Below are 67,631 nucleotides of genomic sequence, written 5' to 3' on the forward strand. Positions count from 1 at the left end.
ACTACAGGTGATTTATCAGAAACTTCAGTTTGATCGCTGTCCCTCTGACCAACATGACTAAATGCCACACAGCCAGACTGATTTGGTCCCCAGAGTCACGACTAGCCTTCAATGAATTAAAGACTTGGTTCACCACTGCCCCTATTCTCCTACATCCAGACGCAGAACGCCCATTCATTGTGGAGGTCGATGCTTCTAACACAGGGGTATGCGCAATACTATCTCAACGTCATGGTTCGCCAACTTAGATGTACCCGTGAGCCTTCTCTTGCACCTACAGGCTGGGTACCAAGAACACCACAGCTGACGCTCTCTCACACCAAACCGATGAAACTGTCCAGTCAACTGCTAATGACACTATCCTTCCTGAGAGCCTTCCCGTGGCACCGGTACAGTCGGATATCATGACAGAGATCGAGCAGCTGAACCTCCAAGATCCACCGCCTCCTGAATATAATTTCACTTATGTCCCAGAACCCCAACGACAATGACTGCTCTCTAAAATACAAGTTATGCCCAGCTCAGGTCATCCTGGAATCACTGCCACAGTACACCTGCTCAGGAATCGATTCTGGTCGCCCACTATGCTGACCGACACAACTAAATTCATTCAGAACTGTATCACTTGTCACACTTCCAAATCACCCAGACAGCTCCCAGCCGGAACTGCTTAACCCACTACCTATGCCACAACGACCTTGGTCTCACATCGCCATCGACTTCATCACAGACCTAACCAATTCCCAAGATAACACCACCATACCCACGATCATAGATGTCAGGCATTGGAGAATCGGTCTAATTTCTTTACCCAAGCTCCCGACAGCCTTTGAAACTGCAGAATTGCTCTGCAACCAAGTGTTCCGATTTTACGGTTTACCCGAAGATATCGTGTCAGATCAAGGGCCCAAATTCACTTCAAGAGTATGGTCCGCCTTCTTCAAACACCTTAACGTTAACATCAGTCTTATATCAGGTTACCACGCTCAATCCAACGGGCAAACAGAGTGTCTGAATCAGGAGGTGATTCGATTCCTCAGATTGTACTGTCAGCAACAACAATTGGACTGGAGCAGATATATTTTATGGGCAGAATACGTACAAAACTCACTTGTAAAACCAGCCACTGGCATGACCCTTTTCAAACGCATTCAAACCACCATTGTTTCCCTGGTCTGGCGAACCCACCGACCTGCCCTCAGTCACAGACTGGTTGCAACACAGCAAGGAGGTCTGGGATCGAGCTCATACCCATCTACTTCATTCTGTCAGACAACAAGAACAACAAGCTAATCGACTTCGACATACCAGTCCTGAGTACAACCCGGGCCAATGGGTATGGCTTTCGACTAAAGATCTACACCTCCGACTTCCATGTAAAAAGCTCAGTCCCAGGTATGTTGGTCCCTTCAAAATTTCTAGACAAATAACTCCAGTATCATTCCACCATGTAAAAAGCTCAGTCCCAGGTATGTTGGTCCCTTCAAAATTTCTAGACAAATAACTCCAGTATCATTCCACTGTGAGGCTCATGGGAATCACTGCCCTCCCCTAGAGTGGTATGTTTCTGCCGGACATGAGCTCTCTAACTCTACAGAAACCGCCATCCAGTGAGGAGACCTAGGGAAGCACAGGAGTGAAGAGTGTCCTGACAATCCAATAGTCCCTCACAGACATCGGACGCCCTGCCGTGTTTCCCCAGCACAAACAACACACCAGGAAGAGCTGGCCAAGAGGTTCAGGCCTTCCCAGCTCTCACAAGATCGCACCTGAGAACTATTATTGCTTCATATGATTTCCTCACGTATAAAGCATAAACAGGGTCATTATACATGTGAAAAAGGAAATCTCTTAATGATTCTGAAAAAATCATTTGATATAATAAATTGATTAATGATGTATAAAGGACACTTTAAAATGTTCAGTATGTAATTATGTCAGTTTGACATCTGAGATCTTTCTAACTATGAAAGACCAACCTTTCGAGCAACAAAACACTGTTTTTGCAGGTTTTCCATCCTACGTGGTTAATAACCGGGCTGACGTCGGAGCCTCAAGGATGATGATCGCGGGCATCCTGATGCTCTGCTATGAACGGTGGGAACGAAGAAAACATGATAACCACAATATTGGTGTTAATGTATGATGAGATAAACACTAAATTACCTATATATATTACAATGTATTTTTCAGATATTATTGTAAATGATTTCAAAAAAGTCTAAAGAAAGCATAAAACAGGGTCATTATCACTTAAAAAAATTAAACCTTAAATAAAATTACTTGTTAAAGCAAATAAATGTTAACTGAAATCAAAAAGTACTGCAATAAAACATTAAACTAAAATGAATTTAACACAACTATATATACATTTTAACTAATAAAGTTTAAAAAAACAAACAAAATTACTAAAACTAAAGTGTGAAAAAGTATAAATATTAAAATCTAAAGAAGTTTTGTCAATTTGTGTACTTTATTATTGCTATTTAGTACATTTAAAATATTTTAACTTTGAACTTAATACTCGAATCAGTGTTATTTCACTCCAAGCCCGCTCACACTACCAGCGACTTTTTCACTGTATGTCAGCTAGGATCTCCCCTCGCGCTTCCCGCCTCATCCCTATGCCTAATCCCTTCGAAGGGGTTTACCCCTCCAGTGAGCTTCGGAGAAGGGCTGAAGGTTGTAGGGGACCAAACAACTGTTTCTTGAAGTGCCCTTCTGGTCATAATCGCGTGCCCACCACAGAGCTTAATGTTATTGGTAGACTTCGCATCTTGACCATAGACTGTATAAAAAACATGGACGTAGTGTCTATGGCGTCATCAAGTAGATTCCTGAAGAGCATTTTTTAAGGGCAAAGTTGGGCGGAGGCACGCCGTCGCCATCTTGGAAAGCGGCGTCACCACCATTGTCACTCCGGGATAATCAAAAATGATTAATAATTAATTAATCAGAAACAATGGCTGCTGAAACCACACCCACCCTAGCCCGGCGACCTGTGTGTCAGCAGCGACGAAATCCCTCATCACTCAAGTGGCCACACCCCTTAATTATACCAGACACTTTAAGGCGTAATATAATGTAAATAGATGAGCTCTAAAAAACAATTCACCGCACCCTCACCGTTGTCACGAAAGGGTAAAAATAGCCATCGCTATAGACCAAAATAATTTTTTGTACCAGGCTGCTGAAAAAACATGACTTTTTTTTTTCTGCTGTTGAGTTGGCCATTGACTTGCCTTTTTTTGGGAGCCAGCCTCCATCGGCCCAGTCGATGAATATGCAGTTTCTATTACACTTCTGTGTTACTTTTGTGTTTCATTAAATTTGGGGCTCCAAAGAGAAGGCATGTAATTTAGCCGCATGGGTCTGAAATATCTTTAAAAAATGTAATCACTATATATTTCTATGTTAAAACTAAGATATAATTCTAATAAATACGAATTAGACTTCAAAGAAATAAAAGTACCATTCTTCTGTTTTAAGGTGTGGTTATATAAAACTACTGCAGTGCTTACCGTGCATTTCCCTAGGCTTGCTGCAAGCATAAATGGCTGTCCACTGCTCCGGAAGTGTGTTCACTGTGTGTGTGTGTTCACTGCTGTCGTGTGTACTTTGGATGGGTTAAATGCAGAGCACGATTCTGAGTATGGGTCACCATACTTGGCTGTGTCACGTCACTCACTTAAATTATTAACTGGTGCTAAACTGCTCACTGCATCATATTATTAACAACTTAGACCATCAATGTATGAATCAAACTCACTTAGAGCAGCCAACTGTTTTCTTTTCTGACATGCATCATTTTTTCTATGCATCCACGGCGTCGGCTATCTAAATAATAGGGAATTACCTATTTATATCTATGGCTGAATCCCCAAAAATTTTAGTAATGAAAAGTTCTACACACCATTGAGGTCTTCTATACTCACTTGAACACTTGGACCCAGAAAGAAATACAGGAAATACGTCATAGGAAGTACACAGTATAGTGATGTGCAAAGACCACATAAGTGTGGGTATTTGGACCAAGGAACTATCGCTCTTTGTACAGGAAGTCCCCAGCTCTCATTGCAAATTAATGGGAGCATAGCCGGCTTTGTCACTGTGTGTCACTGGTGGTGTGAAGGGGGGCGTCAGATACTGAGTTTTTTTAATATTTTTTTAATCACTGCTTAGTTTTTGATGTCAGTTTTAGTTATTTTAGTACATCAGTTTTAAACTAAGTGAAATTGGCTGTTTCAGAAACTTTTGCTGAAATAAAACAGATTAAACCATTTTTCAGTAATAGTTTTTGGTTTAGACTTAGTTAACTATTAATAATCCTGGATCACACATCGCTCTGATGAGACTTTACTTGCATTTAGCCGCATCACAAAGAGGATTTATGATTTTGATGTGAGAATTTTTATATAACCATCAATTCAAATATCTGAAAATGTTTTTCAGACGAAGGAAAAAAACCTTCAGAAACAGAGAAGGCGACACATCTGGATTCAATCTGACTCAAGCAGGGAGTTATTCTGTTCCCAAAAGACACCGAGTGCACCTGAATCTCTTCATTATGTCCTCATCGGACTTCGAAAACTCGGCCAGCCGTCAGGAGGAGGTCAGGAACATACTCCTCGCTGCTCATGTGGTAAGCTCCCTGTACGACCTGGACTGCAATACCAACACATCATCATCTGACTCTAAAGCGCAAGCCACTCAGGACACGACAGCAAAAAATCCCCAGACAATCTAACCGGCATTGAAAACGTGATTTATGAAAAAACGGGGTACAGACAGAAGGAAAGTCTGTGGGCAGCGCAGATGATGCTGAAAAACAAGCTGAACCAAAACCTTTGAATCTCTGAACACCACATTAAGAAGATCCCTTCATCCAAAAATAACAAACCTACAGAACCTTCTTTCATCTGGCGGAACAGTAAAACTGAAGCTATTTTAGAGGTGTCATGTCCTCATTGTTTAACAGGACAGCCTTTCCCCCAAAAGAGCCGCCAAGTTTTCCCTCAGAACATTCAAGATGTACATTACTTTATTCTTCAGTAGAACAGTTACAGTATCTGACCCAAGTGGTTCTTTTTGATTCATTAAATTTTAAATCAAGCTGCCAGTCACTCTGAAGGCACAGTCAAAAAAGAAAAAAAAGCCAAAAAAAAAAAAAGCACATACCAAGCAACACAACAATGGCTGAAAGTTGTGGCTCCTTTGGGTTTCACATTGGAGTTCATACATTGGGTTCTTATCGTTTACAGAAGCTGCCCATTATTTACAACAGTATCACCTGGAACCCAAGTCCTGTGTAATTTATTTTTAATATGTATTTATTATACACCAATTTCTTTTATTTATTTCCTTTTCAAATATATTTGTTTCTATTACATTTTTCCACCTTTTATTTTTCATTTAACTGGTAATTATCAACTATATGTTTTAAAATACTGCTACTTTGGCTTCATTAAACTTTTACTGTAAAAGGAATAGCCTACAATCTGCTACCACCATATGCACTACACATAATAATAATTAAATGAGTCCATATAAATGATTAAACCAAGATAAAATCTGAAACTGAATGTTGATAAATATATCACGATTTTGAGGTTTTGTGAATGACATTGTACCTGATAGCGTTTGCATATTTTGAAGGATAATGCATATAAATGTCACAAAATAATGCATATAACAATGTCACAAATAAATATCTGATCTTTTGAATTTTAAACAGAAAAATATTGGTAAAATAGGCCTATCACTTTTTTTCTGACAAGTTTCAAGATTTTTATCCAGTTAAAGCTTCAGAGTCGGCATTAAATGAAAATTCAAATCTATTTTCTGAATTTGTATTTTATAAATATTATTCTGAACAATAAAATGATTTCATTTTTTTTAATTGTCATCATTTAACTTACAAGCAACATTATATAAAAAGGCATTACAGAGAAACAAAAGCCTTTTACAAAAAGCCTTTACAAAAGCAGTTTTGGAATTTTAAAAAATTTGCCTTTCAGAAATATAAACCTTTACACAATTCTGGACATGCAATTTGGCATTTATGAGTAAAAAATGTGCTATTCAGAACTGTAAACTTTACAAAATTATGGACGTTCAGCATTTACAAATAAAGCTCCCATTACAATAAAAAAAAAGCATTCAAATTTAAATGTTATTAAAATCACTATTTTTATATCCAAGCACATAAAATAAGAGTTTGGTGCCCTCTGGTGGTGAGTGTTACTTGTTGTAATCATAGGAACTGATGTGCAGTTTCCATCTGCTCCACTAGGCGGCAGAAGCGACTTCACTTTCAGATAATTAACAACATGAAAACACATTCAGTTTCAGTACAGATATATTACAGATGACAACTCTGTGACAGACTCTTAATATTACAAAAGGCACATATTCCCATAAAAATTCTTTATTAACTCTATGATGAATTTGCCAAATGACTAAATGTAAATGTTTACAGTATCACACTTACTATACAGGTCTAATTAAATGGCTGTAGAAGTGAGCAGCTCGTATTGACTTTACAGACAGACACCTTACATACAGAGAGCAGTGTTCTGCTGAAATCTCCGCTGCTTTCAGCTTCTGTCAGTATCTTGGGCAAGAACACGTTCCTTATTTGAAGTAAACTGTTAAACTGAATTCAGAACATGAGAAATATTACTGTAACACAATGTTCACATACAGTATAAAATCTCAAAGAAGTAATAAATGCAAAAGATGAGAAAAAAAAGCATGTTTCCTGCACATAGTGATTTGCGCACAGTGCACAAATGTATAGCTTGAATGCAAAGGTAAGTCGCTTTGGATAAAAGTGTCTGCCAAATGCATACATGTTGAAGTGTTCTTGGATTTCATTTTTAATTTGATTCAACACGTATTACTGAATATGGAGAATTATTATCAACATTGAACACTGGATCTCACATGATTTGTTTCCAAGCAGATATAAATAAATGTGTTGAATATTCCATAAGCTTCATACTGATTTGCATATTTCTCAGTCAGGCTACTGTTACTGAGTTCTTGACTAAAGGAGAAGTGCTGAATCTCTAATCTGAGTTAAAACGGTGTGTGTTGTCTTTCCCACACACAGTTCTCCCTCCGTTCAGTGTAGAAGCGTCAGCTTGAGCTCTGTCTTCAACTCTCTTTTCTCTGGTAAGTCATTTACACACAACACACTCAAACTTACACTTACTCCTGTAGCTTTGAGATTCTGAAACATGTTCAAGATAAGCACTGTGCTGTTTTTTAATCTTTTAGTATTGTTCTGCTTTTTAGAAATAAAAAACCTAGTACTTTCATCTAGAAATAAGGAGATTATACAAATAAAACTTTAAATTCATACCAATAATCAACCTTTGAGCTACAGCAGATAAGCTTTTATCCAAAGCAACTTAACTGTGCGAACAGGCTAACATTCTATCAATCAACAATTACCCTCACACACACCTGTAGATGATTGATAGGTGCACAGGATAAACAATAAAACAACAGGTCCCAACATTTCTGCATTTTTTAATTCTATAAAATGTCTTCATTTGTTTGTTTATTCTGCTGTAAGGTGAATGTAAATGATGGAAACATTGGTGACGCTCCTCCTCACTGGATCTCTGATACAAGGTCTCATTCTTATAGATTATTCCTCTATTTAACAAGCTGAATTATTATTATGAAAACAGTGCACTTTCATGTGACCTTCATGAGTTAAAGAGCACAAGTTCTGCAGAAGTGTGTTCTGCTTGTATTCTCTGTGTGATTAATTTCTTCTGTCTTTTTTGTTTTAGGTGTTTTGTGTGGCTTTAATATCAGTCTGCTGCAGAGAGTAGAAGCTCTGAAAGGATCTTGTGTTTTCATCCCCTGCACATTTGATATTGATCAACAATATAAAGATGACCTCACTGACAGTGCAAAGAGAATGTGGTTTAAAGACGGAGGAAATACCGCTGTGTTTGACTCCAGCAGCCCCAAGACTGGACTGTTAAAGGAGAAATATTTGGCACTGCTACACAGAAAAACTGCACCACACGCTTCGATAATGTTAATCAGAGTCATAATGGGTCATATTACTTCAGACTTGAAGCCAGTGGTAAATTGAAACATAGCTACACAGGACCTACATACTCTCAAGTTCAAATTGCTGTCTTAGGTGAGTGTCATATCGTTCATGCTGCTTCTATAGTGTGACTGGACATGAAAAAAGAAATCTACTACTGTACAACATATACCTTCTTTTTTTTGATTATAATAACCCATATGATCTTGTAATATTTGACTGCGTCTCTGTCTGTTTTTCAGGATCTCCACCCAAACCCACACTGAGTGTCTTTCTGGATCAGCAGAAGGTGATGAAGAAGGAGGAGGTGATTGAGGGAAGTTCAGTGAGTCTGCGCTGCTCTACTAAGATCTTCTGTCCGTCCCGGTCCACCATCTCTCTCACATGGAGCTCATCTCTCATCGAGAGCGGTCACAGGACAGCAGCATCAGAGCCAAAACTGATACTCATCTCTGATCTGAACTTCACTGTTTCTCACCGGCCATCATAGAGTCACTTTCACCTGCACTGCAACACACCAGCTACAGAAGCAGATCACAAAACAAGAGTCCCGTCTGCTAAGTGTTCAGTGTAAGACAGGAATTATATCAATCTATTCTGATTTATCTATAATTAGTGCTGTAAATCATAAAGTAATCGCCTGAATGATTTTCTCCTCCACTAGATGCTCCCTAAAAACACATCAGTGAGGATAAATCCAGCTGGTTTAGTTCTGGAGGGCCGTGCTAGTGACTTGAGCTGCAGCAGTGATGCAAACCCAGCAGTGAACTACACCTGGTACAGAGACACTGAGAGACTCTCTCTGAATCCAGTTCAGACCGCGCCAAACCTGACCATCAACAACACCGACCCGACACACAGCGGACGATACTACTGTACAGCTGAGAACTAAAAAAGCACTGGTCACACAGAAACTCCATCAGTGCTGGCTGGACGTCCAGTGTTGAGTATTAAAGGGGAAATCGGATGCAAAAATCTTACCACTTTACATGGTGTTTGCATATAAATGAGGTCTTAGCAGTGTGAGGGAACAATCACCCTAAGCTAAATGATAAAAATCCTTTTTTATTTTTAAATCCCCACAAACAAACAGTTTCAATTATCAGGCTGTTTTTGATTTTCTGAACAGCGTTGACATCGCATTGCTCGCAAGCCCCGCCCACGACGCTGACAGATCTGTCAACATTATTAAATATATACGCCCTCAGCCAGTTCTATGCTGTCTGTTATTTTCTCCACAATCCGAGCACGCTGTAGAGGCAACCAATGGTCGTAAACAATGCAGGTGTTTTGTAGCTGAATGTAAAAGTGAAACATAAGAAGTCTTCATGTTTTTCCCGCCCACTGAGGGCAATGACTTACTATTATTTAAAAAATTTCATAATACTAAATACCATGACATCTTAAAGTGTCAGTACTTTTGTTACTCTTGTGCGCACGTCCAGTTACGAGGTAATTTGTAATCAGCTGAGGTCCAGTTAGAAGTACAGTGGTGATCTGCTGGACGTCCCAGTGCGTGAGTCTAAAATAGAGAGGTTTAAACGTGCAGTCTTTCAACTCTTAAAGTGTTAAATCACACCATACATTACAGTCGGTACTCGGTTTAGGCACGTTACCAAAAACAATAAAAAATAAAAAAAAAAGCATTGGTACTCGCTAGTATGGGAAAAAGTGGTATCGAATCATTCTATATTATATATATATATATAATAGAAAATATATATATATATATATATATATATTATAACAAAGTAGGAGTGAATTAACATTGATTTATATTCGCAATGTAAGAAAAAATTTATGAAGGGGAATATAAAACATCAATTTGTAAATGCAACAGGGGTGCAGGCATATTTTTAGTGGTTTTATAATGCTACATAAGACAAAATACAGTAAGACATGAACAAAGAAACGAAGTAAAACAAAACTCGATGCAAAAAACTTGTAAAGGCAAAGATACAAATGGTTTATAAAACAGGGGTAAGTCAATTTTCCATGAGGTCTACTAAAAAAAAAAAAACAAACAAATTTTTTTACCTTTGAGTTTTGTTGGGAGTCGAAGGTAAGTAATTACAGTTCTCACTGTATGTTTTGATGATAGGTATGAAGCATACGTAGACTTTGTAGATTAAGATTGTGTGTCGCATCGCTCCTGCACGTTCTGGCACTATGCACCCGTCTGTCACTTTAGAGGAACTGTGGACACACTCCTCGGATTTTCTCCCAACTTTTCTCATCCATTAGACATAAAATGTGTTTAAGGTAAATACTACTCCAAGCCGGCCACTTGAATGTTTGTGTGGATTTAGTCGTCTGTAGTTTTTTTCATGGCTTCTCACCGGCCAGTTTGACATTTTTTGTGTGCGTTTAGTTGTTTGGTTTCATCCTGAGGTAAAGGTGTGATTGTTTGTGAACGTTTCGGAACACGTCACATTCACACATTCGGCCACTTTGACATATTTTGTGTGCATTTTTTTCAACAATCACCGATTGTGTGAATCTGACAAGAAGTTTAGTTAAATAGGGAGGAGCGAATGTGCAACAAACCTTGCAGTGAAGAGCGCAAGGTTTATTGATAATGCCTGAAAGTGGTAATTTCTCTTCATTGTGGTGGCAAGTGGTGTCTATAATCCTTACCAACAGTTGAAGTAAACTTTAAATACCAAACTAGATAGTAAAGTTTGTAGCCAACTTCAAATTGGTTTTGAACATGGGGCTTAGTCGACGATCAGTTTGAAAGTAGTTTTAGATGTTTGAAGTTTGGTTTTTCAATTTTATAATTGAAGTAATAATTAAACGCATGATGAGCAAGTGACTAGTATGTCTGGAAGCTTGAGTCCGTTACTGAGCATGTCACTCGCTGGGAATTGCGAATAGCATGGAGTTAGCATGTCCTAAAGCTGAATGGTGCTCGGCTGTTATTAGCGACGATAGTATATACGCAGTTGCCTGGTTCAGCTGATAGCAAGTGCTAGCATGTTGTTAACATGAGCAAGCAAAGTTACTTGGGCATGTCCATTACATTTCTAGCATGTTGTTAGCATGATAATAGGGATGATCATATGCCAGCATGATAGCAGTGACGTAGCAATTATGCTAGCAGACGAGCACTGACTAGATTGCAGTTCTTTAGCATGATTGAGCAGTTTATTGCATGTTCTTTAAGCTTGTTACTACCAGGTTTTAGCATGATTAACAGGCACTAGCATGTTGTTAACATGTTGTTACGCTTGATTAAATAAGTGATTAACCTGTGGCGACATGAGTAGCAAGTACTATCTGTTACTCGCATGACAAAGCATGTCATCATGATAGCAAGTTACTCCAGTTTCATTACCCGGGTTCATGAATGAGATCTTGACTACATGTCATTAGTTGAAGAGCAAGTTACTAACTGTCGCAGCAGTTTGCCAGCATGATTAGCAATAGTAGCTACTTCATGCCTGTTATTTATAAAAGGAGATAAAGACATTTTTTCATACTGAAAGCAGAATTGACTCGGTGCTCACAGGACGTGCCAGCTACATCTGCAGCTAATCTGAAGAAAAGTTAAGAAAATAAACACAATAATAAATACAATTCATGAAGATCAGTGCGATGACATATGATTTATTACGGTACAGAACCTATAAAGTAGAGTTTTCTTTATATAGTCTTTACTCATACAATTTCCAAATATTTAAGAGTCACTTGTTTTGGCACAGTTGTAGGCATTACCAACCTTTAATGCTAGCATATAATAGGATGGTAAAATGTTGACTATTTATATTGTTAATACCTAAGCCTACATTTCTTTCTGTTCTTTTAGGATGTCCTAAAAACCACAGTGTACTACGCTGTACTCATAAACCCCCAGCTGGTTTTAGTGTCTGGAGGGCCAGTCCAGTGACTCTTGAGCTGCAGCAGATGTGATGTCGCTAACCCAAGCCAGTGAACTACGCCTGGTACAGAGACACTGAGAGACCAATCTGAATCCAGGTCAGACCGCGGGACAAACCTGACCAGTCTATCAACACCGACTCCGACACACAGCGGAACTGTACGTACTGTAACAGCTGAGTAACAACACGGCGCACCAGAACTCATCAGTGCTGCTGGACGAGACACGGTGGAGTTATTAACGGTGACATGCTGAGTATTGCAAAAGATTCCCTTTAGCTATTGGTGTTTGCATAGTACATGTTGCCTAAAAGCAGTGTGAGGAAACAATCACCCTACAATGATAAAAATATTTTTTTTTTAAATCCCCAAAAACAAAGTCTCAATTACCAGCGTCCATTGATTTCTTCTGAACAGTATGACATCATATTGCCTCAAGCCCCGCCAGGCCCACCACACCGCTGACAGACTGCTTGTCCAATATTAGCACTATATTTCCGCCCTCAGTCAGTTCTATGCGCATGTCTCGCAGTTTTCGTTCCACGATCGCGCCAGCTGCAGAGACAACAGACTGTCTCAGAAACAATGCAGGTGTTTTGGTAGCTGAATGTACAAAGAAGTGAACATAAGAGTTCTTCATTCTCCTCCCGATAACTGAGGCCACGTCCTTCAATTACTATTATTTTTTTTTTTTTTTACAAAGTCATATTACTAAATACCATGACAGTCTAGTGTCAGTACTTGGTTTACTCTTGTGGATGTCCAGTGGGAGTAATGTTGTAATCATCTGAGTCCAGTACGAAGTACATTGGTGATCTGCTGGATTGTCTGCGCTATCCATTGTGTGAGTCTAAAATAGAGAGGTATTAAACGTGCAGCCTTTCAACACTCTGAAGTGTTAAAATCACACATACATTTGCACATCCGTCTTTTTCCTCAGATGCTCCAAAAAAACACATCATTTGTCAGTGTTTCCCCTCCGGCTCAAGTGATGAGGGGCAATCCAGTGACTCTGAGCTGCAGCAAGTGATGCAAACCCAGCAGTGAACTACACCTGGTACACAGACAGACAGGATCTCAGTTTGAGCTCCTCCAGACTGGATAGAATCACAGCTACATTGTGACAAACCCTACACACGGTGCACGGGAATGGCTGTAAAGCTCAAACCAGCATGGCCACTGCAATGCCTCAATTCAACCTGGATAGTTTCAGTGTGTAGTAAACACAGACCTCAAATTACTTTTATCTGATAAACTTAATCTGATCCTTGATAAATACTGTGAATATAGTACAATAACTACAGTAACTGCAGCAAACACATAATGCGCTAGACAGCACTGAATGCAAAGTGCATTGTTTATAGTGAAAATAAATTGACATGAAAAAGTTGCAGCTTAACCATAAAAGCATGCAAGAATAGCATACTTTCTTTCACACAGTCAAAATATGAATTTCTGCACTGAAAGACACCAAGGACAACCCCCAATCCCCCCCCCACCCCACAAAAGTATGTTTAAATTACATAAAATGTTACATATAGCTTAAGCCAGGGGTCAGCAACCTTTTCGGCATGATGTGCCATTTTGAATTTTTCTGGTTCACCATTGTGCCATGCTATACGTGTAATATCTTGGGGTGTGTGCATCAGGTTTGAATGGTGATTGACTACAGTCAGCTGTGCACAGGCTGTGAAAATGAAAAAAGAAAGCTGTTGAAATTAGCTGTAGCACTGTGACCACCACTCGTGGGGGCAGCTGTGGCCTAATGGTTATAGATTTGGACTTGTAACCAGAAGGTCGCAGGTTTGAGTCTCGGTGCTGGGCAGGAGTTGTAGGTGGGAAGGAGTGAATGACCAGCGCTCTCATTTCCAACTCTCAATACCCCTGGCTGAAGTGCCCTTGAGCGAGGCACTGAACCCCCAGGTTTGCCCCCCAGGCACTGTATATATAGCTGCCTACTGCTCCGGGGGTGTGTTCACTTCTCACTGCGTGTGGGTGCACTTGGATGGTTAAATGCAGAGCACCAAGTTCGAGTATGGTTACCATACTTGACAAATGTCACGACTTTCACTTTCACTTTCACCAACGTCTTCATTTTCAGAAAATGCATCTGAGAAGACAGAGAGGATTTGTTCCCCTTTTGTTAATAACTTTGTTACAGAGCAACATGTTAAAGTTATGCTACAGCGCACTTTTGAAATGCACAGGTTTTCGATAAATTCCTTTGTGAAACTTCACTTAAACCAGTGAAATTACAAGAAACTGTCGCAGCTCTTCTATAAAGCCATGGGGCAGTGATCAAACTCTGGGGTATGAGTTTGAGTTGATATAAGTTTCTGTGGCAACTGACAGCATTAGATAACTGCACATTAAACAATGTTTAAATTAAAAAAAAAAAAAAGTTAATGCAAAATTTGCATTAATAATTAGATCTCATGACAACTTCTAATGAATTATGTTCAACCAACAAACTGCACAGAGATAATTTGTAGCATAAACTAACTCAACGCTGCAAATAATCAAAAATAATGTTTACATATAAAAATGAAAATATCAACATTTATTGCCCTTTGTTCCAAACCTGCATGACTTCTTTACTTTTCTGAGAAGATATTTTGAGAAATGTCTCAGTATATTTTCATTCATACAATGGAAGTCAATGGGGTCCAGTGTTGTTCCCAACATTCTTCAAAATATCTTTTTTGAAATAAAGTCATACAGGTTTGGTGAGTAAATGACAGACTGTTAATTTTTGGGTGAAGGATTTTTTATAACCGAGTACAGCTGTAGTCAGAAGAGTAAAATGAGTTCTTCAGCACAATAATTGTGGCACTTCACACAGTGTGGTGTTTTGTAACGGAACTAACCCTAAACTTAATTATTGTGGCTTGTTTGCTCTTTTCTACTTTAGCAAACTATTAGCACAAGGTTATGTTTTTTTTTTTTTTTTTTGTCATGAACACATGTGTATTCATCTACAGTGAACTGAACTTAAATTTTACATAAATGAGTTAATATACAACTTACTGAAACATATCAATAAAAACTTTAGTATCTCAGTGATAATGAATACTATTTAATGACATTTTAAATGATTATATTGTACTAAATAGCAGCTTTATCATTACAGATATGTAAATACAAATTTAAATGCATTAAATATCCTGTTAGATTTCTTAGGGAACTTGCTGTTAACATATTTTTACCATGGTATTTTTAGTGTTTTATCATTCAAATTCTGAACATGTTTTACACTGTAGAGACCATCAAGATCTTCTTTATCATAACGATTATATTTTCTCTTTCAGTTGCTCCCAATATCTCCAGCTCTTGCAGCCGAAGCAGTGTAACGAAGTGTGTCTGTGAGGCTCATGGGAATCCCTGCCCTACACTAGAGTGGCGTCTGTCCGGACATGAGCTCGCTAACTCTACAGAAACCTCCATCAGTGAGGAGACGTTAGGAAGCACAGGAGTGAAGAGTGTCCTGACCATCCATCAGTCCCTCACAGACACGGACGTCCTGCAGTGTTTCAGCACAAACAAACTCGGCAGCGTCAGAGCCAGCCAACAGTTTCAGGCCGTCCCACCGCCACAAGACACACGTGAGAAACACAACGGCTTCATCTGATCAACAAGAAAGATCACAAATGATATCTTTATCCATGTGAAAAAGTAGCTGCTTAATTGTACTGAAAAAAAAAAACTACTTGAGATAATAAATTTTGAATGTTACTTAGAGTACCCTTTAAAAAATTCAGTATGTAATTATGTCAGTTTGACATCTGAGATCTCCTGAACTATGAAAGACCAACCTCTGAGCAACAAAACACTGTTTTGCAGGTTTCCATCCTCCGTCGTTGCTGCTCGGAGCTGCTGTCGGAGCCTCACTGATGATGATCGCGTGCATCCTGATGCTCTGCTATGAACGGTGGGAACAAAGAAGAAAACATAACCACAATATTGGTGTAATATATGAGAAGATAAAGCTAAACAACACACACACACACACACACACACACACACATATATATATATCTATCTATCGATATCTATCTATCCAACTATTATTGTAGATGATTTCAAAAGTATAAAGTATGAAACATGGTCATTATACAAAAAGATTTTTTGGTGTTTAAACTTAAAAATAAAATTAATTCTAAAACCAATAGATGTTAACGGAAATAAAAACAAAGTACTGCAATAATCAGAATCAGAATAAGCTTTATTGCCAGGTATGTTCACACATACGAGGAATTTGTTTTCGTGACAGAACCTCCGCAGTGCAACAATGACATCGACAGAACAAAAAATACAAAAAAAAAAAAAAAATACAAATAAGTAGGTAAGGAATGACAATATACAAATTGACAATTGTATGGCAGGTATATTACAATGGGCAGTTGTGTAATTATTTAAATTAAATGATTAAATTAATTAAAAAAAAAAAACTATACACATTTAAACTAATAAAGATTACAAAATCAACAAAATTACTAAAACTAAAGTGAAAAAATATAAAAATCTAAAGTTTTAGTACATGTAATTTGTGAACTTTTATTGCTATTTAGTACATTTATAATATTTTAACTTTAAACTTAATATTGAAAAAGTGTTATTTCACTAAGATACTGAGTTTTATTAATATTTTTAATCACTTTACATTTGTCAGTTTTAGTTATTTTGGTACATCAGTTTAAACTAAGTATAATTGTTGCCTCTGAAACTTGCTGAAATAAAACAGATAAAACTTTGTGACTTTTGGTTTTAGTTAACTATAATAATCCTGGATCACACATCGCTCTGATGAGACTTCACCTGATTTAAGCCTCATCACAAGGAGGATTTGTGATTCTGATTGAGATTTTATATAAGCATCAATTGTTTTGATGATCTGAAAATATGTTTTTCAGAAGAAGGAAAGAAAAACCTTCAGAAACCAGAGAAGACGACACATCTGGATTCATTCTGACTCAAACAGTGAGTTATTCATTCTCAAAGACACCGATTGCACCTGAATCTCTTCATTATTCCTCCATCGACTTCACAAACGCTGACCCGCCGTCAGGAGAGATCAGGGGCCTCGCCTCACTGACCAGTGAATACGCTGCGGTCCGACACTGTCCTGCAGAGAAAAACACCTCAACATCTGAGACAGAGCCCAAAAAACCAGACACTACAGCAAAGATCACGGACTCGTCCTCACCCGCATCAGAAGACGTGGATTTAATTGAAAACACGGGCCATCGCTACAGACAGAAGGAAGCGCTGGTCAGCGCAGATGATGCTGAAAAACAAGACTGAACCAAAACCTTTGAATCTTTGAGCACCAATTTAAGAGATCCTTCATCCAAAAATAACAAACCTACAGAACCTTCTTTCATCTGTGGAATAAAAGATGATATTTTAAGTGTTTTTTCCTCATTGTTTTAACAGGATAGTTAAATTTTCTGTTAATGCACTCATCCTCAGAACATTCAAGATGTACATTACTTTATTCTTCAGTAGAACAGTAACAGTATCTGAAACCTTGGTTCTTGGTGATTCATAAAATGCAAATCAGCAGCTACAGTCACTCTGAAAAAAATAAATAAATAAAAAATAAATAAAAAGCACATACAGGCAACACAAAATGAAAACCTGTGGCTCCTGACGATACATTGAGTTCTTATGAAGCCAAACAATCGTTACAAGAAGCTGAACATTATTTACAACAGTATCACCTGTAATCCAGTCCTGTGTTATTTATTTTTAATATGTATTTATTATACACCAATGTCTTTTATTTCCTATTCAAATGTGTTTATTACTACAATTTTTACTTTTTTTTTCATAACAATGTTAATTATCTATTTTGTTTTAAGATATGTACTTACACTTAATTAAAATGTCTTTGAAAAAGGAATAGCCTACAATCTTTAATACTAATTATATAATTAGTCCATATAAATGATAAACCAAGATAAAATTAAAAAAGAAACTGATATAAAAGCAGCCATGAGGAACTCCCAGTCTGATGTGTGAAAGCAAAACGATTAAATGACTTACAGATTGTGTCACTTATAATTTGCCGGACAGAAATATAAAGCTTACACAATTGTGGACATTTGACATTTGAGTAAAGAATTTGATATTCAGAACTGTAAAGTTTACAAAATTATGGACGTTCAGAATTTACAATAAAGCTCCCATTACAAAAAAAAAAAAAAAAAAAAAAAAAAAAAAAAATTCTAAGCACATAAAATAAGGGTTTGGTGCCCTCTGGTGGTGAGTGTTACTTGTTGTAATCATAGGAACTGATGTGCAGTTTCCATCTGCTCCACTAGGCGGCAGAAGCGACTTCACTTTCAGATAATTAACATAATGAAAACACATTCAGTTTCAGTACAGATATATTACAGATGACAACTCTGTGACAGACTCTTAATATTACAAAACAGCACATATTTCTATAAAAATGTATTGCCTCTATGATGAATCTGACAAATGACTAAATGTAAATGTTTACAGTATCACACTTACTATACAGGTCTAATTAAATGGCTGTAGAAGTGAGCAGCTCGTATTAACTTTACAGACAGACACCTTACATACAGACAGCAGTGTTCTGAGATATACAAATTGTAATAATGTCACAAAAATAATAATAGTACGTAGTAATAAATAAATTATTCAAATACAAAATCACTGTAGGGGATTAATTCAAATAGGCTAATAAATATTTGAAACAAATTGATTAAACAAAACAAGTAATTTCCTGACTTTATATGTTCTCATAATTTTATAAGTATTTCATAATTCATAAGTTTAGCCCTTTTGTAAATATATTTAATTGGGGTGCAGTTTTCAAAACTTTACATTTGTGAATAATAATAATAATAATAAAATAACTAAGAAATAGACAATTTATAATAAAGTCTGCATTTTTGTCCTCCAAATATACACCAAATTTGACCATCTCTCAACTGATACTATGTTTTATCCAATTAAGCACCTCATTCCAAAATGGATTAATGTTCAACAGTTTCAATATCATTATTACAAATCTGACAAGTATTGAACATTAAATCTTAATCTTAGAAATTCTTTGGCTGGGTAAATATCATACATAATTTTAAAATGGATTTCTTTACATTTGAGTGGAAGGGGAAATCCAAGATATTTGCTTCTGAAATCCTTTACTACTTTCCTACTGAGATGTCGAAATCCTTTTAACATAACCATAGGTAAAGGAATACTTTTGATGACTTTTATATATTCTTTCTCACAATTAAAGCTGAATTTGGTACAGAAATCATTATAATTGCAAAAACAGCCATTTGTATCCATCATGTGCAGCACTGACCAAATACCTTTTTGCCACCACGCCTCCATAAACAAAGATTTTCTCTGAAACAATATACAACGGTTATTCCATAAGGATACATTATGTGGACTGAAATTGTTTGAACAACATCTTCCAATACAAGAGTATTTGTTTATGAAAAAAAAATAGTTTCAGTGGAACTTTATAAAGCTCAGAGTTGCTTTTTATAGAGACTGGATGGAATTGCAAATCAAAACAAATGCTCATTTTTGATAAAAGTCAGTCAAGTAATACAGTCAAGACCGAATCACAATTTTAGGAATATGGCTTTTTGCTTTCTTAAAGAATTCATTAGTGCATCATTGAAATGAGATGCATATACTGTAAATCTGAATAAAATTTAAACACCTCATTTACAATAGTATTATAATCATAACATCCTTTCTGATTTATTAATAAACTGCCTACAACATTTCTCTCTTTGAATTTTTTTTAGATATCAAATGTGAAAATTTTTTTTCTTTTTAATTAATTCAGCATTAAATTTCCAATACCCTTTAGTTTTACGAGAGTCTTCCTTTGGTTTTAAATTGAAATCAATTAAACATGATCAGATAATGGAGCACTAGTGGTGGTTGGTTTACTTTAATTATTAGAAGCATCATTGTTGTTAAGGTTATCAGTTCTTGATCTGGCATTCATATTGGGTTTAATCCAAGAAAACGGTCTAATGTCTGGATTGTGTAGTCTCCAAACATCATGTTGGAAGCGAATTCAGGGGTCATTTTAACAAGAAGCTGAAGCACATCTTCCCTGATGTTTTCATTAGGCTTTTTTCCTTCATTCCTTTGATGCGAAGGGACCATCTTCAACATTAGGTCTGTCAATCGATTCAAATTTTTAATCTAATTGATCACACCCTTTTTCTGTGATCACACACTTAATGAAATTAAGCATAGACCATTTATCTGGTTTCAAATGTTTATTTTGTCATCATTTGCTATATCCAGCAAAAAAAGGGGGTCTCTCAAATCTGTATTTTCTGCAAGCTTTTCAAAATTTTAGATGTCCTTCCAAAAGAGGACACTTAGAAATGCCAAAATTACACCCAAGGAGCCCATATAAGCAAAAAATAATAATTTATAATACGTGTACAGTGCAACAGCAAAGAGGTTTTTTATTTTTTATTTTTTTTTTACATTTTAGAGAAGTTAAGTTGTGATACTGAACAGGACCACATGGAGATGCAAAAAAAAAAAAAAGCCTAAGCCAACCACCTGTCCTGACCTGCATACATCTACTACTTTGTAGATTCAAATCCATCTCAGTTATCCTATGAATGTGTGTGGAAACAACTGTGAATGTACGGAAATGTCTTGTGCTGTGCATAATACAACAGTGTGATCAGTGCGCGCCATTCAGCATGTCAAGAGCACTTATAGATGCATTATTATAACAGACTCACGCATGCTTAATTCATGTATACTGTAGAAGTCAGCTTTAAATTTTTTGTTGTTTTGCATTCATCATAAATTAAATAGCTAGACTGTGACTGGTTATCCAGTCAAGAAAACATAGTTTGCGTCTCATCTGGCCATACAGCAGTGGGATGTTGCCAATTCATTCAGTCTGTACATCACACAACACAGTGTGTTCAGGCTATTCATGACCCCACTGAGCTTCCATCCTTAAGAACTTGTCCTATGTCTGGGTTTAGGGCAATTCAGCATCTGCTCACCTCCCCAGCTAAGCCACAGCTGAGGCCTCTCTGTTCCCTTTTATGTGGTGGTTGTTGATTGTCCCTAACACCGCTGCACTAGCTGTGCAGCTGAGGCTCCCTGTTAGAGGGGAAAAGGTGGACACCTGTGTTGGAGCTATCCCTGGTCCTGAATGGTTTTACTGGGTGTTGTTGCTTTTTTTGATTGGTCTGTAGATGGTGCTGAATGTGTTCAGTCTGCTTTGTTGGGTCCATACCTCTTTCTGGCCACCACAATATATATATTATTGTAAATGTTTTCAAACATATAAAGCATAAAACAGGGTCATTATACAAAAAAAAAAAAAAAAAAAAAATTTTTTTTAGTAATTAAACAATATTAATAATATTATTTTACTCAAAAGGCAAATAAATGTAAACTGAAATAAAAAGTACTGCAATAACGAAACTAAAATGAATTTAAAAACTATATACATCTAAACTAATAAAGATTACAAAAACACACAACAAAATTACCAAAACCAAAGTGGAAAAATATAAAAATAAAATCTAAAGTCTTAGTAATTTTGTATATTTTTTTGCTTTTTATTGTTATTTAGTACATTTAAAATATTTTAACTTTAAACTTAATATTGAATAAGTGTTATTTTAGTATCACTATGACACTTATAGTTTTTATTAATATTTTTAATCAGTTTATATTTTTATATTATCATATTAAATTGTAATGTTTCAGTAATTTTGTATTTTTGTCATTTTTAGTAGTTTTTGTGTATATTTTTAGTATGTTTATATTTTTATATTATCATATTAATATATATAATCTATATATATATGTTGTGTGGTGTGTGTGTGTGTGCATGTGTGTGTGTGTGTGTGTGTGGGGAGTTTATGTGTCTATATATAGTTTTTTTATTAGTGATGTTTACTTCACGTCAGTTTTAGTTATTTTAAGTACTCAGAGTTATAACTAAGTGAAATTGTTTGCTAGCCATTTCTTCAGAAACTTGCTCAAAAATAAACATTATAGAACTTAAAAAAATATATCTTTTGAATGGTTTTGGTTTTAGTTTTTAGTTAACTATAATAAATCCTGGATCACACATCGCTCCTGATGAGACTTCACCTGCTTTTAAGCCTCATCACAATGTGAGGATTTGTGTGATTCCTGACTGAGATTTATATAACGCAGCTACTTGTTTGTGTATATCTGAAAATATGGTTTTTCAGAAGAAGTAAAGAAAAACCTTCATAAGATCAGAGACGACGCCCCATCGGAGTCATTCTGACTCAAACAGTGAGTTATTCTCATTCTCTCACAGACACGCGAGTTGCACCTGAATCGCGTCTCTTATCCTCCATTCGACTTCACAACACGCCTGACCCGCGTCGTCAGAGAGATCAGGGGCCTCGCCTCGCGGACCCAGTGACTACGCTGCGTTCCGACACTGTCCTGCAGGTCGCCGCAGCTCCCAGACCACCTCAAGCATTCTGAGACAGAGCCCAACAAAACCAGACACGACAGCAAAGATCTCGAACACGTCCCTCACCGGCTACAGAGGACGTGATTGATGAAACACGGTCCAATCTCTTACAGACAGAAGGAAGCGCTGGTCAGCGCAGATGATGCTTGACTCACAGACTGACCAAAACCTTTTGAATCTTTTGAGCACCTCTATTTAAGAGATCCTTCAATCCAAACAATAGACCAAACTACAGGAATCCTCTTTCCCATCTGTGGAACATAAAAGAAGATATTTTTAAGTGTTTGTTTTTCCTCATTGTTTTAAAAACAGGACAGTTCACCTTTCAACAGCGCCAATAACATGCTAAATTGCTCTGTTGGTTACATCTCATGCCTCATACCCTTCAGATTACATTACATTACTTTATTCTTCAGTAGAACAGTCAGGGAAGATTTTTTTTTTTTTTTTATCTGGATACCGTGGTTTCTCTGTGATCATAAAATGCAAATGCAGCCAGCAAAAAAAGACAAATACAAAAAATAAAAACCCATACAGGCAACACAAAAAGTTAAAAACAAAATCTGGTTCAAGATAGCTGAACATTATTTTACAACAGTATCACCTGTAAATCCACTCCTGCCCATGGTTTAATTTTTAAATATGCATTTTATATATATACACCAATGTATTTTTATTTCCTATTCAAGTATATTTTATTTTACACTTATCAATTTTTACTTTTATTTACTTACTATCTCAATATTAAATGAACAATTTTGTGTGTACATAAGACATGTACGTTACCCTTCCATTCCAATTTCTCTGCAATCTCTACACTCTGCTTAGAATTATATAATAAATAAGTGAATAAGTCCATATAAAGATAAACCAAGATACAAATACTGAAACTGATATAAAAAGCAGCCACGAGAACCTCCCAGTCTGATGTGTAGAAGAAAATCCACTCGCACTCCCGAGTCCAGCAGACTTTCCTTCGTAAAAAACTATCTGCGTCTTTAACAGAGAACAAATGAGGGAAAAAAAGAGAAATTGTTGATGTCATATATTATTGTGTGATTCCTGACTGAGATTTATATAAGCATCAATTGTTTTGATGATTTTTGATTATTTTTTTAATAATGTTTTTAGCAGAAGAATTAAAGAAATACCTTAGGAGATGAGAGATGTGGATTATTTGTGTTTATTATGGTTAGTTATTCATTCCCAAAGACACCGAGTGCACCTGAATCTCTTCATTATTCCTCCACCATCGGGACTTCACAAAAACGCGGACCCGCGCCGTCAGGAGAGATCAGGGGCCTCGCCTCGCTGACCAGGATACGCTGCGGTCACGACACTGTCCTGCAGGAGCCGCAGACGCAGGGGGGGGGGCAGACACCTCAACATCTTGATACAGAGCCCCAAAAAACCAGACCACGACAGCGACAGCAAAGACTCACGGACACGTCCTCACCGGCATCAGAAGACGTGATTTATGAAAACACGGGCCATCGCTACAGACAGAAGGAGCGCTGGTCAGCGCAGATGATGCTGACAAAAAAAAAAAAAAACAAGACTGAACCAAAACCTTTGAATCTTTGAGCACCAATTTAAGAGATCCTTCATTCCAAAAGTAACAAACCTACAGAACCTTCTTTCATCTGTGGAACATAAAAGAAAATATGTTTTTTCCTCATTGTTGTAACAGGATAGTTCACCCAAAAAGCTAATTTGATTTTTATTTGATTTAATCATCATAAGATTCATTATGTATGTTAATTTTTTTATTTTTAGGTAGGTAAGTAGGGATTTTTTTTTTTTTTTTTTTATCTGAAACCGTGGTTCTCTGTGATTCATAAATGCAAATCAGCAGCAAAAAATAAAAATAAAAATAAAAACCATACAGGCAACACAAAATTAAAACTGGTTCAAGAAGCTGAACATTATTTACAACAGTATCACCTGTAATCCAGTCCTGCATGGTTTATTTTTAATATGCATTTTATTATACACCAATGTATTTTATTTCCTATTCAAATATGTTTATTTTTATTACAATTCATACTTTTATTTACTATTCTAAATTTTTAATGATCAATTTGTTTAAGGACATGTACAAATTTGTTACGATCAATTTTGTTTTAAGACATGTACTTACGCTTCATTAAAATGTCTCTGAAATCTCTACAATCTCTAATAATAATAATTGTTATTGCAAGATAAAATCTGAAACTGAAACTAATATAAAAGCAGGCACAAGGAACTCCCAGTCTGATGTGTAGAAGAAAATCCACTCCCAGAGTCATCAGACTTCCTTCGAAAAACTATCTGCGTCTTTAACAGAGAACAAATGAGGGGAAAAAAAGAGAAATTGATGATAAATATATATGATTTTGAAGTTTGTGAATGACATTGTGCCTGTATAGTTCTGTATAGTTAAGGAAAGTGTTTATGTTTTGAGCATAATGCATATAAATCTCACAAATAAACATTTGAAAATCTCACAAATAAATATCTGATCTTTTGAAATTCAAACAGAAGCTGACAAGTTTCAAGATTTTTACCCAGTTGAGGCTTCAGGTTGGCATGAAATGAAAACTCATTTCGATTTTCTAAATTTTTATATTATAAATATTATTCTGAACAATATGTGTTTTTTTTTTATTTTTACTTTTAACATAATTTAAATTTACAGGCAACAATATATAAAAACAGGCATTAAAGAGCAAGAAAGACATTTTACAAAAGAGTTTTGTACATTCAGCATTTATGAATAAAAAAGGGACTTCACCTTCAGATAACTGACATGAAAACACATTCAGTTTCAGTACAGATATATTACAGATGACAACTCTGTGACAGACTCTTAATATTACAAAATGGCACATATTCCCATAAAAAATGTATTGCCTCTGATGAATCTGGCAAATGACTAAATGTAAATGTTTACAGTGTCACACTTACTATACAGGTCTAATTAAATGGCTGTAGAAGTGAGCCAGCTCGTATTGACTTTACAGGTGACAGACACCCTTACATACAGAGGAGCAGTGTTCTGGCTGAAATCTCTCCGCTGCTTTCAGCTTCTGTCAGTATCTTGGGCAAGAACAAAGGATACACGTTCCTTATTTGAAGTAAACTGTTAAACTTAATTCATAACATGAGAAATATTACTGTAACACAATGTTCACATACAGTATAAAATCTCAAAGAAGTAATAAATGCAAAAGATGAGAAGAAAAAAAAGCATGTTTCCTGCACATAGTGTTCTTGGAATTAATTTTTAATGCGATTCAACACGTATTACTGAATATGGAGAATTATTATCAACACTGAACACTGGATCTCACAAGACAGTGAACTGTTTCAAGCAGATATAAAGAAATGTGTTGAATGTTCCATAAGCTTCATACTGATTTGCATATTTCTCAGCATGACTACTGTTACTGAGTTCTGACTAAAGGAGAAGTGGTGAATCTCTAATCTGAGCTAAATTGTGTTGTTTTCACACACAGTTTTTAGCTTGGTTAATTTTAGATGAGTTATGTTTAGATGTGTATTGGTGTCTCTTCTCTGGTAAGTCATTTACACACAACACACTCAAACTTACACTTACTCCTGTAGCTTTGAGATTCTGAAACGTTAATGTTAAGGTTTGAAAAATGTTCAAGATAAGCATGTGCTTTTTTTATCTTTAGTATTGTTCTGTATTCTCATGTACAAATCTAGAAAAAAAAATCTAAAACTTTAATCTAGAAATAATGAGATTATACCAACAAGAGAGCTATAAATTCATACACAATAAAATATTTTTTCATTCTATCAATCAACAATTATCCTCACACACCTGTAGATGACTGATAGGTGCACAGGATAAACGATCAAAAACAGTATTTTAAACAATATTTCTGCTTTTTTAATTCTATAAAATGTCTTCATTTGTTTGTTTATTCTGCTGTAAGGTGAATGTAAATGATGGAAACATTGGTGACGTTCCTCCTCACTGGATCTCTGATACAAGGTCTCATTCTTATAGATTATTCCTCTATTTAACAAAATTAATTATTATTATAACAGCACTTTCATGTGACCTTCATGAGTTAAAGAGCAATAAGTGCTGCAGAAGTGTGTTCTGCTTGTATTCTCTGTGTGATTACTTTCTTCTGTCTTTTTGTTTTAGGTGTTTTGTGTGGCTTTAATATCAGTCTGCCGAAGAGATTAGAAGCTCTGAATGGATCTTGTGTTTTCATCCCCTGCACATTTGATATTGATCAACAATATGAAAAAGACCTCACTGACAGTGCAAAGAGAATGTGGTTTAAAGACGGAGGAAGTACCGCTGTGTTTGACTCCAGCAGCCCCAAGACTGGACTGTTAAAAGGAGAAATATTTGGCACTGCTACACAGAAAAACTGCACCACACGCTTCGATAATGTTGATCAGAATCATAATGGGTCATATTACTTCAGAATTGAAACCAATGGTGAATTGAAACATAGCTACACAGAACCTACATACTCTCAAGTTCAAATTGGCGTCTTAGGTGAGTGTCATATTGTTTTTCTGCTGCTTCTTTAGTGTGAACTGGACAGACATAAAAAATAAATCTACTACTGTACAATATATACCTTCATATTTTGGATATAATGATCCATATGATCTTGTAATATTTGACTGCATCTCTGTCTGTTTTTCAGGATCTCCACCCAAACCCACACTGAGTGTCTTTAAGGATCAGCAGAAGGTGAGGAAGGAGGAGGAGGTGGTTGAGGGAAGTTCAGTGAGTCTGCGCTGCTCTACTAAGATCTTCTGTCCGTCTCGTCCTCCATCTCTCACATGGAGCTCTTCTCTCATCGAGAGCGTCACAGGACAGCAGTATCAGAGCCAAACTGAGCTCATCTCTGATCTGAACTTCACTGTTTCTCACCGTCATCATAGAGTCACTATCACCTGCACTGCAACACACCAGCAACAGAAGCAGAACACAACACAAGAGTCCCGTCTGCTAAGTGTTCAGTGTAAGACAAGAATTATATCAATCTATTCTGACTTATCTATAATTAGTGCTGTAAATCATAAAGTAATCGCATCAAATGATTTTTCCAGTGTGAGTATTAAAGGGGACATTGTAACACTCCAAAGAGAATTTTTTCCTTTCTCTTTGGAGTGTTACAAGATCTTGGTGCATAAAGAAGATCTGTAAAGTCGCAAAGACTAAAGTCTCAAATCCAAAGAGATATTCTTTATAAGTTGAGACTCATCCACACCCCCATGAAACAGCTTGTTCTAATACACCCCCACATCTCTACGTCAGTATGTGGGAAGATTTGCATAATGCCGCCCAGATGTTCGCGCAAAGAAAGAAGGTGTACCTTTTATTCTCGTTGTAGTATTGTTGTCGCCGCCGCCATGTCGTATAGACGCTGTGTGTTTCACTGCACTGTAAAAAATCAAAGCATCACAATATGTTATGAGGCGTAACATTTCCGTCTCACGCTTGAGGCATTCGGCCAATCACAACCTGCTGGATAGCTGGCCAATCAGAGCACACCTCGCTTTTCAAAATTATGAGCTTTGTAAAAATCGACGCGTTTCAGAAGGCGGGGCATAGAGGAGAATCAATAATGTACAGTATGTGGAAAATAATGTGTTTTAACCTTAAACCGGATAAACACATTTCAATACACCAAATTCACAAAATAATGTTCATTTTAGCAGCAACATATGACCCCTTTAAAGGGGACATCGGATGCAAAATTCACTTTTACATGGTGTTCGCATATAAATGTGTCTTAGCAGTGTGAGGAAGCAATCACCCTACAATGATAAAAATATTTTTTTTAAATCCCCAAAAACATAAACAGTCTCAATTATAAAGCCGTTTTGATTTTCTGAACAGTATGACATCATATTGCTCAAGCCCCGCCCACAACCACTGACAGACTGTCACATATTAACATATTTCCACCCTCACCCAGTTCTATGCTGTCTGCAATTTTTTTAGTCATTAGAGCAGCTGTAGAATGTAGAATGTATAGTGTCTAATGCAGGTGTTTTGTAGCTGAATGTAAAAGTGAACATAAGAGTCTTCATTTTCTCCTGACATCAGAGCCACTGAGGACATGACTTTACTATTATTAAAAAAAATGGCATAATACTAAATACCACGACATCCAGTGTCAGTACTTGTTACTCTTGTGGACGTCCAGTGCGAGTAATTTGTAATCAGCTGAGTCCAGTGGAAGTACATGGTGATCTGAAACTTGTAAAATAGAGAGGTTTAAACGTGCAGTCTTTCAACTCTTGAAGTGTTAAATCACACATTATACACTGCACATACTTTTTCCTCAGATGCTCCAAAAAACACATCATTGTCAGCGTTTCCCTCCGGCTCATTGATGAGGGGCAATCCAGTGACTCTGAGCTGCAGCAGTGATGCAAACCCAGCAGTGAACTACACCTGGTACACAGAGACAGGATCTCAGTTTTGAGCTCCTCCAGACTGGATATAATCACAGCTACATTGTGACAAACCCTACACACGGTGCACGGTATGGCTGTAAAGCTCAAAACCAGCATGGCCACTGCAATGCAACAATTCAGCTGGATGTTCAGTGTGAGTAAAAACACAGACCTCAAAATTAATTTAATCTGATAAACTTAATCTGATCCTTGATAACAAATACTGTGAATATAGTACAATAACTACAGTAACTGCAGCAAACACATAATGCATTGTTTAATGTGAAAATAAACGTAAATTGACATGAAAAAGTTGCAACTTTACCATAAAAGCATACAACAAAAGCCTGCTTTCTTTCACACAGTCAAACTATGACTTTCAGGATTGAAAAGACACTATGGAGACAAAAAAAGTATGTTTAAATTATATAAAGTTTACATATAGCTTAAGTTGAAGACAATTTTATCATATAAACTACACTACACAGCTTGCTACTGTATATGGTGTAATATCTTACATGGTGTGTGCATCACAGAGTATGGTGACAATGATAAACAGGTAAACGGTGATTGACTATACAGTCAGCTGTGCACAGGCTGTGAAATTTAAAAATTAAAAACTGTGAAATAGCTGTAGCACTGTGATCTGTGATGCATCTGAGAAGACAGAGAGAGATTTGGTTCCCCTTTTGTTAATGATTTTGTTACAGAGCAACATGTTAAAGTTACGCTACAGCATTTTGAAATGCAAGGTTTCGACATAAAACTATGAGAAACTTCCCTTAAACAAGTGAAATTACAAGAAACTGTCAGCAGCTTTTCTATAAAGCCAATGCAGTGATCAAACTCTGTGGTATGAGTCAATATGATTTTCTGTGGCAACCGACAGCATTAGATGCTGCACAGTAAAGGGATATTTTGCCCAAAAATAAAAATTACCCCATGATTTACTCACCCTCAAACCATCCTTGAGGATGGGTAAATCATGGGGTAATTCTCATTTTTGGTTGAACTATCACTTTTTTCAATGTTTTGGATTGTTTTGGATAAAAAAGGTGGTGATGAGGATTTATTTAATCATTTTTTTTAGTGATGACTTCTAATGAAATTATGTTCAACCAACAAACTACACCAAGTTAATAATTTGTAGCATAAACAAATCAACATTATTATGTTAACAGAGCTCAAAATAATGTTTGCCCATAAAAATGAAAATTGTCGATGTTTATTTGAATTTATATATTTTGAGAAATGTCTCAGTATCTTTTCATTCATACAATGGAAGTCAGTGGGATCCAGTGTTGTTCCCAGCATTCTTCAAAATATCGTTTTGAAATAAAGTCATACAGGTTTGGTGAGTAAATGACAGAATATTCATTTTTGGGTGAAGACTTTTTATAGTTGAGTACTATTGTAGTCAGAAGAGTAAAATGAGTTCTTCAGCACAATAATGGCACTTTCACCAGTGTGGTGTTTTGTAGACGGAACTAACCGTAACTTAATTATTGTGGCTTTTTCCTCTTTTCTACTTTAGCTAACTATTAGCTCGAGGTTATGTTTTTTTTCTTCTATTTTTGTCATGAACACGTTTGTATTCATCTACAGTGAACTGAACTTAAATAGACTTAAAAATTGTGGTTTGTTCCCCTTTTCTACTTTAGCAAACTATTAGCTCGAGGCTATGTTTTGTCATGAACACATTTGTATTCATCTACAGAGAACTGAACCTAAATTAACAGAATAAAATAATGTTAATATACCTTCATATTTAATGTTGAACTTACTGAAGTGCTAAAATATGTTTTGTTGTTTCCTTATAATACTGACAACCACCATAAAACACTAAATTATAAATAAAATAAAATCAATTTAAATAAGATTACTTGTTCTTTTTCACTTCTAAAAACTGCATATTTAACAGTATTTTATTTTTTAAATTTATTTTTAATGTGTAATTTTATGTTTATTGTTTTTTTAGGTTTGTTATTTTTCTTTTTAAGAGTTATTGTGTTTTTAACAATTAAGATTGTTTATATGCCATTTTTTTTAAGATGTGATCATTAAAAATTAATAAAATCTATATAGACGTATTAACAAAAACACAACAAAATTAATAAAACTTTCAAACCAAAATGAAAAATATATATAAAAAACTGATTCATTTTTTTTACTTTGTGATAATTTATAGTCAGTATATAAGTTATGATGGTATATTAGTTAATAATGAATACTAAATACTAATCCAATATAACATTTAAAATTATTATATTGTACTAAATAGCAGCTTTATCATTACAGATATGTAAATACAAATCCTGTTAGATTTCTTAGGGAACTTGCTGTTAACATGTTTTTTTACCATGGTATTTTTAGTTTTAGTGTTTTTATCCTTCAGATTTCTGAAACATGTTTTAACACTGTAGAGACCATCAAGATCTTCTGTATCATAACGATTATATTTTCTCTTTCAGGTTGCTCCCAATATCTCCAGCTCTTGCCAGCCGAAGCAGTGTAACGAAGTGGTGTCTGTGAGGCTCATGGGAATCCCTGCCCTACACTAGAGTGGCGTTCTGTCCAGACATGAGACTCTCTAACTCTGCAGAAACCTCCATTCAGTGAGGAGACGTTAGGAAGCACAGGGGAGGTGAAGAGTGTCCTGGACATCCATCCTGACACAGACACGGATCCATCAGTCCCTCACAGTCCCACCGCCACGGAACAGTCCCTCCATGTGTTTCAGCACAAAAAACACTTGGCAGCGTCAGAGGCAAGCCAACAGTTTCAGGCGTCGAGCCCCACCGCCACAAGGACACACGGTGGAAACATAACCACAAATTTGGTGTAATATATAATGAGACAAACACCAAGGACACACAACACACATTGATCACACACATCTGATCAACAACTATTATTGTGAAAGAGTAGAAACAAATGCTTAAACTTATAAATAAAATTCATTAGAAAACAAATAAATGTACTTTATAAATTTTGGAAGTTGTCTCTTAACAAAATATACAAAATCACAACAAAATTACAAAACTAAAGTGAAACAAGTATAAAAAATAAAATCTAAAGTTTTAGTACATGTAATTGTTGTTATTGCTATCAATATGCAATCTACTTTGACTAGAAAAATAGCTGCTTAATTGTACTGAAAAAAAAAAATACTTGAGATAATAACGTTTGATGTTACTTAGACGTACCCTTTAAAAAATTCAGTATCTTAATTGTACTGAAAAAAAAAACCTACTTGGAGATAAATTTTGAATGTTAGTTAATTCAGTATGTAATTATGTCAGTTTGACATCTGAGATCTCCTGAACTATGAAAGACCAACCTCTGAGCAACAAAACACTGTTTTGCAGGTTTCCATCCTCCGTCGTTGCTGCTCGGAGCTGCTGTCGGAGCCTCACTGATGATGATCGCGTTCATCCTGATGCTCTGTTATGAACGGTGGGAACAAAGAAGAAAACATAACCACAAAATTGGTGTAATATATAATGAGATAAAGCTAAATAACACACACACACACACACACACACACACACACACACACACACACACACACACACACATACATATATATATATATATATATATATATATATATATATATTTTTTTTTTTTTTTTTTTTTTTTTTTTCAACTATTATTGTAGATGATTTCAAAAGTATAAAGCATGAAACATGGTCATTATAAAAAAAAAAAATTTGGTGCTTAAACTTATAAATAAAATTAATTATAAAACAAATAAATGTAACGGAAATAAAAAAAGTACTGCAATAACTAATTAAATTAAATAATTAAATGAATTAAAAAAAACTACATACATTTAAACAAATAAAGATTACAAAATCACAACAAAATTACTAAAAACTAAAGTGAAACAAGTATAAAAATAAAATCTAAAGTTTTAGTACATGTAATTTGTGATTTTTTTATTGCTATAAAGTACATTTACAATATTTTAACTTTAAACTTAATATTGAAAAAGTGTTATTGAGCAGTCGAGCGCAGTTGCTCTCCACCGACTGCGCTATTCAAAAGCATGATGGGAAACGACTGACTGACGACACAGCTTCATGCTCCTTGGCTGAGAATGTCAGCTGATACATTTTCTCTTTATTCTAAGAATTAGATTACCCATTTATTTATATATTACATGCGAACTAAACAAAAACAAAACACGCCTAGTGAAGTTAAGAATTAGGACATGCATTTATTTTAATTTTTCTCTTAATTAGAATTCTTCCTTGTTGTAATTTTTACTATTCACTAGTGTATGTTTGTGTGAATTAATAAATCAATCCATTAAAAATATACATGCACACAAACATATCTAAATGGACTGTTTAGCCATTATGCCTCATTTTGTGTGGTTTCATCTGAGAAGTGTCAGGGTCTGGCTTAAAACAAGGGAAGAAATTCTGAAGAATGTTTGCTACAAAACAGCTTTGACTTGCATAGTATGGAAAAATAGTATGGACGTGAAATGGTGGCAGAAACCTGCTTGTTTGCAAACATTCTTCTAAATTTCCTCCTTTGGTATATCGATTACATTCACTTCTTCTGCGATAAAAAACGCGAACGCGATCTCCTCCATTGCTGACGTTTGCAGGCGACAAAACAGCGAAATTCAGGAAGTGTCCGACTTCAAAGGTCTTTTTTGACCCCTCCCCTTACTGCAGCCGCCTACTCTCGCCTACATTTCAGGCGAGGCAAGGCGCATCTCAAACAAGCCTATTGTCTCTTAGCGCGCTATGAAGACTCTTAAGGTATAACTTAACTAAAGGTATACTACCGTTAAAGGTATATCATTGATAGGCTTCTTCAGGGCTATCATCCACTCGCGAGGCAGAGGCGCTGGCGCCCTCCTAGCAACGGCGCTGTTTTTGGTAAAACATGATTTTGACGAGTTCATTAAGTTTTGTTTTATAGAAAACTCTTTTTAAAAGATATTCGTTTTGTATAAATTGTATCTTAATTTTGATCAATGTTTTATCAGTCAATTGACCGTATTTAATAAACAAGAAGCAAATATATAGCAGACAATGTAATAACCTTAGTGTAATTGACAGAATTACTAAAAAATATTTTGCTACCTAAAAGTTAAAGATTTTTTGTGTCACGCATGCATGTCTATTTCCCTCATATTAAATATAAAACGCATGTGGACTGATATTTTTCCAATGTCTGGACTCCTTTATTAATGGAGTATATAAACAGACGTTTCAATATATTGGTATTAAATGCATTTTCTGAGAATTTATATTTCAAGTTTTTACTGCAAATGTCGAAATTGAGTCACTGATCACATTAGAATAAAATATCTCATAATAAAATACAAAATTGACTGATTTATGAATGTATATGCATAGTTCTCATCAGTCGGAAATACAGATAAACGCTTTCATTTGTTGTATTTTTGATCCTGAAAGAAAACAGAACGGAAAGCCCCCCCTGTTCCAACGTCTATGACTGCAATGGTTTGAGGTTAAAATCTTAGTTTGTGTTCTACTGAAGAAACAGTCACCTACATCTTGGATGCCCTGGGGATAAGCAGATAAACATCAAATTTTCATTTTTGGGTGAACTATCCCTTTAATATTGAATAAAGCTTTTTTATTAATATTTTTAATCCGTTTATATATTTTTATTTTATCATATTAAATCATGTTTTACTAATTTTGTCTTTTTGTCCTTTCCAGTTATATATGTGTGCTTATGTGTCTATATAGTTTCTTTTTTATTATTAATTTTTATGTCAGTTTTTTATTTCAGTTCGTCAGTTTAAACTAAGTGAAATTGTTGCTTCAGAAACTAGCTGAAATTAAATATAGACTTAAAACACAGTCTTAGACTTCAAAACACTTTTTTAAAAATGGTTTTAGTTTAAGTTAACTATAATAATCCTGGATCACACATCGCTCTGATGAGACTTCATCTGCTGTTAGCCTCATCACAAGGAGGATTTGTGATTCTGAATGAAATTTTATATAAGCATTAATTTTTTTCATGATCTGAAAACATGTTTTTCAGAAGAAGGAAAGAAAAACCTTCAGAAACCAGAGACGACGACACATCTGGATTCATTCTGACTCAAACAGTGAGTTATTCATTCTCAAAGACATTACAGACAGTCGTTCAGCAGATCTTCACTCAGTTTGCTGTTTCTTCTCCATCAGGCCGTTTCTCTGGATAATGACAGTGAGTTTGTTTATGATAATAAAGGCATGCTATCACCCACCGCACCGAGTGCACATGAATCTCTTCATTATTCCTCCATCGACTTCACAAACGCTGACCCGCCGTCAGGAGAGATCAGGGGCCTCGCCTCGCTGACCAGTGAATACGCTGCGGTCCGACACTGTCCTGCAGAGAACAACACCTCAACATCTGAGACAGAGCCCAAAAAAACCAGACACGACAGCAAAGATCACGGACACGTCCTCACCGGCATCAGAAGACGTGATTTATGAAAACACGGGCCATCGCTACAGACAGAAGGAAGCGCTGGTCAGCGCAGATGATGCTGAAAAACAAGACTGAACCAAAACCTTTGAATCTTTGAGCACCAATTTAAGAGATCCTTCATTCCAAAAGTAACAAACCTACAGAACCTTCTTTCATCTGTGGAACATAAAATATTATATTTTAAGTGTTTTTTCCTCATTGTTTTAACAGGATAGTTCGCCCAAAAAGGCAAATTTTCTGTTAATGTACTCATCCTCAAAACATTCAAGATGTACATTACTTTATTCTTCAGTAGAACAGTTACAGTATCTGAAACCGTGGTTCTTGTTGATTCATAAAATGCAAATCAGCAGCTACAGTCACTCTGAAAGGCAAAAAAAAAAAAAAAAAAAATTTCTATTTATAATAAAGTATTTCATAATGATAGTAATTATAAATGTTATTATTAGATAAAATCTGAAACTGAATGTTGATAAATATATGATTTTGAGGTTTGTGAATGACATTGTACCTGTACAGTTCTGCATAGTTAAGGATAGCATTTATATTTTGACCATAATGCATATAAATGTCACAAATAAATATCTGATCTTTTAAATTTTAAATAGAAAAATATTGGTAAAATAGGCCTATCCCTTTTTTCTGACAAGTTTCAAGATTTTTATCCAGTTAAAGCTTCAAGTCGCCATAAACTGAAAATTAATTTCTATTTTCTGAATTTGTATTTCATAAATATTATTCTGAACAATAAATATTTTACTTTTTTCACTTTTTTTTTCAATTGCCATCATTTAACTTACAAGCAACATTATATAATAAAGGCATTACAGAGAAAGAGAGCATTTTACACAAAGCCTTATACAAAAGAGGAGTTTTGGACATTCAGCATTTATGAACAAAAATTTGCCTTTCAGAAATATAAACCTTACACAATTGTGGACATTTGGCATTTATGAGTAAAAAATGTGTTATTCAGAACTGTAAACTTTATTTGTAAATGCTGAACGTCCATAATTTTGTAAAGCTCCCATTACAATAAAAAAAGCATTCAAATTTAAATGTTATTAAAATCACTATTTTTATATCTAAGCACATAAAATGAGAGTTTGGTGCCCTCTGGTGATGAGTGTTACTTGTTGTAATCATAGGAACTGATGTGCAGTTTCCATCTGCTCCACTAGGCGGCAGAAGCGACTTCACTTTCAGATAATTAACAACATGAAAACACATTCAGTTTCAGTACAGATATATTACAGATGACAACTCTATGACAGACTCTTAATATTACAAAACGGCACATATTCCCATAAAAATTCTTTATTAACTCTATGATGTATTTGCCAAATGACTTAATGTAAATGTTTACAGTGTCACACTAACTATACAGTCCTAATTAAATGGCTGTAGAAGTGAGCAGCTCGTATTGACTTCACAGAAACCTTACATACAGACAGCAGTGTTCTGCTGAAATCTCTCCTGCTTTCAGCTTCTGTCAGTATCTTGGTCAAGAATACGTTCCTTATTTGAAGTAAACTGTTAAACTGAATTCAGAACATGAGAAATATTAACGTAACACAATGTTTATATACAGTATAATATCTCAAAGAAGTAATAAATGCAAAAGATGAGAAGAAAAAAGCATGTTTCCTGCACATAGTGTTCTTGGATTTCATTTTTAATTTGATTCAACACATATAACTGAATATGGAGAATTATTATCAACATTGAACACTGGATCTCACATGATTTGTTTCAAGCAGATATAAATAAATGTGTTGAATGTTTCATAAGCTTCATACTGATTTGCATATTTCTCAGTCAGGCTACTGTTACTGAGTTCTGACTAAAGGAGAAGTGGTGAATCTCTAATCTGAGTTAAACTGTGTTGTTTTCACACACAGTTCTCCCTCCGTTCAGTGTAGAAGCATCAGCTTGAGCTCTGTCTTCAACTCTCTTCTCTGGTAAGTCATTTACACACAACACACTCAAACTTACACTTACTCCTGTAGCTTTGAGATTCTGAAACATGTTCAAGATAAGCATGTGCTGTTTTTTATCTTTAGTATTGTTCTGCATTCTCATGTAAAATCTAGAAATAAAAAAAACCTTAAACTTTAATCTAGAAATAATGAGATTATACCAACAAAACCGCTATAACTTCATACACAATAAAATATGATTTTTTAATTCTATCAATCAACAATTACCCTCACACACCTGTAGATGATTGATAGGTGCACAGGATAAACAATAAAAAACAGGTCCAACATTTCTGCTTTTTTAATTCTATAAAATGTCTTCATTTGTTTGTTTATTCTGCTGTAAGGTGAATGTAAATGATGGAAACATTGGTGACGCTCCTCCTCACTGGATCTCTGATACAAGGTCTCATTCTTATAGATTATTCCTCTATTTAAGAGCTGAATTATTATTATGAAACCATTTTCATGTGACCTTCATGAGATCGAAGAGCAATAAGTGCTGCAGATGTTTGTTCTGCTTATTAACTTTGTATTCTTTCTTCCTTTTGTCTGTTTGTGTTTTAGGTTTTTTGTGTAGCTTTAATATCAGTCTGCTGCAGAGAGTAGAAGCTCTGAATGGATCTTGTGTTTTCATCCCCTGCACATTTGATATTGAACAAGAATATGAAAAAGACCTCACTGACAGTGCAAAGAGAATGTGGTTTAAAGACGGAGGAAGTACCGCTGTGTTTGACTCCAGCAGCCCCAACACTGGACTGTTAAAAGGAGAAATATTTGGCACTGCTACACAGAAAAACTGCACCACACGCTTCGATAATGTTGATCAGAGTCATAGAGGGTCATATTACTTCAGACTTGAAGCCAATGGTAAACTGAAACTTAGCTACACAGGATCTACATACTCTCAAGTTCAAATTGGCGTCTTAGGTGAGTGTCATATTGTTCATGCTGCTTCTATAGTGTGACTGGACATGAAAAATAAATCTACTACTGTACAATATATACCTTCATTTTTTGGATATAATGATCCATATGATCTTGTAATATTTGACTGCGTCTCTGTCTGTTTCAGCATCTCCACCCAAACCTACACTGAGTGTCTTTCTGGATCAGCAGAAGGTGATGAAGAAGGAGGAGGAGGTGGTTGAGGGAAGTTCAGTGAGTCTGCGCTGCTCTACTAAGATCTTCTGTCCGTCTCGTCCACCATCTCTCACATGGAGCTCATCTCTCATCGAGAGCGTCGCAGGACAGCAGTATCAGAACCAAACTGAGCTCATCTCTGATCTGAACTTCACTGTTTCTCACCGTCATCATGGAGTCAATTTCACCTGCACTGCAGCACACCAGCTACAGAAGCAGATCACAACACAAGAGTCCCGTCTGCTAAGTGTTCAGTGTAAGACAGGAATTATTTTAATCTATTCTGACTTATCATCTATAATTAGTGCTGTAAATCATAAAGTAATCGCCTGAATGATTTTCTCCTCCACTAGATGCTCCTAAAAACACATCAGTGAGGATAAATCCAGCTGGTTTAGTTCTGGAGGGCCGTTCAGTGACTCTGAGCTGCAGCAGTGATGCAAACCCAGCAGTGAACTACACCTGGTACAGAGACACTGAGAGACCTCTGAATCCAGTTCAGACCGGACCAAACCTGACCATCAACAACACCGACCCGACACACAGCGGACGATACTACTGTACAGCTGAGAACAAACACGGCACACAGAACTCATCAGTGCTGCTGGACGTCCAGTGTGAGTATTAAAGTGGACATCGGATGGAAAATTCACTTTTACATGGTGTTTGCATATAAATGTGTCTTAGCAGTGTGAGGAAACAACCACCCTACAATGACAAAAATCCTTTTTTTTTAATTTCCAAAAACATAAACAGTCTCAATTATCAAGCCGTTTTGATTTTCTGAGCAGTATGACGTCATATTGCTTAAGCCCCGCCCACGACCGCTGACAGACTGTCCCATATTAGCATATTTCAGCCCTCAGCCAGTTCTATGCTGTCCATAATTTTCTCCACAATTGAGCAGCTGCAGAGACAACAATGTCTCGTAAGCAATGCAGGTGTTTTGTAGCTGAATGTAAAAGTGAACATAAGAGTCTTCATTTTCTCCTGACATCAGAGCCACTTTACTATTATTTAAAAAAATAAATGGCATAATACTAAATACCACGACATCCAGTCGAGTACTTTTTAATCTGCCGGCCGTCCAGTGCAAGTACTTGTTACTCTTGTGGACGTCCAGTACGAGTAATTTGTAATCAGCTGAGTCCAGTGGAAGTACATGGTGATCTGAAACTTGTAAAATAGAGAGGTTTAAACCTGCAGCCTTTTTACCATAAAAGCATGCAAGAATAGCATACTTTTTTTCACACAGTCAAAATATGAATTTCAGCACTGAAAAGACACTAAGGAGTTTCAAAAACCACAAAAGTATGTTTAAATGATATAAACTTTACATATAGCTTAAGCTGAAGTGGATTCTATCATATAAACTACACAACATGCTACATGCTGTGATATCTGACATGGTGTGTGCATCACAGAGTATGGTGACAATGGTAAATGGTGATTGACTATACAGTCAGCTGTGCACAGGCTGCATGCTGGAAAAGTTGTGAAATGGGTGTAGCACTGTGACAAACGTCTTTATTTACAGAAAATGCATCTGAGAAGACAGAAGGAGATTTAGTTCCCCTTTTGTAAATGATTTTGTTACAGAGCAACATGTTCAAGTTACACTACAGCATTTTAAAATGCAAGGTTTCGATATAAAACTGCACTTAAACCAGTGAAATTACAAGAAGCTGTCAGCAGCTCTTCTATAAAGCCAATGCAGTGATCAAACACTAGATGCTGCACAGTAATGGGATATTTCACCCAAAAATGAACATTACCCCATGATTTACTCACTCTCAAGCCATCCTAGGTGTATATGACTTTCTTCTTTCAGTCTTTCAACAGTAATCTCTAGCTTCCGCTAACTGTCGTACGCACATTCACAATAACACCGTTCCAGCGGATGAAGTAGTCGTAGCGTAAGGTCCGGTGAGAATATGCTAGTCTCTTGAGAACCAATGTTTGTTTACGGGAGCAAAGGAAGCAAAGTTTCCTTACTTTAGCAAAGGAAAACCAGTCTCCTCTACGGCTTACCCTTACGAAAAAGAAGTTTATTCAAGTGTGCTATTAGTATACTTCTTTTAAACTAAAAATAGGAGAGTATGCTTTTAGTTTACTTTTTATATACTTCTCAGAAATGGGGTTTTATGGTACTTCTCAGAAATATAACTTAAAATGACATTTAAGTATACTTGACTTCTACTTACAAAAAGTCTAAATATACTTGAACTTTACTTAAGTATACTTAATAAAATAAACTTGAAGTATACTACTTTTTGGTAAGGGTATATCAAAATCCTCCAACATTTTTCTTTACAAATTTTCGTTTTGTACTTCTAATTCGTGACCAGTGTTTTGTTTTGCTATCTCCGCTGCGTTTCCACATTCGTCACATCTAACGGTACCTTACACTACGACTACGTCATCCGCCGGAACGGTGTTATTGTACGACAGTTAGAGGAAGCTAGAGATTACTGTTTATAACATTTTAAAAATTTATATTTTTCTTACAAAAACACATCGCTTTGCTAGAGGAGGCCTTTATTCACCCATTGGTTTGATGAGGAAGTTTTTTTTTTGGATTGATGAGCTTTTTTGTGATTCTTTTGGACTATTGAAAAATAACACCCATTTACTGCCATTATAAAGCTTGAAAGAACCAGGGTATTTTTTAATATAACTCTGATTGTATTCTTTTGGAAGAAGAAAGTCATATACACCTAGGATGGCTTGAGGGTTAATAATTTGTATCATAAACAAATCAACATTATTGTGTTAACAGCTCAAAATAATCAAAATTATGTTTGCACATAAAAATGAAAATTGTCAACATTTATTGCCCTTGTTCCAAACCTGCATGACTTCTTTACTTTTCTGAGAAAGATATTTTGAGAAATGTCTCAGTATCTTTTCATTCAAACAATGGAAGTCAAAGGGGTCCAGTGTTGTTTCCAACATTCTTCAAAATATCTTTGTAGACGTAACTAACCCTAACTTAAAAATTGTGGTTTGTTCCTCTTTTCTTCTTTAGCAAACTATTGGCTCGAGGTTATGTTTTTTTTGGTCTATTTTTGTCATAAACACATTTGTATTCATCTACAGTGAACTGAACTTAAATTTACAGAATTAAATAACGTTAATATACCCTTGAAATGCTAAAATATGTTTTGTTGTTTTCTTATACTGACAACCACTAATAAAAAACTAAATTATAAATAAAATAATAAATTTAAATAAGATGGTTTGCTTTTTTCACTTCTTTATATTTTTTGTTTTATATTTTTTTTGTTTTAAATTAATTTAAATGTCCTGTTAGATTTATTCTTTTTCACAGTAAGAGAACTTGCTTTTAACCAATTAAGATGGTTTCACCATTAAAATTAAGAATATGTTTTTTTTACACTGTGATCATTAAAAATTAATAAAATCTATATAGACGTATTAACAAAAATGTCTAAAAATGACAAAACACAACAATATTAATAAAACTTTATAATGAAATATATATATATATAAAACTGATTCAAAATATTAATAAAAACTATGACTATCTCAGTGATACTAAAGGAACAATAAATACTAATTCAATAGTACATTTAAAATGATTATATTGTAATAAATAGCATGCAGCTTTATCATTACAGATATGTAAATAGACAAATTTAAATGCATTAAATATCCTGTTAGATTTCTTAGGGAACTTGCTGTTATCATGTTTTTACCATGGTATTTTAAGTGTTTTATTCAGATTCTGAACATGTTTTACACTGTAGAGACCATCAAGATCTTCTGTATCATAACGATTATATTTTCTCTTTCAGTTGCTCCCAATATCTCCAGCTCTTGCAGCCGAAGCAGTGTAACGAAGTGTGTCTGTGAGGCTCATGGGAATCCCTGCCCTACACTAGAGTGGCGTCTGTCCAGACATGAGCTCTCTAACTCTGCAGAAACCTCCATCAGTGAGGAGACGTTAGGAAGCACAGGAGTGAAGAGTGTCCTGACCATCCATCAGTCCCTCACAGACACGGACGTCCTGCAGTGTTTCAGCACAAACAAACACGGCAGCGTCAGAGCCAGCCAACAGTTTCAGGACGTCCTGAACTATTATTGTATATGATTTCAAAAGTATAAATCATAAAACAGGGTCATTAAACTTATAAATAAAATTAATTATATAGTTTTTAAATAAGTTTATAAATAATTGTTAACTGAAAAAATACTGGAATAACTAATTTAACTAAAATGAATTAAAAAAAACTATTTACAAACTATTATTGAACTAATAAATATTACAAAAACACAACAAAATTACTCAAACTAAAGTGAAAAGTGAAAAATTTAAATCTAAAGTTGTTGTGTATTTTTATTGCTATTTAGCATATTTAAAATATTTCGACTTTAAACTTAATATCAAATCAGTGTTATTTCACTAAGATACTGAGTTTTTTATTACTATTTTTAATCACTTAACATTTTTTATATTATATTAAATTGTAATGTTTCAGTAATTTTGTGTTTTTGTCATTTTTAATAATGTTTTGTTATATAGGTGTGTGTGTGTGTGTGTGTGTTTATGTGTCTATATAGTTTTTTATTATTGATGTTTAAGTCAGTTTTTGTTATTTTAGTACATCAGTTTAAACTAAGTGAAATTGTTGCCTCAGAAACTTGCTAAAATAAAACATAGACTTAAAAAAATATATTTTTTAATGGTTTTGGTTTTAGTTTTAGTTAACTATAATAATCCTGGATCACACATCGCTCTGATGAGACTTCACCTGATTTTAGCCTCATCACAAGGAGGATTTGTGATTCTGACTGAGATATTATATAAGCATACATTTTTCAAAGATCTGAAAACATGTTTTTCAGAAGAAGGAAAGAAAAACCTTCAGAAACCAGAGAAGATGACACATCTGGTTCATTCTGACTCAAACAGTGAGTTATTTATTCCCAAAGACACCGAGTGCACCTGAATCTCTTCATTATTCCTCCATCGACTTCACAAACGCTGACCCGCCGTCAGGAGAGATCAGGGGCCTCGCCTCGCTGACCAGTGAATACGCTGCGGTCCGACACTGTCCTGCAGAGAACAAGAAGTCGAAATCTGAGACAGAGCCCAAAAAACCAGACACGACAGCAAAGATCACGGACTCGTCCTCACCGGCATCAGAAGACGTGATTTATGAAAACACGGGCCATCGCTACAGACAGAAGGAAGCGCTGGTCAGCGCAGATGATGCTGAAAAACAAGACTGAACCAAAACCTTTGAATCTTTGAGCACCAATTTAATAGATCCTTCATCCAAAAATAACAAACCTACAGAACCTTCTTTCATCTGTGGAACATAAAAGAAGATATTTTAAGTGTTTTTTCCTCATTGTTTTAACAGGATAGTTCGCCCAAAAAGCTAAATTGCTGTTGATTTACTCATCCTCAGAACATTCAAGATGTACATTACTTTATTCTTCAGTAGAACAGTAACAGTATCTGAAACCGTGGTTCTTGGTGATTCATAAAATGCAAATCAGCAGCTACAGTCACTCTGAAAGGCAAAAAAAAAAACAAACAAAAAAAAAAAAAAAAAAAAAAAAAAAATACAGGCAACACAAAATGAAACCTGGTTCAAGAAGCTGAACATTATTTACAACAGCATCACCTGTAATCCAGTCCTGCATGGTTTATTTTTAATATGCATTTTATTATACACCAATGTATTTTATTTCCTATTCAAATGTTTATTTTTATTAAAATTTTTACTTTTATTTACTGTTCAAAATTTTTAATGATCAATTTTGTTTTAAGACATGTACTTACGCTTCATTAAAATGTCTCTGAAATCTCTACAATCTCTAATAATAATAATAATAATAATTTAATAAGTCCATATAAATGATAAACCAAGATAAAATCTGAAACTGAAACTAATATAAAAGCAGGCACAAGGAACTCCCAGTCTGATGTGTGGAAGAAAATTGTTTTAATTAAATGTTTGATTAAATTACAGATTGTGTCACTTCCAATTCCACTCCCAGAGTCATCAGACTTCCTTTGAAAAACTCTCTGTCTTTAACAGAGAACAAATGAGGGGAAAAAAGATAAATTGTTGATTAATATATATGATTTTGAGGTTTGTGAATGACATTGTGCCTGTATAGTTCTGTATAGTTAAGGAAAGCGTTTATATTTTGAGCATAATGCATATAAATCTCACAAATAAACATTTGACAATCTCACAAATAAATATCTGATCTTTTGAAATTCAAACAAAAAAAAAAATATTAGTAAAATATGAGTTTTTTTAATGAATATTTTCAAGATTTTTACCCAGTTAAGGCTTCAAGTCGGCATGAAATGAAAATTCAGTTCTATTTTCAAAATTTTTATTGTATAAATATAAACCTGAACAATAGGCCTAAATGTTTTACTTTTTGTTTTTAATTACCATCATTTAACTTTACAAGCAACATTATATAAAAGCAGCCATTAAAGAGCAAGAAAACCTTTTACAAAAGAGGAGTTTTGGACATTCAGCATTTATGAATAAAATTGTGCCATTCAGAAATATAAACCTTACACAATTGCGGACATTTGGCATTTATGATTAAAGAATTTGATATTCAAAACTGTAAACTTTACAAAATTATGGACGTTCAGCATTTACAAATAAAGCTCCCATTACAATAAAAAAGCATTGAAAAATAAATGTTATTAAAATCACTATTTCTATATCTAAGCACATAAAATAAGAGTTTGGTGCCCTCTGGTGGTGAGTGTTACTTGTTGTAATCATAGGAACTGATGTGCTGTTTCCATCTGCTCCACTAGGCGGCAGAAGCAACTTTACTTTCAGATAATTAACAGCATAAAAACACGGAAAAAAAAAAAAAAAAAGGCAAATGACTAAATGCAAATGTTGACAGTATCACACTTACTATACAGGTCTAATTAAATGGCTGTAGAAGTGAGCAGCTCGTATTGACTACACAGACTTCACTTTCAGCTTCTGTCAGTATCTTGGGCAAGAACATGTTCCTTATTTGAAGTAAACAAACTGAATTCAGAGCATGAGAAAATATTAACGTAACACAATGGTGATATACAATATAATATCTCAAAGTAGTAAAAAATGCAAAAGATAAGAAGAAGAAAAAGCCTGCAAATAGTGTTCTTGGATTTCATTTTTAATTTGATTCAACACGTATTACTGAATATGGAGAATTATTATCAACATTGAACACTGGATCTCACATGATTTGTTTCAAGCAGATATAAAGAAATGTGTTGAATGTTTCATAAGCTTCATACTGATTTGCATATTTCTCAGTCAGGCTACTGTTACTGAGTTCTGACTAAAGGAGAAGTGCTGAATCTCTAATCTGAGTTAAATTGTGTTGTTTTCACACACAGTTCTCCCTCCGTTCAGTGTAGAAGCGTCAGCTTGAGCTCTGTCTTCAACTCTCTTCTCTGGTAAGTCATTTACACACAACACACTCAAACTTACACTTACTCCTGTAGCTTTGAGATTCTGAAACATGTTCAAGATAAGCATGTGCTGTTTTTTAATCTTTAGTATTGTTCTGTATTCTCATGTACAAATCTAGAAATAAGATTATACCAACAAGAGAGCTATAAATTCATACACAAAATATAATTTTTTAATTCTATCAATCAACAATTACCCTCACACACACCTGTAGATGATAAATCTGCTTTTTTAATTCTATAAAATGTCTTCATTTGTTTGTTTATTCTGCTGTAAGGTGAATGTAAATGATGGAAACATTGGTGACGTTCCTCCTCACTGGATCTCTGATACAAGGTCTCATTCTTATAGATTATTCCTCTATTTAACAAAATTAATTATTATTATGAAAGCACTTTCATGTGACGTTCATGAGTTAAAGAGCATTAAGGTCTGCTGAAGTGTGTTCTGCATATTGACTTTGTATGATTTCTTCCTTTTGTCTGTTTATCTTTGTTTTAGGTGTTTTGTGTGGATACAAAATCAGACTGCCGAAGAAAGTAAAAGCTCTGGAAGGATCTTGTGTTTTCATCACCTGCACATTTGATATTGATCAACAATATAAAGATGACCTCACTGACAGTGCAAAAAGAATGTGGTTTAAAGCCGGAGGAAGTACCGCTGTGTTTGACTCCAGCAGCTCCAACACTGGACTGTTAAAAGGAAAAATATTTGGCACTGCTACACAGAAAAACTGCACCACACGCTTCGATGATGTTGATCAGAGTCATAGAGGGTCATATTACTTCAGAATTGAAACCAATGGTAAATTGAAACATAGCTACACAGGACCTACATACTCTCAAGTTCAAATTGGCGTCTTAGGTGAGTGTCATATTGTTCATGCTGCTTCTATAGTGTGACTGGACATGAAAAATAAATCTTCTACTGTAAGAAATAAACTTTTATTTTCAATTATAACGATCCATATGATCTTGTAATATTTGACTGAATCTCTGTCTGTGTTTCAGGATCTCCACCCAAACCCACACTGAGTGTCTTTAAGGATCAGCAGAAGGTGATGAAGAAGGAGGTGGAGGTGATTGAGGGAAGTTCAGTGAGTCTGCGCTGCTCTACTAAGATCTTCTGTCCATCTCGTCCACCATCTCTCACATGGAGCTCGTCTCTCATCGAGAGTGTCACAGGACAGCAGTATCAGAGCCAAACTGAGCTCATCTCTGATCTGAACTTCACTGTTTCTCACCGTCATCATAGAGTCACTTTCACCTGCACTGCAGCACACCAGCTACAGAAGCAGATCACAAAACAAGAGTCCCGTCTGCTAAGTGTTCAGTGTAAGACAGGAATTATTTCAATCTATTCTGACTGAATCTATAATTATTGCTGTAAATCATAAAGTAATCACCTGAATGATTTTCTCCTCCACTAGATGCTCCTAAAAACACATCAGTGAGGATAAATCCAGCTGGTTTAGTTCTGGAGGGCCGTTCAGTGACTCTGAGCTGCAGCAGTGATGCAAACCCAGCAGTGAACTACACCTGGTACAGAGACACTGAGAGACCTCTGAATCCAGTTCAGACCGGACCAAACCTGACCATCAACAACACCGACCCGACACACAGCGGACGATACTACTGTACAGCTGAGAACAAACACGGCACACAGAACTCATCAGTGCTGCTGGACGTCCAGTGTGAGTATTACGAGTAGGGGTGTAGCCTAACGATTCACTCGTTTTTCTCGATGCATCGATTGCAAACCCTGACAATGCATCGATCTTGAAACATGATTTTTAATCATGAATAGACGATTTCTGATGTTAATCGATTTAAAATGCTAAGAATCGAATGAATTGTGATTTCTATAGTGATTCAATGCTTTCAAAATATATACACATTAAATTACTACAAGCACAAATCAATGGAGACCTTAAACAGTGTTCGTGTCTCGCATCTCTCCTTCACGTGCTGCACTATTTACCGCCTGTGGCTGTCACAGGATTCATCTCACGGACACATTTTTTTAGCAGCTGATGTGTGATCTCTCCTTAGTACTCGTGGCCAGTAATGCTAAAGTGAAGTAGTTTTACATTTCTGTAGTTTTTCAATGGCTCTCGGTCATACCGACGACATGAGTTGTCCAAGGTTACGCATTTATTGCATGAACAGAGCAAAAATGTAAGTGTCTAAAGCATACAGACAGTTCCACTGAATGATAAATGTGTTTTAACAATATCGTTAAACTGAATTGTTATGCCCTGTCTAGGGGTAGAGCGCAACATGGACAAAAATTAGTGTGAACAATCAACTTTTTTTGAATATTTATTTGGGAGTCCAATTTCAGGAGCCGACGGTGCCAAAATAATAAACAAAACATTCTAAATATTAAACCCTCTAAATTACCTATCCAAAATAAAATAAAAAATTTAAATAAAAAAATACAACTCTCTAACCTAACTACCTAATCCAAAAACAGAGATCCAAATGTTACAAAAACAAAAGATGGCGTCTGACTTCTTACTTTCCCAAAAACTATTTACAATATTCACAATAAATATTTAAAAAGAAAAATCAAGTTCAGAGGGATAATCCAAAATCACAATCGTACAACAGGCAAGGGTCGGGTAAGCCAGAGGAGCGTTACAAAACAACAAATATCCAAACAATCTCTCTCGAAGCATACGTAAATCAGCACAAGCACAGCACAAACGCCCCCCATTAAAGGAAATGCTGTCATCTCTTTTAAAGGAGATGAGACCAATCAGAGGATGACAGCAATGAGTCTGCAGGAACCAATCAGCAGCAACCTGGGCAGACACACACAAACCAGCAGAACAAACACAAAACTATAGGGTCTTAACAGAATGTATGAAGGAAACTGTTAAAATAACCACAGCATTAACAACAACCTTGAAATAAGAGCGCAAGGTTTATCTGACAATCAGATGCATGAAAGTAGTGTTTGTTGCTGGGTCATTCTTCATTTGTGGTGTCCCTCTGCTTTACAACAGCTGAAATAAACTTTAAATACCAATAAATCATAAAATGTCTACCCAAAGATTCAGAGCCCTAATTACGAGTCTTTACTCATACAAATATTAGAAATATTTAAAGTCACTTGTTTTGCACAGTGTAGCATTACCAACCTTTATACTGCATATAATAGATGTTCAATATGACTATATATTGTGCCTGCCTACATTTCTTTCTATTCTTTTAGATGCTCCTAAAAACACATCAGTGAGGATAAATCCAGCTGGTTTAGTTCTGGAGGGCCGTTCAGTGACTCTGAGCTGCAGCAGTGATGCAAACCCAGCAGTGAACTACACCTGGTACAGAGACACTGAGAGACCTCTGAATCCAGTTCAGACCGGACCAAACCTGACCATCAACAACACTGACCCGACACACAGCGGACGATACTACTGTACAGCTGAGAACAAACACGGCACACAGAACTCATCAGTGCTGCTGGACGTCCAGTGTGAGTATTAAAGTAGGGGTGTAACGATTCACTCGTTTTCTCGATGCATCGATCTTGAAACATGATTTTTAATCATGAATAGTCTATTTCCAACATTAATCGATTTAAAATGCTAAGAATCAAATGAATCGCGATTTCTATAGCGAGTCGATGCTTTCAGAATATACACAAATTAAATTACTACAAGCAGAAATTAATGGAGACTTTGAAAAGTGTTTGTGCCTCGCATCTCTCCTTCACGTGCTGCACTATTTACCACCTGTGGCTGTCACAGGACTGTGCTCACGCTCAGTTCGTCTCACTGACACATTTTTAGATTGTTTTGTGTGATCTCTCCTTAGTACTCGTGGCCAGTATTGCTAAAGTGAAGTAGTTTTACTTTTCTGTAGTTTTTTCAATGGTTCTCAGTCATACCAATGACATGAGCATTCGAAGGTTACGCATTAATTGTATGAACAGAACAAAAATTTAAGTGTCTAAAGCACAGTTCCATTGAATGATAAATGTGTTTTAACAATGTTGTTAAACCAAATGTACGAATGAAACTGTTAAAATAACCACAGCATTAACAACAACCTTGAAATAAGAGCGCAAGATTTATCTGATAATGCATGAAAGTTGTATTTCTTCATTTGTGGTGGCAAGTGGTGTCCCTCTACTTTACAACAATTGAAGTAAATTTAAATACCTACTAGATAGTAAAGTTTGTAGGCAAACTTTAAGTTGTTTTGAAAAAAGCTTAGTCAGAAAGTTTGAAGTTTTAAAAGCTTAAAGTTTGTGGGTTTTCGATTTTAACTAATTTGAAGTAATTTTAAAGCATGATTAGCAAGTGAATAGTATGTCGGTAAAATGATTAGCAAGTTACTAGCATGTCACTAGCATGTTTCCAGCATGATTAGCATGTCACTAGCATGTTGCTGGCATTATTTGCAAGTAACTAGCATGTTGTTAACATGATTAACAAAGTTACTTGCATGTCCTTAGCATGTTTCTAGCATGTTGTTAGCATGATTAACAAGGGATTATCATGATGCTAGCATGATTAGCAAGTGACTAGCATTTTGCTAGCATGACTAGCAACTGACTAGCATGTCTTTAGCATGATTAGGAGTTACTTGCATGTCTTTAGTATGTTGTTAGTATGTTGTTGTTAGCATTATTAACAAGTCACTAGCATGTTGTTAACATGTTGTTAGCATGATTAATAAGTGATTAACATGATGCTAGCATGATTAGCAAGTGACTAGCGTGTTACTAGCATGACTAGCATGTCATTAGCATGTTAGCATGATAAGCAAGTGACTAGCATTTCATTAGCATGTTAGCATGATTAGCAAGTGACTAACATGTCATTAGTATGAATAGCAAGTTACTAGCATGTCGCTAGCATGTTTCCAGCATGATTAGCAAATGAGTAGCATACTATAGCCTTTTATTTTATGAAAATGAGATAAAGAATTTTTCGTACTGAAAGAGAAGTGATCTCGTGCTCACAGACGTGCCAGGCTACATCTGCAGCTAATCTGAATAACAAGCAGAATGAAGTGATAAAAGGTTAAGAAAATAAACACAATAAATAAATACAATTCATGAATGATGCAGTGCTAATTGACATATGATTTATTACAGTACAGAAACTATAAAGTATATTTTCTTTATATAGTCTTTATTCATACAAATATTCCAAATATTTAAAGTCACTTGTTTTGCACAGTGTAGCATTACCAACCTTTATGCTGCATATAATAGATGTAAAATTTGACTATATATTGTTCCTGCCTACATTTCTTTCTGTTCTTTTAGATGCTCCTAAAAACACATCAGTGAGGATAAATTCAGCTGGTTTAGTTCTGGAGGGCCGTTCAGTGACTCTGAGCTGCAGCAGTGATGCAAACCAGTGTTTGAATTAGAAATGGTACAGAGACACTGAGAGACCTCTGAATCCAGTTCAGACCGGACCAAACCTGACCATCAACAACACCGACCCGACACACAGCGGACGATACTACTGTACAGCTGAGAACAAACACGGCACACAGAACTCATCAGTGCTGCTGGACGTCCAGTGTGAGTATTACAAGTCATAACTCATTTTTTTACAATCATTAGAATATCAGACTTTAGGTTTTAGGCTTTATGTATCAAACATGAAATATAATACTTATATGTAATATTATATATATATATAAAATGGCAATAATTATGCAGCGTTCATTTGAACTCCTTCAATATTATTTGAAAATCATGGTTTTTTTCACTATACGTTTCTCACACTACCCATTAGTGTTATTTCTTATTGTTAACAACTTAATTATTTATAAAAAAAAATTGTAAAATAATAACCATATATATTGGGATGGTCTAAAGCATTTTGTCTTCCACTAGATGCTCCTAAAAACACATCGGTGAGGATAAATCCAGCTGGTTTAGTTCTGGAGGGCCGTTCAGTGACTCTGAGCTGCAGCAGTGATGCAAACCCAGCAGTGAAGTACACCTGGTACAGAGACACTGAGAGACCTCTGAATCCAGTTCAGACCGGACCAAACCTGACCATCAACAACACCGACCCGACACACAGCGGACGATACTACTGTACAGCTGAGAACAAACACGGCACACAGAACTCATCAGTGCTGCTGGACGTCCAGTGTGAGTATATTAAAGGGGACATTGGATGCAAAATTCACTTTTACATGGTGTTTGCATATAAATGTGTCTTAGCAGTGTGAGGAAACAACCACCCTACAATGATAAAAATCCTTTTTTTTAAACCCCCCAAAACATAAAGTCTCAATTATCAAGCCGTTTTGATTTTCTGAGCAGTATGACATCATATTGCTTAAGCCCCGCCCACGGCCGCTGACAGACTGTCCCATATTAGCATATTTCCGCCCTCAGCCAGTTCTATGCTGTCTGTCATTTTCTCCACAATCGAGCAGCTGTAGAGACAACAATGTCTCGTAAACAATGCAGGTGTTTTGTAGCTGAATGTAAAAGTGAACATAAGAGTCTTCATTTTCTCCCGATATCAGAGCCACTATACTATTATTAAAAAAAATGGCATAATACTAAATACCACGACATCCAGTCAAATACTTTTTAATCTGCCGGCCGTCCAGTGTCAGTACTTGTTACTTTTGTGGATGTCCAGTACAAGTAATCTGTAATCAGCTGAGTCCAGTGGAAGTACATGGTGATCTGAAACTTGTAAAATAGAGAGGTTTAAACCTGCAGCCTTTCAACTCTTGAAGTGTAAAATCACACATACATTGCACATCCTTTTTCCTCAGATGCTCCAAAAAACACATCATTGTCAGCGTTTCCCTCCGGCTCAGTGATGAGGGGCAATCCAGTGACTCTGAGCTGCAGCAGTGATGCAAACCCAGCAGTGAACTACACCTGGTACACAGAGACAGGATCTCAGTTTGAGCTCCTCCAGACTGGATATAATCACAGCTACATTGTGACAAACGCTACACACGGTGCACGGTATGGCTGTAAAGCTCAAAACCAGCATGGCCACTGCAATGCAACAATTCAACTGGATGTTCAGTGTGAGTAAAAACACAGACCTCAAATTAATTTAATCTGATTAACTCAATGTGATCCCTGATAACAAATACTGTGAATATAGTACAATAACTACAGTAACTGCAGCAAACACATAATGCTCTAGACAGCACTGAATGCAAAGTGCATTGTTTAAGGTGAAAATAAAAGTAAACTGACATGAATAAGTTCCAGCTTTACCATAAAAGCATGCAAGAATAGCGTACTTTTTTTTCACACAGTCAAAATATGAATTTCAGCACTGAAAAGACACTAAAGAGTTCCAAAAACCACAAAAGTATGTTTAAATGATATTAACTTTACATATACAGTCGTGGACAAAAATATCAGCCCCCTTGGTAAATATGATCAAAGAAGGCTGTGAAAATTAATCTGCATTGTTAATCCTTTTGATCTTTTATTTAAAAAATTCACAAAAATGTATCCTTTCATTGGATAATAAGAATTTAAAATGGGGGGAAATATCATTATGAAATAAATGTTTTTCTCTAATACACATTGGCCACAATTAATGGCCCCCTTTTATTCAATACTTTTTTAAACCTCCATTTGCCAGTTTAACAGGTCTAAATTTTCTCCTATAATGCCTGATGAGGTTAGAGAACACATGACAAGAGATCAGAGACCATTCCTTCATCCAGAATCACTCCAGACCCTTTAGATTCCCAGCTCCATGTTGGTGCTTCTCCTCTCATGTTCCGTTGGGTTCAGGTCAGAGGACTGGAATGGCTATAGCAAGCAGAAGCTTGGTTTTGAGCTCAGTGACCCATTTCTGTGTTGTTTTTGAGGTTTGTGTTTGGGTTATTGTACGGTTGGAAGATCCAAACATGGCCCATTATAAGATTTCTAACAGAGTCAGTCACTTACTGATTTTTTTATCTGTTGGTATTTGATAGAATCCATGATGCCATGTGTCTAAACAAGATGTTCAGGACCTTCAGCAGAAATATAGGCCCACATCATCAAAAATACAGCAGTATATTTCATTGTACACATGGGGTACTTTTTTCCTCTGTGTTCACCAAACCCATCTTGAGTGTTTGTTGCTAAAAAGCTATTTTTTTAGTTTCATCTGATCATAGAAGCCATTCCCATTTAAAGTTCCAGTCGTGTCTGATAACTGAATATGCTTTAGTTTGTTTTTGAATGAGGTAGGAGAATTTTTCTTGTAACCCTCCCAAACAACATATGTTGATGTAGGTTCTGTCTGACAATTTTTTTGAAGGTTTTCTGAACCAGAGACTCAGCTATTTTCTGCAATTCTCCAGCTGTGACCGTTGGAGAGTCTTTAGCTACTCAAACTCTCCTTCTCACCACACATTAGGATGATATAGACACACGTCCTCTTCCAGGCAATTTCGTAACATTTTCTGTTGATTGGAAATTCTTAATTATTGCTCTGATGGTGGAAATGGGAATTTTCACAGCTCTAGCTCTTTTCTTAAAGCCACTTCACCAATTTGTGAAGCTCAATTATCTTTTGCTGCACATCAGAAATATATTCTTTGGTTTTTCTCATTGTGATGGATGATTAAGGGAATTTGAGATTTGTTTTCCCTTCTCTTTATATTTCTGTGAAACAGGAAGCCAGAGCTGGATGATTTCATGTTTATAATCATGCTGGAGTGCTCAAAATTGTGAATATGAATGGAAATATACTTCAGAGATATTTTACTCACAAGAATTTCTAGGGGTGCCAATAATTGTGGCCAACGAGTATTTGAGAAAAACATTCATTTTATAATGATATTTCCCCTCCGTTTTAAATTCTTGTTATCCAATGAAAGGATATATTTTTGTGAATTTTTTTAATAAAAGATCAAAAGGATTAACAATGCAGATTAATTTTCACAGCCTTCTTTGATCATATTTACCAAGGGGGCTGATATTTTTGCCCATGACTGTAGCTTAAGCTGAAGTGGATTCTATCATATAAACTACACTACACAACATGCTACATGCTGTGTGTGCATCACAGGGTATGGTGACAATGGTAAATGGTGATTGACTGTACAGTCAGCTGTGCACAGGCTGCATGCTGGAAAAGTTGTGAAATGGGTGTAGCACTGTGACAAACGTCTTTATTTACAGAAAATGCATCTGAGAAGACAAAAGGAGATGTAGTTCCCCTTTTGTAAATGATTTTGTTACAGAGCAACATGTTCAAGTTACACCACAGCATTTTAAAATGCAAGGTTTCGATATAAAACTGCACTTAAACCAGTGAAATTACAAGAAGCTGTCAGCAGCTCTTCTATAAAGCCAATGCAGTGATCAAACACTAGATGCTGCACAATAAAGGGATATTTCACCCAAAAATGAACATTACCCCATGATTTTCTCAACTCTCAAGCCATCCTAGGTGTATTTGACTTTCTTCTTTCAGATGAATCTAATCAGAGTTATATTAAAAATATCCTGACTCTTCCGAGTTTATAATGGCAGTGAATGGGTGTTATTTTCCAATAGTCCAAAAGAAGTCCAATAAAGTGCATCCATCCATCATAAAAAGTGCCTCACATGGCTCCAGGGGTTGAATAAAGGCCTCCTGTAGCAAAGCGATGTGTTTTTGTAATAAAAAAATCCATATTTAAAAATTTATAAACAGTAATCTCTAGCTTCCGCTAACTGTCGTACGCACATTCACAATAACACTTCGTCCGGCGGACGAAGTAGTCGTAGCGTAAGGTCCGATGAGAATATGCTAGTCTCTTGAGAACCAATGTTTGTTTACGGGAGCAAAGGAAGCAAAGTTTCCTTACTTTAGCAAAGGAAAACCAGTCTCCTCTAGGGCTTGTATCAAAATCCTCCAACATTTTTCTTTGCAAATCTTTGCTTTGTACTTCTAATTAGTGACCATTGTTTTGTTTTGCCTTCTCTGCTGCGTTTCCACATTCGTCACATCTCACCGGACCTTACGCTACGACTACGTCAGCCACCAGAACGTTGTTATTGTGAATGTGCGTACGACAGTTAGCGGAATGCTAGAGTTTTAAAAATTTATATTTTCCTTACAAAAACACATTGCTTCGCTACAGGAAGCCTTTATTCACCCCCTGGAACTGGTGAGGCACTTTTTATGATGGATGGATGCGCTTTATTGGACTTCTTTTGGACTATTGAAAAAAACACCCATTCACTGACATTATTAAGCTTGGAAGAACCAGGATCTTTTTTAAAACAACTCTGATTGTATTCACCTGAAAGAAGAAAGTCATATACACCTAGGATGGCTTAAATAATGAAATAATGTTTGCATATAAAAAATGAAAATTGTCAACATTTATCACCCTTGGTCCAAACCTGCATGACTTCTTTACTTTTCTGAGAAAGGTATTTTGAGAAATGTCTCAGTATCTTTTCATTCATACCATGGAAGTCAATGGGGTCCAGTGTTGTTCCCAACATTCTTCAAAATATCTTTTTGAAAAAAAGTCATACAGGTTTGGTGAGTAAATGACAGATTGTCCATTTTTGGGTGAATTATATCAATTAAAGACTTTTTATAACAGAGTACTATTGTAGTCAGAAGAGTAAAATGAGTTCTTCAGCACAATAATGGCACTTTCACCAGTGTGGTGTTTTGTAGACTAAACTAACCGTAACTTAAAAATTGTGGTTTGTTCCTATTTTCTACTTTAGAAAACTATTAGCTCTAGGTTATGTTTTTTTTTTTTTTTTTTTTTGTCTATTTTTCTCATGAACTTTTTTGTTTTTATTTTTTTTTATTTTAGCTTAATTTTAGATATTTGTATATTTTTGTTTAACCAATTTGCTGAAATACTAAAATATGTTTTGTTGTTTTCTTATAATATACTGACAACCACCATAAAATACTAAATTATAAATAAAATAAAATAAATTTAAATAAGATGGTTTGCTTTTTTAACTTCTAAAAACTGTACATTTAACAGTATTTTACTGTAAAATTACATTAAATGTCCTGTTAGATTTATTGTTTCACAGTAAGAGAACTTGCTTTTAACTGATTAAGATGGTTTTACCGTGACATTTTTAGTGTTTTACAATTAAATTTAATAACATGATTTTTTTTTATACTGTAGAGATCATTAAAAATTTATAAAATCTATACAGACGTATTAACAAAATGTCTAAAAATGACCAAAACACAACAATATTTATAAAACTTAATCTCAGTGATACTAAATTAACACTAAATACTAATTATATGTACTAAATAGCAGCTTTATCATTACAGATATGTAAATACAAATTTAAATGCATTAAATATCCTGTTAGATTTCTTAGGGAACTTGCTGTTAACATGTTTTTACCATGGTATTTTTAGTGTTTTATCCTTCAGATTCTGAACATGTTTTACACTGTAGAGACCATCAAGATCTTCTGTATCATAACGATTATATTTTCTCTTTCAGTTGCTCCCAATATCTCCAGCTCTTGCAGCCGAAGCAGTGTAACGAAGTGTGTCTGTGAGGCTCATGGGAATCCCTGCCCTACACTAGAGTGGCGTCTGTCCGGACATGAGCTCTCTAACTCTACAGAAACCTCCATCAGTGAGGAGACGTTAGGAAGCACAGGAGTGAAGAGTGTCCTGACCATCCATCAGTCCCTCACAGACACGGACGTCCTGCAGTGTTTCAGCACAAACAAACACGGCAGCGTCAGAGCCAGCCAACAGTTTCAGGCCGTCCCACCGCCACAAGACACACGTGAGAAACACAACGGCTTCATCTGATCAACAAGAAAGATCACAAATGATATCTTTATCCATGTGAAAAAGAAGTAGCTTAATTGTACTGAAAAATCTACTTGAGATGATAAATGATTAATGACACTTAGAGTACACTTTTAAAAAGTGTAATTATGTCAATTTCAGATCTGAGATCTCCTGAACTATGAAAGACCAACCTCTGAGCAACAAAACACTGTTTTGCAGGTTTCCATCCTCCGTCGTTGCTTCTCGGAGCTGCTGTCGGAGCCTCACTGATGATGATCACGTGCATCCTGATGCTCTGCTATGAACGGTGGGAACAAAGAAGAAAACATGATAACCACAATATTGGTGTAATATATGATGAGATAAAGCTAAATAACACACACACACACACATTATATATATATTATATATATATATATATATATATATAGCATAAAACAGGGTTATTATACTAAAAAAAATACTTTTTAAAGCAAATAAATGTTAACTGAAATAAAACACAAATAATTATAAGTACTGAAATAACTAAAACTAAAATGAATAAAAAACTAATTTAAACGAATAAAGATTAGAAAAACACAACAGAATGACTAAAACTAAAGTAAAATAATATTAAAATAAAATCTAAAGTTTTAGTAATTTTGTGTATTTTTAGCTTTTTTTATTGCTATTTAGTACCGTTAAAATATTTTAACTTTAAACTTAATATTGAATAAGTGTTATTTTAGTACCACTATGATGATTTTTTTTATTTATATTTTTAATATATATTTAGTACTATATCGTTTCTTTTTTATTATTTATTTTTTATGTCAGTTTTTTATGTCAGTTTAATAAGTTCAATTGTTGCTTCAGAAACTAGCTGAAATCAAATATAGACTTAAGATTTCAAAACACTTTTCTTAAATGGTTTTGGTTTTAGTTGATAATAATCCTGGATCACACATCACTCTGCTGAGACTTCATCTGCTGTTAGCTTCATCACAAGGAGGATTTGTGATTCTGATTGAGATTTTATATAAGCATACATTTTTTTGATGATCTGATAACGTTTTTCAGAAGAAAAAGAAAAACCTTCAGAAACCAGAGACGATGACACATCTGGATTCATTCTGACTCAAACAGTGAGTTATTCATTCCCAAAGACATTACAGACAGTCGTTCAGCAGATCTTCACTCAGTTTGCTGTTTCTTCTCCATCAGGCCGTTTCTCTGGATAATGACAGTGAGTTTGCTAATAAAGGCATGCTGTCACCCACCGCACCGAGTGCACCTGAATCTCTTCATTATTCCTCCATCGACTTCACAAACGCTGACCCGCCGTCAGGAGAGATCAGGGGCCTCGCCTCGCTGACCAGTGAATACGCTGCGGTCCGACACTGTCCTGCAGAGAACAACACCTCAACATCTGAGACAGAGCCCAAAAAACCAGACACGACAGCAAAGATCACGGACACGTCCTCACCGGCATCAGAAGACGTGATTTATGAAAACACGGGCCATCGCTACAGACAAAAGGAACCGCTAAGTTAAATCTTTGAGAATCTAGAGAAATCTATAGAAAAAAGGGGTCAAAAGTTAATTTATGCAAAATACTAACATTTTTCTTACCAGATCAGCAGTGGGAAATGTTCTTGACCTCAGAGTGTTTTTTGTGTGTCACACATTTATTTGTGAACACTGTCAGCTTCTTCTGGTGTCACACTTTTAGACACAAACTAAAAATACCCAAGAATTTCAAAAATACCCAATACCCCAGAAGGAGCTGCATAATTTTTTTTTATTATGCATTTTATTATACACCAATGTATCTTATTTCCTATTCACAATACATTTAATTTTATTACTATTTTTACTTTATTTTTTAAATGAAATTTTTTATTATCAGTTTTGTTTTAAGACGTACATCAGCTTCATCCAATGTATCTAATCTCTAATAATAATAATAATAAAAATAATAATACATTTCAAGATAAATGGCTTAATTTCGTTTTGGAAAATTAAAAGGAATTCCCCGTTTAGGTGGCTCTCATGGGGGGATTTTTTAATTTGAGGGGGGAGTTAGGGTATTTTTTTAGACATATTTTTAAACTACAATCATCCAACCTAAATGTTTCGTCACCCAGTGTTTTTGTGTTTTACAATTTATAATGTAGTTGATTCATATTTATGTTGTGAGGAAGATACTTAAAAAAACTTTCAAACTCTGAATTGAATGTATTTTAACTAAAAAAGACAAGTAAACAGTCAGTACAAAATAAGATTTAAGTTAAAGATTTAAGTTTTTATTTTTAAGTTAAATAGATGATTCTGTTTCTGTGGTATTTCTGTACCTGAATATTACTGTTAAACCTACCTGAAAACTTAGCTCAGTTAATTTGAGTTGTATCTTGTTATTGTATTTGTTTGTGCCATTGCTTGTCATCATCTATTTAACTTAAAAATAACACTGCTTAATCTTCAATGTATAAATAAACATTAATGACAGACAGCAGCAGGTTTATTTAGGTTTCTGTCTCTAAGACCTCATGCATGGATCAAACTGTTACACATGCGTTTTGTATCTCAAACTGTTTACATTAACTTAATAGCCTGTATACCAACGTTTAGTATAAATCGACTGTTTACGTGAATACTCATCAAGATAGGCCCTTTGTAATACCAACACAAGACACGAGGGACCAGTATCATTTCCCTTATCTGGTAACTTAACAGCAGATAAAACAGCAGACCCCAAAGGATTTTTGTAACATTAATCCTATAAAACCTTGTGGATGTGCATGGGTGATCCAAGAGGCCACGGCACATATGTCTGAAAGTGCTACCCCCTTAAGTGCCGCCCAAGAAGTGGCCATACTTCTGGTAGAGTGGGCGACTACATCACCAGGAACAGGTAGATTTTGGCTGGAATATGCTTGTGAAATTGTATCCACTATCCAGTGAGACAATCATTGCTTAGACAAAGGCTTGCCTGTGCACTTCGTCAAAAAATTAAAATATGTGACTGTCGCAATGGACGAGTATGCTCAATGCATGCATGCAGTGCTCTGACAGGACATAGATAGAGCTATCCAACCCAGTACCTAAACAAGAAGGGTCTGGGAGAAATGCATCAAGCTCAATCACCTGATTTATCGCATCAGGCCTAAGGACCTTGGGTAGGAATGACGGATTTGGCCAAGGATAAACCCATGCACTTTCTGCCTTCCATCTCAATTAGTCCTCACTGACTGATAAAGAGTGCAATTCACCAACCCTCTTGGCTGAACATATTGCCAGGAGGAAGACTATCTTCCATGTCAGGGACTTTAGATTGGCTTGATGCAAGGGTTCAAAAGGTGCTTTGAACAGTAAACGCAAAACAATAGTAAAGTCCCAAGCGGATGACCTCATAACCTTCCCTTGGCACAAACGGTATGCACCCTCCAGGAACTGAGACACCAAAGAGTGTTTACCAACACTTACACCATCCACTAACGAATGGAATTGTGAGATGGCTGCAATATAAACCTTTATAGTATTAACCAATTTCCCCGGATCCAACAATGACTGAAGAAACCGGAGAACAAAACTAGTGCGGCAATTAGTAGCATCTAGCTGATGGTCTTGACACCATGCTGAGAATATTCGCCACTTGCTAGAATAGTTACTCCAAGTAGAGAGTGCCTTAGAACTATTTATTGTCCTCAGTACAGGTTCATCTAAGTCTGTAGGGAGGGACTGAGCAGAGGCCATACCCACAATTGTAGAATCTCTGACCTCAGGTGCCAAATTTGCCCCTCCTCCTGAGAAGGGAGATCGACTCTGCTTGGTAGCTGCAAAGGATGACCTTGAACCAAACTTACATGTGTCAGAAACCAGTGTTTCTTCTGCCATCTTGGGGCCACAAGCAAAACTTTGTGACAATCCAATGCTACCCTCTTGAGCACCAAGGGAATCAAAGGCAGAGGAGGAAAAGCATACAATAACTCCTCCGGACATTCTTGAGATGCATTTATCCCCAGGTGATCTCCCTGATTGTTCAGGGAATACCACTGATTGCAATGAGCTGTCTCTGCTGATGCAAACAGATCAATTTTCGCCATATTGAAACGTCCCCATATAAGTCTTACCTCTTCGGGTTGGAGACGCCACTCTCCCAAGAAGAGATCCAGTTTGAGACAGCCGAGATAATCCATCCACCTCACAGGTGTGGCATATCAAGATGCTGATTAGACAGCATGATTATTGCACAGGTGTGCCTTAGGCTGGCCACAATAAAAAGGCCACTCTAAAATGTGCAGTTTTACTGTATTGGGGGGTCCGGAAACCAGTCAGTATCTGGTGTGACCACCATTTGCCTCACGCATTGCAACACATCTCCTTCGCATAGAGTTGATCAGGTTGTTGTTTGTGGCCTGTGGAATGTTGGTCCACTCTTCTTCAATGGCTGTGCGAAGTTGCTGGATATTGGCAGCTTGTAATAAAGTAAAGTAAGGGGACACTCACCAATGCGCATTCCAGCACTGTGTCCAAAATACAGAGGAGAAATCCAACACAATCCTCAGGGACCTAAAGCGCCTACACGAAAACATGACGGATTGAAACCGTAATCTCTCCTGAGTTTCACTTCAAATGCAATCAACCGATCCAGTGTCAGATGAGGCGAGAAAGGCAAAGAGGAAGTGGTTGGTCCATCCGGATGTTATATAGCAGCCAACCCCTAAAGTCAGTCACCTGACATGGTTGTTATTGGGTCTTGAGGATAGGCGGAGGAATGGCGTCATTCAGGATAAGACCGTGGTGACGGTCTGAGTGAGGTCAAATTAGATCTTAGGTTAGCCTACAGTAGATGGGGAACCGATTGCTCCCCCATGATATTTCGTAAACTGTAATAAACACGCACCTTGTCCTCTGTTTCTCGCTTTGCGTCGCTGTGGTCCACGGATTGAAAAAGAACGCTCTGAAAGACGAAGAGGAGCCGATCAAAGTCTGCCGCCATTTTCATATGAAATTTAAAGGGGACTGAGGCGATCCCAAATCCGTGTACAGTTTTTGGAACTAATCGCAAAATTAAACTAGGCCTAAAAATGGCCTGGTGACGCCCATGATGCTACACATTTCTGTATTTCTATTTTAATATACGTTGTGATGTCATCGTTTTGATTAAATAAAGACAACAGGTGCCAAGTGATCATCTTTGACTGATGTCAACTTTTGGCTACTTTAAAAACTAATGGCAGGTAGAATTGCAGAACATTTTGTCTTAGAGTACAGGCAACCCTGTAATCATGTCAACAATTATCACAAACACACTGCAAATGTGAGCTATTCAAAGGCTAAAAGCACAGAAGAGGAAGTGAAACACAAATTAGCTTACATCTTTGGCAACCTGTTTCCTAAAAGAATTAGAGGAGAAGCGCAAAACGGGAAACATACAGAGTTCAGACGAATGAATGAGGGTTTAAACCACTTATCACAGAGATTAGGGCGGGAGCACACACTCACACACATTAATGATCTTAAACACATTCACGTATTTTCACTTCTGTCTGTGTAGATTCATCCTGCGGTCATCATGAATGATCTTGATATTAACACATTGATCATCAAGAGTCACATTTGCATTAAATCCATCCTGACGGATTTCAAAGTTAATAAATATCATAAAAGGCTCATATGATCTGAATGGCTAAACTCGTTCTTTCTCTGCTGCCATCTAGATACAAGATTTTACACCTCAAACACCCCGATAATAATGAAACCAGAAGTTGTGGCCAGGCATTGTCTTTAAATCTGCTTGGTCCATATCATATCATAACCTGACCAAACCACACTTCAAAATGAACAAACTCATGCCACTTCGTTCACAACCAGTTTGTGGAATGACATTCTCATGCTATATTTAAAGTCTACTGTATATTTTAAATTAGTCGGTTTTCAGAAAGACTGTACATTTATATATGTGCTTAAAGTAAAATATGAGCTCAGAGCTACAGGATAAGCAGCAAAAGACACATTTTCATTTTGTTTGAACTTTAAAAAGTAAATGTATATAAGTTTTTTTACCTTGAAATATCAGTTTCAGTATCACTCTGATGGTAAAATGACTTCTAATAAGACAAATAAATGTTTCTTTTTCCAAACGTCTGTTCTGGGAGTACAAGTAACGGTCAACTTGGATCACATGTGCCTTAAATAACCAATCACATTTCAGCCTTGACGTCACTGAATTTCAGTCAGAGCCGTGCGACACTAACTCGCCGTTTATGGATACCATAGGAATGAATGAAAAGTGCTGTAAGCTGAATCCCACCTGTCGCAAAAAGTCAGTGACTCCTCTTATAAAACTGCATTTTTTCGGTGTAAACTCTAAAAATAGTTCAACCCAAAAGTACTGTTTGAAGATTAGCCGATAGGCTGTCGATTCATTAAATGATCAGCTGTTTCCTCTGAAAAGCTGTTTATTCAGTGGCATTCATTCATTCAAAAAAAAAAAAGGCCTTTGGTCTCCTTTCCCACATACTGCCAAAGTGGAAGCATTAGCCGTTAGCTTTTATATATATATATAAAAAACAACAACAAAAAAAAAACCTTTGTAAATGATTGTAAATTATTTTTTTAAATTTTTGCAAGAATTTATAAACTGTATGTTTAATTCAGTGTTTTGCTGTCTCTTTGTAAATACTGTATGTCAAATCTGCTAGCAATACACATGACACACACACATAAAGACATTTTCTTTATTTAGACTATAATAAATCAGTTGTATATGGTATATGCATATGTTGTTTGTATGTTTCCCTATTATATTAGCCTAGTTACAATTCTTTATTTGTATTAATTAGAATATCAATGCTTATATTCAGGTATATGAGTGCATCTCTGCTTTAAGACCTTCTAGATGTTTCGTTCTTGCTATCAAAATGATCTGCTCTTTATTTCTCAAACAATTATGTATAACTATGTGATCGTGAAATGCATCATACTATTTAAACCATATTTTGGATAAAACGGCACCAATGGTCCAGACCAGCAATAAACATGCAAATGATGATTTATGATTCTTCTCTTTAGGTTGTGGTTAATTGATGTGAAATACTTTCATTCTTTTGCTCTTTCCTCTCTCTTCCTTACATTCCTTCATTCTTTAGATATACATATATGTGTTTTGCTTGGTTTAGTTATATGTTAGCTATAGGTTCATTTATTAAATCCCTTATATTCGCAATCAGTTGTCCCTGTGTACTGCTCACAATTTGAAGTCACTGAATGTTGATCTTGCTACATGTTAAGTTAATGCTAGTACTGTATGAAGTAAGAAAGTTATTCTTTCTTGGCCAGGAAAATAATCTTTCATAGAATTGATAAATGATTATACTGTTGGTGGACGAACAGATGAAATAATTGTCATATTGATTCTGCTACAGTTAATTCTAAGATCTAATCTAAATATTCATTATTAATTATAACCAGCTATAATTAATCATAAATATTCCCTTTTTGAGCTAATTTGCTACAACAAACAAAAATTAACATAATAGATTTTTAAAACTATTATAACTATTGTCTAAACATTTGCTATATATATATATATATATATATATATATATATTTTTGTGCTCCTCATACAAAATTGTAGGTACCCATTGTTATTTTTTTATTTTTATTTTTAAATTAAATCTGTTAAAAATGTGCATGTCAAATAGATTTTTTAATATCACAACAGAAATTAACCTCATAATTATAAGAGATTTCATACGCACATTCCACAACACCCCGGAGCATTGAAACTTTCCAGGCATGTTCTTGACCCTGGGTGTAGGAATTTAAAAAAATATAGGTGGGTCCTTCCCCAGAAAAATTTTATTGGGGTAGATGCCATTTTTTCTGTATTCTGGTGCCTTTTAATTAAACAATTGCTTTTGTAGCCTAAAATGGTTATCACAATCCTGGCAAGGTTTCTCAAATTAACACAGCAGCAACAAAAGTCTAATAAGTTGTTTTGAGCAAAAAATGATGAACATTTACTTAAATACTAGCTTGTTTAATGACAGTATGTGAGCACACAGCCAGACCCACCTGATCAGCAGAGATGCTAAGATCCTTACTGTGTCACAGGAGTGCAAAAGGCACGAGTAGTGAAAAAACAGTTTAATTTATATGGACTCAGAAGGGAATGGATTTGAGGAAGCAGCAGTGTGTAAGTCAAGAGATGGTCCTCACTGGAGAACACAAGATCCAGGGGGCGTGGCTGGATCCAGATCTAACTCCTCCCACCTTACATATACCTAAACCTACCCGACTCCACCCCCTGATCCCTTAACCCTCCCATCTCCCAGAGCTCCACCCCTAAACCTACCAATCTCCACCCCCTAGATGTGTATCCAACCACGCCCCCTGGATCTTGTGTTCTGCAGTGAGGGGCTACTGGAAGTCGAGGCTGTAGCTAAAATGCGGAATGGAGTTTAATTCTTAGTTTAAGGCATTCCTCAAGTGGAATGGATTTGACTGACGGCGCTCTGAAAAGTCCACAGATATATGCGCTGAATTAGAGACGATAAAAGGGGGTGGGTCCAATATCATTGGTCTAAAAAAAATGTGTGGGTGTTGTCCCACAATCACACAGTTTCAAGACCGACATTCTTACCTGTATTTCTGAAAACTTAAAAATGTGTTGCAGGTCAAATTGAGCCAGAACATAAAACATACAAAACCAAATCTGAATATTATTTCATGTTTGTGCTGATATTGTTTCCTGGTGTGGTGAAATAAAAGATGAAGACAACCAGGAACTTGGTCATTTCAGTTTATTTTATCATGAATTCTTTTGCAACAAACGGTCAAGCACACGATTTATCAAAGTACAGTTTTTCATTCAAGGACCTCGACCGTACAACACATCGTGGAGACAAATGTTGAGTAGAGGAAGGTCTAAATCCATGTCAGCCACTCCTGTGAGAATCTCATGTAAAAAGCAATCATGCACGTGTTACATTGGAAGAAAGAAACGTTTTCAGTAGGGGACTTTTCTTTTAAAAAATCATTTTACTGCAAACCCAATGCAGCTCAATCACCTCATCTGTACAAACATCAGTGACAGAGCCCAGACGCTTGAGACTGTAAAGATCACGTTGGCAGTAGAAGCTTCATTCAAAAGCTCAGCTTGCCTCAAAATGAAGAGTTGAGGTTCTTAAGACATCAAGGTGTTCGTTTTTTCGTAGAAAAATGGCTGTGTTTTTCATGTCTGGAATGCTCTAAGAGGAGATTTTAGTGTGCGGGAGACTCATAACGTGCAGGAGAAAAAAACATCTCAAATCATCTAAAGTAATCGCTCCACTACCACTAAACGAGCCGAGGAAGACGTGCAGTTACTGCTGAACATGAATACTGAGTGTGACATACAAAAGACGGACAACAGAAGGCAGACATGTCTTAGAAACGGTGATCTAAAAATACAGTTTGGCAATAGACCACCAGGGGGAGTGTAGAAAAATGCCCACTCATGAGATCCTCAGATAGTGTCGATTGATCACGATGCTGTAAAAACGTAAGAAATATTAGCCGTCAAGTTTATTTTCATCCGCTGGCGGAGTAGTAGATTCATAAAACGTTATAAATGCACTCATTTTGGTTCATCTGACAAGCAAACAATGTGCTAAAAGTGCTTCAGAAAGGTGAAAAAGCAAACGATAACAAACTAGAAAAGTTTCTAGAAGGAAGAAGCACAGGTTGTGCTGCATAGAAACTACCAAAGTCAATGATTGCAAAGCTTGTGAGGGACGTTTGCAGGTTTAAGTCCCTCTACGTCTCTAAATTCAGAGCACTTTAAACAGTGGTCAATACACATAAAACAACATTGAAATGGAGACTCGACGCTTGTTTCTTCACTTTTCGCTTTTCTTCAGAAAAATAT

The 67,631-nt window shown here is 35.9% G+C and overlaps 3 protein-coding genes across 3 annotated transcripts; all 3 read left to right on the plus strand.

Annotated features, from left to right (window-relative positions):
• The first annotated feature begins 15,160 nt into the window (after positions 1–15,160).
• Positions 15,161–17,254, plus strand: LOC109062958. The gene is made up of 3 exons (XM_042736118.1): positions 15,161–15,555; positions 15,794–15,881; positions 16,864–17,254. Exons 1-3 carry the CDS (start codon positions 15,198–15,200, stop codon positions 17,252–17,254), a joined length of 837 nt encoding a protein of 278 aa, XP_042592052.1. The 5' UTR covers positions 15,161–15,197.
• An 8,750-nt stretch (positions 17,255–26,004) lies between these two features.
• Positions 26,005–58,107, plus strand: LOC109053084 (Schwann cell myelin protein-like; the record flags this gene model as incomplete). The annotated part of the gene is made up of 10 exons (XM_042737547.1): positions 26,005–26,015; positions 26,402–26,460; positions 26,620–26,982; positions 27,137–27,457; positions 28,791–28,902; positions 51,383–51,534; positions 51,853–52,116; positions 52,758–53,021; positions 57,435–57,728; positions 57,956–58,107. Coding segments are annotated over exons 2-10 (1,971 nt in total), but the record flags the coding sequence as incomplete, so codon positions are not given.
• Positions 37,230–42,651, plus strand: LOC109062095 (sialic acid-binding Ig-like lectin 5). The gene is made up of 6 exons (XM_042737650.1): positions 37,230–37,339; positions 37,705–37,763; positions 37,925–38,287; positions 38,433–38,756; positions 38,854–39,117; positions 42,319–42,651. The coding sequence occupies exons 2-6, from the start codon at positions 37,715–37,717 to the stop codon at positions 42,612–42,614; spliced, it is 1,296 nt and encodes a 431-aa protein (XP_042593584.1). The 5' UTR covers positions 37,230–37,339; positions 37,705–37,714; the 3' UTR covers positions 42,615–42,651.
• Positions 58,108–67,631: the final 9,524 nt, after the last annotated feature.

Source organism: Cyprinus carpio, chromosome A4 (assembly GCF_018340385.1).
Source record: "Cyprinus carpio isolate SPL01 chromosome A4, ASM1834038v1, whole genome shotgun sequence".
Taxonomy (NCBI): Eukaryota; Metazoa; Chordata; class Actinopteri; order Cypriniformes; family Cyprinidae; genus Cyprinus; species Cyprinus carpio.

Excerpts from the sequence above, each read along its gene's own strand:
- LOC109062958 (XM_042736118.1), top strand. The coding sequence starts at position 15,198 with ATGTTTTACACTGTAGAGACCATCAAGATCTTCTTTATCATAACGATT. Across the intron at positions 15,556-15,793 it reads CCCACCGCCACAAGACACAC|GTTTCCATCCTCCGTCGTTG; the intron begins GTGAGAAACACA and ends ACTGTTTTGCAG. Across the intron at positions 15,882-16,863 it reads CTGATGCTCTGCTATGAACG|AAGAAGGAAAGAAAAACCTT; the intron begins GTGGGAACAAAG and ends TATGTTTTTCAG.
- LOC109062095 (XM_042737650.1), top strand. The coding sequence starts at position 37,715 with ATGATGGAAACATTGGTGACGCTCCTCCTCACTGGATCTCTGATACAA. Across the intron at positions 38,288-38,432 it reads AGTTCAAATTGGCGTCTTAG|CATCTCCACCCAAACCTACA; the intron begins GTGAGTGTCATA and ends TGTCTGTTTCAG. Across the intron at positions 39,118-42,318 it reads AGTGCTGCTGGACGTCCAGT|TTGCTCCCAATATCTCCAGC; the intron begins GTGAGTATTAAA and ends TTTCTCTTTCAG.